Raw genomic sequence first — 58,875 nt, forward strand, 5'->3', positions numbered from 1 at the left:
GTATTATGAAGTATTACAAAAAATATATATCATTATCACTAAAAACTTGCAATCAACGAAATATGAAACTATTGTATCTACACAGCTGGTTGTTTTTAATACATTTAATCAACTTAAAAAATGATCGCACAGGAATACTTTTTATTATTTAAGTATTAGACTACGATAGGCCTTCAATATTTGACAGTACGAAAGCTGTCTGGCCAGTTAGTAACTGAATAGATCATACTTTGTTTATCACACCATCACTGTTTCGCATCACAATGGTTTCGAACAATAGTATTGTTATTTTTGTAAAATATTTGAAAGAAAAAAATGCCCATTTATTAAAGACACTTTAACAACCGCGTATATTTTTTTCCTAGAAGTCAATAACAATACTGCGCAAGTGTTATGGTACGTTATCCATATTGCGCATTGTCAAGAGGCACTTACTATCATGAGAATCTAGTGCTCATCTCGTTAATAACTTGAAATAAAATGTGGATCTATATCCATTTAACCATTTAACCGCTAGCAATAGCTACTTCACTTACTTTAATTAATAACTTTTTTAAAGAAAAATATTAACAATTTTTACGGATACTCTCACATTTTATTTTCAGCTGTAGGACGTCCACTACCGTACTTAGATCTCCCCTATCGATTACTAATAGGACCAAATAGAAGATTTCTTTAACGAACTCCTTCCAACGGTCTTAAAAAGACCTTATGGGCGGGCTTTCTATGCCCAGTTAGCTGGTTAGTGGTTACCGCTCCTTCTTCAATAACAATAAAATAAAAAATTGTAAATCTCATCGACGCCCATTGCTGGACATAGACCTCCACCATTGATTTCTAATAGTACCGGTAGAAAGCGTTCTATATACAACGTTTTTCGACGACGGTAACAAGTTCATCAGTCAACATCGTGTAGGGTCCGTAGGGGTCACAGGGGTCCGTAGTCTTACCTGCATAACATCAAGGCCCAGTGGAAAATAAGTATTATTACATTATGAAATGTTCCCGGCATTTCTAGTTACATACAGAGGTATTGAATGTCCATTAACCATAGATATTCCAAGGTACTTTAAAATTTGTTAATTATTCTTATTGATCCGATTTACGAAAAATGATCTCACAGTATCTTCATGTCTTGCAAAGCACTATAATGGTCAAGACTTTAAAGTAAAATATAATACCCTTTTTTATTACGATGAGTAATATTCGCGTGTATCCTCATGCTTCAAGCGCTCAATCTTTAATTCCAATAATACATCTGCTATGTTAATTACTGAAAGCACGATTGCTACATAATTATACACGCTTTAACTTTAAATCGTGAATATAGGAGCGATGTCGTGAGGGCCGTGAGCGTAGACTCGCATCTTGGGAACAGGGAGGGCGATGCGTTGTGCATAAGTAAACACTGACTAGCAAACATGTGTAACGAACTTCGACGCCCATAATGTTAGACTTCCATTATTTGTTTTGTTTATACGTAACTTGTTTTAATATTTTAGTAATACAAAATTCAATTACGTTAACAAATATTTGCCTTCAATAACAAAAGACATTCTCATCATCGTTTCAACCACAAGACGTTTACAGCTGGACATCGACTGCATCGACATCTGATATACGGTCATCTATCCACCTCGTACACGGACTCTAAATACTACGGAACTTTGAGGCCCTAGCTGCCAACTGTTATGCGTGCCATGTGGTTGGCTCACTGTCACGTCAATATGCCAATTTTCTGGGTCATCTACTTTCGTCCGACTACGAATCTTCTCTCTCTTGATTCGATCTCACAGAGAAATTCTGAACACAGCTCTTTCTGTGGCTCTTTGATCGACAGTGAGTTTGCCAATGGGGTACAAAGTGAAAGACCATAAAAGAAATTTCCAATAGCAAAAAAAAATTAGTGAATAAATAACACCGTCCTTTTTTTATACGTTTTTATGAAGGTGTGCTCTAACGTAATGCGATCTATCAACATGATAGAATGAGTAGGTTATTGAGTGACAAGAAAAAAAGTTAATTGACGTTTTTATATTAATACATTAAAACATTGAGCAAAACAAAAACTAAAATTGTCTAAAACTATTATCTATATAAATATTGTTATATAGGTTGTAATAAAATTATTTAATCTTTTGTGGGCAATTCTATACAATATTATAATATACACTTCTGTGCAATGTCTCTAAATTTACATGTAAAAAAATTAAAAGGTTTTTTTAGGTGCCGAGAAAGAATAGAAATGCTTTGCTCTCCTATTATATTACAATAATGATAAATATATCACATTAAATAAAAACTCATCTATGTTGTGGACTTTTCTCAAATGAGGGCGCGTTTTGGGACTCACGTGGCTGTAACTTATAGGATGCCATTTTTGGGGAGCGCAACTTGATTCGAATTTTAAATAAATTAGGCTCTTCCGGCATTCTTATCACGACGTACACAAATGGTCACTGTAAATTATCCTAAGTGGATAGTAATATAAATAAATTCATACTTTATCCATTAAAGTAAACTTACACTTTAATATTAAAAACTAATAATGATTTCAATATCAGTTAAGTATATGTTATAATTAATTATCATAAAATTTGAATTTGCTGTTTTTTTTTAATTTTGACAAGACTGTAGCAAGAAGAAAGTTTTTAGAAATGACTAAAAAACAGTTGCTAAGATAAATATGGCTATAAAAATTGTGTGGGGCCTCACACCGAGCGGCCAAGCACTATAAAGAAATACGTGGTTAATATTTCTGCCGACTTACTTTTCTCCAAAACCAGTTAACAAATACTTTTATACCGGTCATCTTGAAAAAATGCATTTCATGAGGCCCGATGAAATTATGTCTAATTATAAATTTAGCCACTAAAATGTTTTGAGTACGTTTATTGCTGCGAAATGTTTAGTAATAACTCATTAAGGCCCGGTAGGAAAATTCTTAATAAATTTGTCCGAATATGTCCGAGGAGTAATATATTAACATTGTTAAGCTTTTATAACTTTTGTGCTTTTAGAAAAAAAAACACAAGTCATTTGATTGTACACACAATATAAGACATGATAATAACATAATATTCAAAAGTAGGAGAAATAACAGTATAAAAAATATGTTTTAACTTGATGGTTAACCTTGCGCCTTATTTATAACATTGTACAGAAAAGGAATACAACCTGAACTACGTAAGTAATATCACAAGTTATAATTCTAATTTTAGGCAATATTCTCTCCAAATATATTTATAAATAGTTTAGAAAACAAAATTATTCATATATATTCTTTAGATATTCTAGTGGTCTCGGTATTTTAAGAAGTAGTAGGCGTCAATGCTTATAATTTCTTTAAAAAAATTATTAATACAAAAATTTACAAAATATACTAAAATTTACAAAAACATTACGAATGCGTTTACTTAACATAATTTTTTAAAAGACTGTGCAAATTACTTCTTTTAATAATTTCTGTTTTTTTGTTATATTAATAATCAAACTTCCATATGCGGCTTTTATGTTATAAACTATAGCGCTCATTTTTGGTTGTATAACCTCTGTACCACGAGCGATACAATTTTAAACAGAATACGGTTCAAATAAAAGTTCTAGTATGCTGTAAATAACACAATCAACAAGGGATCTAGTGTCCACGCCATGTAAAGGACAGATACATGTAAACTCATTTTAGCGAGTTTTTACTAGGATGTATTTTCTGGTATTAGCTACATCCCACGAATATAACCAATAGGCTATCTATTGCCATCTCAAAATTTTCTACTTATGCAGTGCAGTATTATTATTATCTCACAGCCTCGAGAATGACCTTCTCTCAGGGCTACAAACACAGGCTACAATATTGATAACACGGATGAATAACCGTTTTATTTTCAATGTTTCCTCGGCAACGTACGTCCATTATTCTCGCACTACGCAAAAAGTTTAAGCAATGTCGAAATTAATTGTCGATCGCTATCACGAAGCTGTTATTCGTATTTTAACTGATGAATAGCATCATACCTACAGCGGGATATACAGGCTGATTATTCATAAAGTAAATACGATTTGTTCAATATTTTAAAACGACATTATGAAAACAAATCTTTGAGTTGCTGTTTTATTACATTATAATTATTAATTATTAAGTGAACTATACTAAGGACATTGCTCGGAATTTCTCTACGAGTAAGCGGATAGCATTGAAGCTTGCGGATTGGCAAGTTGAACTGACAGTGAGCAGGCCACTCAACGCATAATTTAGATGGATATTTTGGTATGAAGACCGAGAAAGAACCGAAGAAGGTAGATAGACGACCTTGTTAAAGTCGTCAGATAACGCGGGATGCAGGCCGATGCCAAACTGTCTTATTCGAAATCGTTTATCGATTTATTGTTATTAAAAAAAGTGGACTTCAATAGAATTTGACAACTTTGGAATGATCTAAAAATAATAATACATCTTGAATTAGGAACGTTTTATATTATAAATTTGCAATTCTCGCTATGGCCATAATAATAACAATATATTATTAAAAAAATTGCCAAAAGTATATATTACTATGTAAAAACCTTACTTGTTTAAACGAATAATTTAGTAAAAATTATTATGTGATGCTTTGATATGCAAAGTTCTTTGAATGTTTCCTTTCAGGCGGTTATTAACTTCTTTGTTACTTTCATATAAATATGTATACTGACTAATTATCAATAATTATGTAGTCATTTATAGTTCAAGTAAATATCAATATTTATATAAATAAGTTGGAAGTGATGAAAAATTTAAGCAATAAATTATTTATTGTATTGTTGTTGTTAAGATGGCAATAAATTTTAAAAGTTACGTGTCTAAACTATTCAACACACAGTTCTCACAAGTAAACATAGCGATTGAACAATTTGATACATAGTACATATTTCTAAACAACGCCCTTAGTTTTAGCATCACGTAACAATGACATTGAGTACGGATCATTAACACGTAGCACATTGCTTAATCAGAGCAGAAGGTAAACCTTGCTCTGTCTTCAGTGTTTACTCAGACCGTGGGAAACACAAGATTGTTTGTGTACTAATTATGTGCTTGACATATCAAATAAAAACATTTTTACAGGAATTTTGTAGGAACTAGTCTGTTTATGAAATATTTACACAAGCGTCTTAGATAAGATATGTATTTCGTAATGATCTTATATAGACATTTGTGGCTTGCACTTGACGTCTTTATCACCGTCAAATTGTACACCACCTCGTTATTTATTTTAAACACTGATTAGATTTGTGTTATTATAAGTTAAAATTAAGAAGTTAAGTGAAATAACAAGTTTAAAAGGCATGAGCAAATTCAATATTGCCTATTTATTTTAAAACTATGAGTTGTACTGTTTAGTTACGTCGAACACGTGCTTGAACTGTTCAGTGCCACACGTAAATATAAATCAATACAACTTTAAACGAATTTTCGAGTCCATATATCATTTAATTTTTATAATCAATTAAAAGCTCAACATTACCACGAGTCAAGTTCAAATTTAGCCTCTCATACATCGCGACTTAAAGTCAACGTCGCCTTTCTTATTGCATAATTTCGAATAAGATTAACTAAATATTTTTTTTAAATAATGTCAGATAATATTTTTCTTTTGGTAATACGGATTACACAACAGTATTTTTGGATAACATTTCTGAGATTATAAATAAAGGAATCGGGAAAATGGTTTAGGAGTATTTTTTGACAGTTGATTATTTATTTATTAATTCAGTTTTCTGTTTACCTCTTTATTTTTCAGGCAAGTGCGAGCTATATTCAAATTGATTTGAAGTATTTATTTATTATTATTTGTTTAAATATATATATTATTAGTATTAATAGATAAATGTTCTTAAATAGGTACAGATAAATATTTGTGTTTTAAGTAATTTAAATATATTATATCTAAAATTCTTTATTATCTCGTTCATTCCACATGTAGACTATCCCATACTTATGCTTCTTATTTCCATACTATAGTTTTCCGCAAGAAATTACCAAAAGTAATAGTAATTTAAATTATTACAGGTCTATGTAAATAGCTTCTGTTAAACATTTCAAGTATATGACATATATAAACGTTAATAGGTCAAATGCTTTTCTTATAGTCGATAAAAAAATTTAAAATAAGTGTTAAAAATATAAAGAATGTAAAACTACGTTTTAGAAGTAGAGAACAGCCTGTATAAATATTTGACGTTTCATACTAACTTGTCCTCTTCTATTTCGAATCGGAGCAATGAACTCTGGCCGTCTATAAAAACGACTCCGCAAAATGTATTTTCTGATTTGAATAATTACGTTATTTTCTTTTATAATATATGTTAATACCTTGTGGGTCAGGGACGACATTAGAGATTCAATGGAGTATATTTTATATGTATGAATGCGGAGAATGTGGGTGAGTTAACAGGATTGGAGTTTTCTGGTATTAGGACGTTTACGGTACTTAATATATCACAAAGCGTGCCAAAAATTTTACTGTGGTTATAAAAATTGAAACTTTGAATTATTTTCTAAATAATCAAACGGTTTCATATCATATTACTATAAATTATTTGCATTGACTGCGGGAATCATTTTTTACGCATGTCTATCAGATATCACCATATAAACTACGATTTTCATTCTTTTTAATTCACGTAGCATTACAAAGAGGACGCACTGCGCCGTGAAGACGCATTCAGCACAAAAGACCGACGTATTTTTTCATCGCAAATCTAATAACTTGTGTTTCCTGTCTCGGAGATTACGAGGCATCGTGTCACGATCGCACCGGGCGTCCTTACTGTAGGTAGGGTAGCGCCCAAAGACCTACTGGCCTCGACTATGACGTCACACGTCAATTATTATCCATTTTAATCGTTCGATTACGTTGCTTACTTAATATTATGTATTACACTGGCAACCCGTAATGAATTCATAATTTTAACGCTTAACTCTCGTGAATCATTGCAACGTTCGTGCGAATGATTTAAGTAATATTAGATATTATTCTTTCAGTGCGTTATAATTTAAGTATTTTCATAGACTATTGCACATAACGCTTTTCTTGCAATAATTACATTGTATTAGTTTATTTAATTATTTTATTACCTATTTACGGTAAACGATAAAACTATCTAGATATTAAAAACCTTCTATCTTCTTCTTCGTTCTTCTTTTTAGCCGATAGATGCCTACTGCTAAGCACAGGCCTGCCTAAACATCGCCATGATGATCGGTCCCGCACTAGCCGCATATCCCTACTTTCCGCGACCTTAACTGTATCACCTGTCCCCCTAGTGGGTGCCTACTAACTCTACGACTGTCACCTTGTGGTCGCCACTCGAATTGAACGATTGATTTGATTTCTGCATTGTTTTTTTTTTAATTCTTTTATGCTTATTGGTAAATAGTTGTTAATAGTTTTTAATTGATTACAGTCGTCGTTTCAGCCACGCTTGGCAAACGGGTTGGCGACCGCAATTTGCTATTATAGTACGCAGAGGATGCTGCTGTTCATCCTCTGGAAACTTGTTTGTAAGTTGTAACAAACATGTATAATTAATATACAAAGTTTGAATTATATAAGTTTGTGTTCTGAAAATCAAACTTGCGACCTACGACCGCGAGTCTGTTTCCTCTACCGCTGCGCTACCACAGCTCATTGCATAATTAATTATTTTTAATTTATAAATCTTCAATTCTTAGTTTTAGACATAGTATTATTATTATAAATTGTTTATGTCAAAATTATAGCTTAGCTTTTGCTTTTTCTCTGGTGATGTTAATGCTGTTAACCTTAAGGCTTTTACAGCTTCATCGGTACTGAATTCACGAAGCGGATGGGTCCGTGAACTAGATAATGGCATAGCTGTATCTACTTACTATGAAACTCGAAGTCATTCAAATTCTCTGGTTTTATGTCATATTAGACGTAACGCAAACTCAACGAACGCCTCTCTGACGTCCCTTTCGGATAGAATTTAATTGAATCTATCAGTACATAGGTGGTCATTTATTATATTTTTATGCACATACTTAATTATAATATTTTTTTACCATTGTCACTGATTACTTTTATAAGTAAATAGAAGTTCAATACATATCAATGTGGATATCGTCAAGGTTAATTTTGAATACTACAAATCCATTGAAAATATTATTGGTAAAACGTAAATAATATATATTGAAAATGATATAAAATTACAAAATATAAATCTTACGTAACAGCTCACGTACATACAGCCTCATGTAAGATAGAAACAAAAATATTTTTTTTCATTAGCTTTGTATTGATGTACAAAGTTAATTAAAAGAATAAATCATAATAAAAAAGATCTTTCTATCTATCTAGTTTAAAAACAGAACTGTACAACACTTAGGTAAAAGAAGCATACTTAGCCGCAGTCACGAGCTGAATTGTATTGTTGAATTAGATGCGACGCGGTCAATGACTTTTTAATCGTAGCAATTTTGAATACAATAAGACGTGATATTCTAAATTAAATATAAGGATATAATTAATCAACAATACTATTTACGGTTTCTATATCTTAATAAAGTAATCAATCAAGTGAATTAATTGGTGAATATGCGTTTAAATATCGAATTGTACAATTTTTGGTTTGAAATAATGCAAGGTACTTACTTACGTATTATGTAAAAGCGTAAAAGTAATTTTTTAAATCAATAGTAAACTGAAAATAATTAAAAAAAAATCATAATTCAAAATATCTTTATTCAAGTATAGATTTAGTTGCACTTTCGAAAAGTCAATTATTTTAACATTGTAATTAGTAAACTACCACGGGTCAGATTGTCGACCGCTTAGCCCGCCAGAAACTGAACAGTTACTGTATTTGAATGAAATTTAACAATTTTTGATATGTACGTGATAATATTAACCAAAATCCACACATTTAGATTAAGTAAAAACTCTTGAGTTAATAAGGTTTCTTTTAATATTATATTTTTTATTAAAAATTTAAAACTTCGAAAAGGATAAGATATGTTATGATACTATTATTTATGTACATTTGTATTTTTTAAGACAAAATATTCACTATCTTTAATAATGTGACACTACAATTATAAGAAGTTCTTTGAATTCTTTAGAGTCCTGATATTCAATAAGCTATGAAATTATTTTCGTAAGTATTTATTACCTATTTAACACTCCTTAATCAGATAATAATATAATGAAGTGAATAAATATTTAAATACAAACAATGTATTGATGAAATCTTAATTTGAAATGTATTTCGATTTGGAATAAAAGACGATTGAGTACAAAGTTGTCACTATTGAATATTAGCAATTTTATGAACAGACCTGTAACATAGATTAAAATAAATAAATCTAAAAATAATGTTTTATTTCATGGACGCATCACCGATCTAAATACGAATTTTAACTGTAAAGCCGTTACATAAGAATGCCTATTACGTGTTGGTTCGAGAATTAGACTTAAATTGTAATGCACAATGACGCGTGCTGCGTCTTACAAGAATCGAAGCAACGGTTCTGTATTAACATTGAATAGGCAATCGTGATGCGAATTCACCACTTGTTCACACCATAAATAATATTGTATTGGTCTTTTAATGGTCACAGAAAACTTCTCTCAAAGAGGGTCACGAGTATACGTAGTGTTGATCAGCACAAATTCTAAGAATCTTTTGGTTCCACTTGAGACCAGCGACTTTATTGTATATGATTCACAAAAAATATGAGTTCTTTCGAGAATCGCTTCTTTGTAAAGACCCCTACAAAGTTAATATTGTAACCTCTTTAGTGTGATATCTTCTATATATAGTAAAAATTGTTAGAAAAAACATATAAATTTAATTTCGACCGCTTTAATCAACCACTACGTGCACTCTGTTATTGTCTAGAAGGTTATCAGCCTATAGACGCCCACTACGAGTCATCATCCCAGGGGGAGACACATATATACCATATATACCATAATCGCCATGCTTGGCACACGGGTTGCCGATGGCAATGTGGTATTATAGTCCGCAGAAGACGCTACTGCCAATCCTTCGGAAACTATTTCAGGAGCAGTGGTAATCCCTTGTAATTATTATATATGAGATTGTATCCCGGGTATCGAATCCGCGACCTTCAATCGTAAGTCTCAGTGCTCTACCAACTATTTGTGTACACGTAAATTATATTGAATGTATGTTATAGTTATACTTAAAAACGCTATGCCTTCAACACTTTTAAATATAGTTTTATTTTCAAATATTTACCTACAATTAACAATATAATATTAGTTTGTAATATTATAGCAGAAGTGATTTAGTAGTATTTTTTATAACCAAGTATTTAAAACCTGTTCACTAACGGTTGCAATTAATGGTAAGCGACAAATCACTGCTTGAAGACTTATGTTATGCTAATTAATTAATTAAATGTTTTTTTTTTGTTTGTAATCGTTGGATGGTTAATATAATCAATTATAGTTAGAACCGATTAATCAATTAATTTGTTTATTTTACTTTTATTAATATATACATACTTTAAGATGTTTAATACAAATTTAGTAATATTTAGTTATATCTTTAATATTGAAATGCATTTTACTATAAAACTTGGGAAGACAAATTTTATATAATTCGGTTTAACAAATATTAAATTATATTTCTTTCAATATTTCAGACGTCCAGTCGGTAGGAAGTCCAGTCCACATAATCATCTCCCAGGACCGGTTGAAAGGAGCCTGCAACCGTGGTCTTCCGGCGACCTTAACAAAGTCGTCTATCCACATTGGTGTGGAAGTCTTACGTCTAGTTAGTCGCAGTAGCCTCCACACCACAATCTTAAGGCCTGTACATTGCCATTTTATATTGATAATCCCTTGTGCTAGATACTTTGTTCGTCTACAAATCTTCTCATTCCTGATTCGATCTCGTAGAAAATTCCCAAGTATAACCCTTTCCATTGTGCGTTAAGTTTGTATGCTTGCCAACGAAGCTCAGAGTAACAGACCGCTCAGTTTCGTAATCGCTGCATATTAGAGAACCCCTATGTAGTAATATGCATAAATTGGTTATATTATCATCATATATATACATCAGCGTAAAGAAAATAAATAGTGTATTATTACAAATAAGAGAAAGAGCATCTTTATTTCTACCTTGTCGAGCTTGAAGCAGTTTTTTAAATCGCAAAACGACTGCAAAATCACAATTGCATATGTGTGCGTGTATCAGTGTTGAAATTAGTCCCGTTACTCTGCACTATATGTATAAAATGTTTGCTGGCACATCACAAACAAGTTCGTACCGCTTAATGGACTCCAATAAATGTTATCCAATGAAATTGCGATTTAAGTGTAGTATGCTGGCATTGGAATAAGATTCTTCATATTTATTGCAGAATATTTTTTTTGTATTCTAAAGATAAGAGTAAGGCGTGATTGTAATTAGTAAACCGTTACCACGGTGTTAGTCGAGGTGTTAGAATATTAATTTCTACGAATCCACCAGATCAAGACTTACATCCTTGTTATATAAAATGGTACGTCTAATAAACAATAACGTCACTAGCCATGACGCCCAGAAAACTGGAACGCAAGAAGACCTAACCTTAACTCGTCGGCGGTAATATAAACGCTTTGGCTCTATCCTACTAAACATTGTGTCTTACTAAATGATCTGTTTTTCCTGATTTTACAAATAAATTTCAAACACAATAACAAAGTGTTATTTTTTAGCAGTTCACGTTTATAATGCTTTCGATATCCTCACCATAAGACATTTAATGTCAGATACTCGTGAACGATTAATATTTACGTTTTACGTTTTGAATTCTTGTGGTTAATAATTATTAACCATGAGAATTGCTCTTAATATTATTAATAATTTCATTATCAGTCAACCTTTATATCAAAATCTGTCAATCAAAGTCAAAAAAAGATATGTACTTGTAGCAATAAATATAGACGTACTAGACAAACATAAGAGTTTGAAAACGAAATTAAATTTTGAGTAGAATACCTGGCTAAAGATCTAAACAATGTACTCCGGTAATTAGAAGTCGTTAAAGTAAAAATCTACCACATAGCTGTAGTTAAATATAGATCCATTCAATTTCTGTCTTGTAGAAAGTGCTAAGAGATCTTTAATTATGCAGGAAGCCGGGCCGCTACCACATAATGCTGTACGTGACTAATCAAAAGCCAGTGTAAGTCAACCGGTCAGCTTAATTATATGCATATATTCAGTAACGGGACAAAAATTTTTATGTCACTCTGCATACAGGTTGTAAACAAACTCTATGACAAATTTACATATAACAGTTTTTATGAATAAAAAATAAATTATTTTTCATCTGGCACGCTCGCAGTCTAACATGTGTATTACAGTTATAATAAAATGTGGGCGTCAATAAATTGTCAATAAAAAAGAAATTTCTTGCTTGAGAAATTCTTTTTTAAAATTTACCTATCTTTTTCGTAAGCATTTGTATTTAAAAACGTAGATGTGGTTTATAGATATTTTTAATCTATTCTTTATGGGTTAACTTCAAATGGGTTTTTATCTTAGGAAAAAAATTAATATTTTATTTTAATGGCGGTAAATAAGAGATCTATCAAAATTGAGAACTACGAATACTATTTAAACACTCAAAGTGAAGAGAAGCTACTTCACCTTATAGAGAACACCTAAAGAAGTTTTCTGTTCTATAGCTATGTTTCAACACCTGCATGGTTCTTGAAGAGACACATTAACTTTTTGCAATACAATATTTTAAATATTTAGCATTCTTTTCGACAAAGGTCATAATGATAAATGATCTGATGAATCGTACCATCTTGTCCGCTGTTATTATATGTCGAAAATTTATATATCTAGTTTCATAAACGTTACCATTTCCATATAGGTCACTATATTTATACTTCGCTATTGATGTAAGTTGCTATCGGAAGAATTAAAATAAAGAACAATTAAATCATGTTAACTAAATAATAAATACTTTACAAATTAAACATTAAAAAAATGTTCATAAACTCATTTCGAATCCCATATCATTTTATGCTTTAACTCGTTGATGTCTTTTGTATACGATTTTTTAAAAACATTTTACTTCTTAATGTAGTAATAAGAAACTTTAAGAATAATGTATAATTTTTATACCAAGAAACAAAGGTTACTTCGTAAACTAAACTAAAATAATACAATTTTGTTAAAATCCTCTTAATTAAAGAAACTGCACCAAAAATTTTTGTATAAAAGGATGCGGTAAATAACAAAACAATGACTAAATAATTTTACGTCAAATTAAAATACATAATTTTAAAGTTTTAATTAAAAATATAAGTTGTTTACCTTAAAACAAAATCTTAAGGATGGCTCCAGTAATAATAAATAACGGTTTTAAAAACACACAGCGTACACAAGTCACAGAGGTCTCGATTATTTGTTTTATGACAATTTGTAAGCTCGATAGTATTCAACCCGAGTTCGAAATGTAAATGTGGGACGCGGGGAAGCGCGAGTGTGGACGGAGCGCAACCGCACGACGATACTGACTCCTCCGATGTGCCGGCGCATTGCACTTGAACGTTGAACCAGTGCCAACCCGGCCACGGACAAAAGACCGCTGCTTACGGACCTATCCGGCTTAATCAAGCCCTCTCCAATATAATGGCATAACGCCCGCATGTACATCGACAAGTCATGACGAATACGGGGGATGGACAGCAAACCACTAAGTGATGCTATGCTGTGGTTTGCCACCGAAATACGACCAGTCTAATTGATTCATACTCACACAATTGTGAATTACCAAAGTTCACATATCTTAATTATGGCAAAAATAAAATTTAATTAAAAACAAGTATATATTGAATAATTTATGTATTTTCAAAATTATATAGAAAACAATACATTAATTTTTTTTAAATTTTACAATGTACATTTGAATATTATTTATATTTTTAGATAAATTACATAAATCTATTAAATTGGACATTAAATCCGATCTGAATAAAATAATTGCTTTTTAAAATTTACTAATAATATTTTTTAACTAATTCGTGTTGTAAAAGATCAAGTAAACAAGTATAGTTATTGCATTATAAGCGGTATCCTGTAAATATCCTAGTCGGGGAACGCGGCGGCGACCGGACATCGAACCCGTGTCGCCAAGCTTGGTCTTGGCTATATGTGAAATAAGCCAACACGCACACTAACCACGTTAAGAACATTATAAAAAAACATTATAATTTTTACCGCAATTGAAAATTCAATGCTTAAATTTTATATTGCTAAAATAATATTCAAACAAACTAAACACAGAGAGTCAGCATACTTCTCAGAACATATTTCTTTGACATATATTATAGAATTTAACAATGCGTTTTACTATCAAAAAAAATTTACTATCCAAGATGTCGATAGCTAGATTTCAAAACAGAAAAACAGTATTGCCTTATTACCAAGAAGATATTAATTTTAATCGTATCTAGGAACTAAATTTGAGCAGAAGTGTTAGACAGTTATCACTAACTTACTTTTAAATTTTTACGTATATAACACATAACGTGTGGGAAAACTCTAGTAATCCAAGTGATACGGAAAAAAATCTTTAAAGATACACTATCAACACACACGTCAGGCGCGTAAATTAAAACCGTTTCTCTGGAATCTCAACCAAATACTTTTAGAATTAATGTAAACACTAATTTAAATAAAAGAATTTGTTATAAAAAAATTGTATTGTCACTGGAATCACTATAATCTTCCCTTTTATACGTTTTAAAATCCGATTTAAGGAAATTTCACCATATTTAAAATCCAGAAGTTTCGTCAAATCAGACTTTGTTTATAAATACAAGGTAACAGAGCCCTAATAATTATAACACCTTCGTCGTTGTCGTGTGTTCATTATCGCCCGACGAAAACTTAACATTAATGTAAAATATCTATTCCTTATATGTCATTGCAATGGCATCCAAAATGAATTGGAAGGTGCGTGGATTCATCCAACTGAGTCCTGATGCTAGTTCCGACGGTTCCACACTTCGAGCATTTCTTCCCGCGCTCCGCTCCAAGAAATAGTCGTCGTATTCCATGCTGTAGTCAGGCAGTATAGGGTTGAATTTCGCGTAGTATATAGCTGATAAACAAGCATAAAGAAGAAGAGCAGCCGTGAAGAGCTGAAAAAAAACAAATCTTCCATTAAAAATGTTACTCATTATTATATGTTTAGTTTACATTTTTTTTAATATCAAAAATAAATACTTTAATATTTTTATGTACGACATAATAATGGTTATTTATTTATTATTTATTAACTCTTTATGGACACAAAAAAAATACAATGGCGGACTTAGCTCCATAAGCGTTTTCTACCAGTCTACCTTACAGCAGAGGGAAAATAATCGAAGCAGGTGCTTAAACTATAATAAGATACCTACTAATATACCTACTAATGCGATAGAACATACCTACTAATGATATAATAACAATGCTTACATATATACCTCGTATAAATATTTTTAAACAATACATAAATAATAAATACATATAATGTAATAAATATACTTCGTGTAGATAAATATTACTAATAATAACTACTGTTGTGAAGATTCTGCTAATTTCTGACGAATATGTTCCCGAAGTTTCCGTTTGAAACTGATTTCCAAAGGCAGGTTGTTCCATAGAAGAATAGATTTCACAAAAAAGAATAGTGAAGAAAGTCAATATGATGAGGAGGACAATTAAGGAGACGATTATTTGAAGAACGCAGGACGCGTATATGTTGAGCACTTAAGTACTCGAAATGAGTATTTAAATAAGAAGGCGAAGTAGGATTAAAAAGAGTAGAAAATAAAGTAGTTAGTGCTCTCATCTCTCACCGTTGTATAATCGGTAACCATGGTAATTGGTTATGATAAAGGAAAGTTTAACTACCCAAGCTGCTTATATACATAGTAGCACATGCCATTATATGCCAATTTTATCTAAGCTACAGTTACTACCGTCGTTTCAGCCTATAGACGCCCATTGCAAGGCGAAGCCTCCCCATAGATATCTGTTGGGGGGATATCATAATCGCCACGCTTGGCAGGCTCGTTGACGATCGCAATGTGTTATTATGGTACGCAAAGGACATTGCTGCCCGTCCTCTGGAAACTTGTTTGTGAGCAGTGACAATCTTATATAATTAATGCACAAAGTGTTAATTATATTACGTTGTATCCCGAGTATCTACAGACACACACACACTCACATATATGTGTGTGTATATATATAAATAAATATATATATATATATATATATATATATATATATATATATATATATACACATATATAACAATTTAAAAAGAAACGAGAGCGTGGGAGGTTAAAACGACTACATAAAATATACAAAATGAAATGTAAACAAGTCTTGCTGTTATTTATGTTATTCCACATTGACAATTTTTTAACAAATATATTATGATTACAATATTAAACTATTCGCCAAAAAGGTTGACAGACGACCATCAGTCCTATTAGAAATCTATGGGGGAGATTCATGCCTTATACTGAACGTGCTACCGCAAATATAGTGATGATGATAACAATGATTATAACCTAAGAGGTTACAATATTTCCTTCAAAGAGGACCTCATGTTATTCTAGTTATTAATGCGGAAAACATAATCACTATTATTATTAATGTATACCTATTCAACCTGATCTCATTACTTATAAAATATATACCAGGGGTGGCCAACCTGCTGCTCGCAAGACACGTGCCGATGCACACTCTTTGAAAGATTTGTGACTCACGTTAGATGTACCCATGATTTTCAGTATTGTGTCATTATATTTAAAAGCAAATATTATAGTGAAATTCAAACACTCATCAGTATTAATTAAACGGCGATTGGAAGGATTACTGAGAAATGCTCTCACCAATTATTCTTCAATTTTTGTCATTAAATATGATAATAATATATATTTATAACAATATTTGGTACTAAGTACAACTATAACTTTGGTCACAGTCAATGAAAAAGTTAAAGTTTTGCATTTTGTAATTCATTTTCGCATAACTTTTAAATACGTTTTTAAATAGAGATCGCAAAAAAATTCATATTTTGAAAAATAACTCGAAATATCTAGAAGCTTAGCTTCCCTGGTATACAATATAGTACAATGTAACTTTATACCAGTCATAAAGTAATCAATGACTGAACTTGACTTCACACGCGTGACATCTAGATGTATTCAATGTCATAATTGTTTAAGGAAAAAGAAACTTAAAAATATTTTTTTTATTAAATTAGATAATTACTTGAATTTATTATAAATACTAATTTAATAATAATAAGAAAAAAAGTAACAGAAAAAGTTCTGATTAAAAATCGTATGTTATTTTCTGAAAGTTATTGTCCGTATATTTATATACAATACTAATCATGTTGCTTGAAATTATACATATAATCATAATGTTCGGCAAACAATAGCAAAGGACTCAGACTTGCGACCGTAGATCGCAGGTTTGATTCCCGACAAACAGTCTTAAATAATTCATACTTTGTGCATTCATTATATAGAATCACCACTGCTCACAAATAAGTTTGCAGAGGATGGGCAGCAGTGACCTCTGCAGACCATAATAACACTGTAAATATCTTTGAGGAAGGCCTATGCCCTGCAGTAGAACTCTATGGGCTGAAACGAGGACGGCGATGAATCATACTGTTTATTTCATTTTTTTTTTAATTTTTAGAGTAATCGTTATTTAAAACCGATTTTAATTTAGAAATGACCTCATAGTTGAATTTTGTTTTTCAACTTAAAATATAAAGTGCAATAATTAATATTGTGATCACGTAATGTATTCATGTGGAATGTATCCCTGAGTTTGTTTATAAAAATCTAGGTTCATTACCACGACTTACTCGGGCACGTATTCAGGGTCACGTAGTTTCTACTTGAAACACTAAAACGGACTCGGATTTACTTCTATAGTAATTGTTTTTTTTTTTTGTTTCAGTGCGAAAAATGTAAACCAATTTTATTTATGTAGTGTAGATGATTGATTATCAGTATAAAAGCTTTAAAAGGATGAACGTGCACCTCTCTAAAAATCTTTGGTTTCAAATATAATAAATAAACTAAAAATAATAAAGTAAGGGCGTTTCCGTAGTTCGGATTATGTATTAAAATGAATTATTGTTTACTATCTGTCCCTACAGATATTATACTATCAGAAGTTATTGACCAATCCAAAAGAAAAAATAACATTAATGTAACCTATTTCAGAGTGATCACTTTATACAAGGAGATATAAATGCAAAAACTTTAAATCTTTTTACTGAAAAATTAGTGGCTTATTTACACCTATTATAAATTAATTATAATAATTATATTTAAAGTCAAGTAGTATTCTTTGCTGTATCTTGTTTCATATGCTGTTTTATTTTATACCAAAAAGGTTAAACCAGTGATTGTTTAATGTAGGAAGATATAATACGCGTAGTTTTGATAGTAATAAAGAACCAGGCAAAAAAATCGGAAACATTTAAAAGAAGAAGGCACTTAAAATACGGCCGTGAATTATACGAGTATCGCGTCAAAAATAACGTTACGTTAACATCAAACTCTCAATGATATAGAACTAATAAAATTAAGTGGATAGTGCCTTATTTTAGAGTACATGAAGGAGGTAAGGTTTATTCATGTTTTACTTTTGCACTACGACCCACTTACATCTAATAATTTAATTATAGTTCAAATTAAACTTAACCTTGTTTTTGTGCATCGTACACACAGAGTTAAGCTATTTTTAAAATAAGTATCACTAATCTTTATGTTTATAAAATACTATTTACATTATTTTAAAAAATTACCTTGTTCGGTAGTAATATTTGTTAGTTCAGTAAACAGAGGTACTTTAAATTTTTAATCATATTTAAATAACGTCAACTACATTACTTTGTTTATTGTAGTAATATTTATTTTAAAATTGATTTTACATCTATAACTGATAAACCAAGCCAAAATTAATTAAAGAATAAAGTTTATTTTTTATTCATCAACATCGGTGTCATCGTCATATCCTATAGATTTTATAAGCGGCTTGAATCCTGCGCCTTCCAACGTCTTTTCTATTACGTATATATGATATTAATGAAACAATGTTACGAAATCGTAGTCACGTCGATGTTCTCCTATACAACTAATCCAAATTTGTTAGTACCGTAATAAATCAACTAGATAAAAACTTATTTAACGTAAGGACATATACGACACGTGTAAGGTTTCAAACCGACATTAACTTCCTAAGGAAACAAATGTTTTTTTTGTCTTTTAACTATGTCAATGTCATTACATCCACAGTGCGCTGTATATTTTGTCAAATGACTACAAAATCAGTTTTTTACAATGATTTTAATAAATAACAATGGCGATTATACGGTACGATGCGCTACAGTACCTTAGAGGTCAAACGAAGCGTTGTGATTGAAACAAAATTTTAATAAGATAAGAGAATTACGGATTTCAACTGAACGAATGCATATCTTTGTTCCTCGTATAACCATACTGATTAGTAGGCGTGAACCGCATCGCGTCATTGCAATACTCAATTGGGTAATTAGCTCATGAAATGTTTTACGATTTCTTTTGCTTGTTTATACTTCGTAATGATATCGTATTTTTTTAACTAAGAAAACTAAGCAGTGTTTATAAATGTTACAAATAACACATTCATAAGATTAAATATGGTACACACTGCAACTTTTTCACAGATCATGAAATAATTCTTGGTGTAATTAATTAACAGTTAAATCTACGGTAAAGAAATAAACTTTAGATTTACATGTTTCGTGCATCACTAAAATATTTACAATCTCTAATCAGCCAAAACAGCTGTAGAAAAAGTTGTACTTAACAATAACGCAGCATTAAAGTGAAAATTGTTAAGTTACCGTTTGAAATTTTTAACATAATTTATTGTCATTAATGATAATCCGATATTATAGTAACACCAATGTTGTTGACCTCTTGCAGGAAAAATAATGATATTAAAGAGTGAAAGTAATTACCTGAAATACACTCCAGAATTTAAATGAGCCTTCATTAATAATCCAGTCGTAATATCCGGCCCAAGGATCGGTGTACCTGCCCTGCTTCATAGGCTTAGCTGTCGTCGTGGTCTCTTCATCCCAGACGTGTTCATCATAACTATCCTCAAAACCTCGTCCGCTATCGATAGACGAGCTATTCGACGTTTTTGCCCGCCGTAACTGTAAATAAAAAATATATATTTAAAAATAACAGAACAAGAACATTAACGCGATAATTTTTTAAAAAAACATTGCATATCACACCGGCGATTGCGGTGATTTTTTTTACTGACTTACAATGTTTCCTAAACAGCGGTTTCAGATTTCGCGGATGCGAATTTCAAGTGTAAAAAGCAAATTTAAAGAAGATCGTTTTGTTCAAGTTATATATTAACCTAAATTATTCATCTCTATTAATTATAACTCACATGAATAATAAAATAAATGCTAAAAAACATCGTAAACAAAACTCTTTCCCGCAACGACTAATTTTTAATAATTATAATTAAAATAAATTTTAATAGTAAAATGATTTAATAATAATAAGTCATATTTTTGACTTAACTGTAAATACTATTCAAAAGTCAGTAAACTCTTAATAAACTTAGTAACCCTTTTATGTACTTCCACCGTTTTCTACGACGGTATTAAACATGAGATGAGACAATTGTTTTTCTTTGCTCAGTATTATTCAACATGAATAATTTATTCTAAATTTGTACAAGTGTCAAATGAATTGTAAATTTACTGAGAGCTTTATCTCTTTTGTATTCTGATTATATCTATCACCGTAATGTTTCAAAGATAGTAGAATAGTATAAGCAAAAAATTTGTAATGAAGAATTATTAATTTTTTTTAATTGATGACAATATTGAAACCCTTTTTTAAAGCATAAGTTGACATTACTGTCAAGAAGATTTAGTAATTATAAATGTTACGGTCTTCAATAATAATGAAGTGACCTTCGGAACACCGCATTTTCTCGTTTTTTCTTATTTTGCACTTGGATCATAAGGGCTTAAGATGGCCTATAAGACAAATAATTTGGTTAGTGGCGATGTTGTCCAAATTTTGTAATAATTACAGTACAGGTTAACTACAGACTGCAAATTATGTGAAATATACATACTACCAGTAATAAATATCATTAAAATAATGTTATAATAATAAATTCTACGCATTTAAAGTCTAAATCATAACTCCTTTTTACTGGTAGCCTGCTAAAAGTAAGTATAAACGCAGAAGCAAAATCTAAATAAATTGTTATGTACGAAATATACAAAAACATACGTAAAACTACTAACTCGTTACATCCTTTTTGAAAAGTTTAAATACTTGTTACCTTTAACAAATTATAAATCAATTTGTATCGTAGATTTATTTGACCCAGTTTTCTTAGTGTACTAAAAAATTATACCTCTAACTAGATATCAATAAAATCTTGAAATAATTATATTCTTGCGGTTCCTATTTGATTCGGAATACAATAAAGAACTGCTAGAAATCACGGAAATCACTTCAACGAGATATTCCAACCTTTAATTCATTTAAGTTTTAAAAGTGTAACGGTATGTAAATAATAATGTAAGAGTTAATAATTAGATAAGTTCATAGCCCAAAATCTTACGCAGCTTAAAGATTGACTTATCCCACCTTGAGTACCCATTATGCGAAACAATCGGTTTTTTTTTATATATTTCAATAACCGTCTTTTACGACTTTGGTTACTTATATATTGTATGTTATACTATTAGAAATCAGTAGAATTTTTATCTTATTCACAGCATTCTGTATTTCGTTTCCTTAGTGATTACTAAAGTATAACCGAATATATTCTCTCATTATTGAGCCGAATAAGTTTTATTTTATTTATTACCACAATTATAATTAAAATTCACAAAAAAATTTAAATAAAAAACTGTGAAGGATCAAGGTGAACAAAGTAAAACATATTTTGAAAAAAAAAGCGGTTTCGCAAAATTAGCCAAAACAAAAGCTATTTTTTTTATATGACGACGCTTTGACGTAACTGAAAAATTCACGCGTTGATACTTTCTATAATTTTTCTGTCAACGATTATTTGTACAAAGTAGGGTGCCACGCGAGATGGACAATTAGCACCATCGCACTAGGTCACCCACTACAGTAGGTGCCGTACTCTGTCCCTAATTCAAATGTCCATAAAAAGTTTAAAAACAATATTTTTTAAGATCACTACGAAAGCTTAAGAATTTTAAAAGAATTTATTTTTTTCGCATAGACAAGTACTGTTTGCCCATAAGCGATACCAGATTTAAAGTGACAGAACCCTAAACCAATATACAGTAACTCGAACTTCCAGAAGAGAGAAAGTTACATTAATTATTTCACCTAATTCAACTGCTATTAACCTATCGGTCGCCTATGGACATATCTGTCTAAACTCCTCGTGTGCGTACGGGTCAGGTCTGCCCGAAATAAAGTTGGCACATTATATCGAATCACCTTAAAAATACAGTTGCTATACAGTATCATAAACCACAATATTTCATTTATCATTTTAAAAAATTCGTTCCGTTGCGGCCATGTTGCGGCACACGAAAGCCATTAGCTTGTTTAGATGGATACTCATTGGCTTCCTTGCATACTATATATTTATATATATGATTATCAACTGTTACACAACACCTTTATAACTAATTTTTAGTCTAAATCACAACATTTTTAACATTTTTTATAAACTCTTGAATAACCTTAATATATCCAAGTGCAGAGTAATATTTTTTGCAAACAATTAAACTGGATTCGAATAGTCTAGTGTTATAAAAATAATGATAGTTCACCAAAAACAATTTTTAAATAACTAAGATGAATGAAGAATGTTTATGTAAAAACGTATTGAGTATATTCACAAAATGTTATCCCTTCATGTTTGTTATTAGTTTCAATGAAAAATAAAGATATATTTATAAATTTTATTACGCTTACCTGTATAGACGTTGAATTAACAGGAACTTGGGGTAATTTGTTAGCTCGTTTCTTATTCATGTTCCTAACTACATCCAAAATAGTGCGTAAACCGGACAGGATGAGTTCGGAGGGAGCAATCCTATACCCCGAAGGTTCAGGGTCGGGAGAAGCTGAACTATCACCGCCCCGGTCGAAAGAATTGCTGGAATATTCAACAGATATACATTATATAAAACGGTGAGAACAATGAGACAAAATCTAATTATAAGTTGAACTAGAGAAGTTCATTAGTTAAAGCACCATCAAGTTTATATTAATGCGTGTATTATACATAGATTATCTACTTTAAATATCAACAATTTATATGTATTGAAAATGAGACCATTTATCACTATTCTTGTTGAAATACATATATTTATTAAAAACAAATTTATTTTATAATGAGAATATACCTTTCAGAACTCTTTTGTTTCTCACGTATCATAATATTAATACTTAGGTAATTCATATCAAAATAATATTATATATTTTCACTTTTTAAAGAAAATGCAGGTGAACATTTTAAAAATTATTCGGGAATACAACCTTTTTTGAAAAGAATATGAAAATAAAGTAATAGTTGAAGGTACTTACTGCGATGCATATTTGTATTTATTGTACACAGGCGAGTGCGGAGTAGCTGTGTCGTATCTCCCAGGTTCAGCAGCTGCGCCTGTGGCCCAAAGCGCGAAAGCCACCGCCGAAGTCCAGACCAACGCATGACAAGGAAGTATACCCCGTAATAATCTCATTTCACCTTACAATACTTCTAAAATTCAACAGAAACCACCACAATCTTTCTTATTCACTAAGAACTTTGTTCTAACGTATTATTTAATCTAATATACATCCGCACTATCAGCGTTGAGTGATCGGGCGGGTGATGTTAAACGGACTGACTGATTTGAACTGATGCGTCCCAGTTAACCGCGCAAAGGGACCACCTGTGATATGGATTCTGCAAACAAATCGTGCTCTCGTTGCTCTCTAGCAGGGTGTCAATTTAATTTGCGAGGTTGTCACTTCACCCACATAGAGCCTACTGGTAAGACATAAGAGTTAAATGCACTTCTTATTCGAAAGCCAACTGTCGCTAAGAGCCACACCTATTCAGGCTACCATACGTACTAGTCCATTAATTTATATTAATTATGCTTGATTATTACATAGACTGATTTCAGAATAGTAAATTAGTAAGTTTAATCTTACATCATTACGTGTATCAGAATATATTTATTATTAAAAGAAATAATTAAGTCCTAATGTATGCTTATGGGTACAGTTTGCGGGACTGAAATCGTAACTTTGTTTCCCTAATTTTACTTTGAACTATCTCCAAGCACAAACATAAATTATGTTTATGATTTATAATGGATAATGTTGAGATTTTTAGGCACACAACGTTGATGTTTTTCTCACTCTTTCCAAATGTGATATATTAATACCATTATCTTAGCTTTTATTGGGCAATATCTGAATTACAGTGGCTATCTATAAGTATATTGCTATAAAAAAGTTTTTCCACGTCATTTAATTTATATAATATAATAATGATATTAGGTTAATAGAATAAAATTTAAAGACTCATCTTCCAAGTATTTAGTTGCCAAATTTTAATATATACGTTGGTATCACTGAAAGGTTCAAATAGCATAGTTAAAAAATATACATTTTACAAAATTTATATATATTTAATTTATTAACCTTCCATACATCACGTCATTCTGCCATTTATTATTATAGATTGGCGAATTTTCAACGCATGATTTTTTTTCGCTTTTCATTGTGGTCTTAGCCATAAAGAACGTTACGATGGATTTTGGTGAACCTTAGATGATGAATCTCATTCAACTGGTTTAACGAGTTCGAACGTGATCAAGATGATCTGCGTAAGAGATGTACTTCAACATCGATTACTAAAACTAACATCAAAGTTGTGCGGCATATGATAGACTCTGTCAAGAGACTTAACTACTGGCAAATTAGAGCGAACTTGGACATAAATTACTATGGGCTATATTTAAAATACATACACAATCTAATATTAAAAAAAAATCAAAGTAGTTCAGGTTCAATTAATTACTCATTACAAAAAGTGTTCTTGTAGATTTGGCCTCTTTTACAAAGAAAGATTGACGGTTTTGAATGAGAAAAACCAGATCAGCGCTTTTAAGTGAAGCTGTACAACTACTATTAGATATACTTTTCACTCCTTTTACGATATTATAGTAAGAAGAATAACGGAAATAGATTTTAAATAATTTATTGATTAGGCAGCAGTAGCCTGGTGACTGACAACCGTGGTTTACAGCCTGTGAAGAAATACACGGAGCGGAAAAATTTATTTCTTTACAGGTTCACAGAACACTAACCAAACCAGCATGTTTGTAGACAAAAAATAAGAAAAATTTGCGACATTCATCAATAAACTGCGTATGGTCCAAGTGGTAGATTATGGTCAGTACACTCTATTCATACATGAGAGGACATAATTACGTTTGCTATCTATAATTTCTCTATGTATCGTTAAAAGGAGTTTCCTATGTAACAATACTGTGTCTTCCTATTTTAGTATTTGGTTTAAGTTAAAAGAAAATATTTCAAAGTAAAACATTTACCCGTGATAAGTTACAGAGACCAAACACCTAATACTTAATAAAGTATTACACAGTGGATTGACTTTAATGTTGGCGGCAGAAACATTAACATCATATAATTTGTATATAAAAAAATTTTCCAATCATTACCTGAATGAAGCAATATTACTCCTACTGTTATTAATTGTATTTATCATTGATGATGATGTACGTACGATACCTACTATTATCAAACAAATTAAAACCATAACAAATAGTATTTGCACTTGTTGGAGATTTCTATATTTTTTTGACTAATTTACAAAACAGTTTTTCTTTAAATGCTACAATATTACTCTTAACATTACACGATTAATTTTAGTCTTTAATAATACATGACAAACCGATTCATCCATTTCGTTTTTTGGAAATATTTTTACTTTACATTATTTTTTACTTTTTGCATATAGGTTTGAATACGGCGATAAAAACATACACATACGATACGATACTGCATCACAAAAGATCATTTCTATACCCTAGTCGTTATTTTTTAAAGTATCGCATCAAAGGTTAAATATTCCGAAAATGTTGTTCATAAAATTATGTATTTAAATTTTTCCTCTTGGTATATAATAAAATGTGAATAATAGTCTCCATCTTTACATATAAACTCAAATATATTTTACATCAGATGTTCATATGCTTCAAAGGCAATTAAATAAATATGATCCGATTTCAGCTTTAGTTAAAAATCACAAAACAAATTTCTTTTCAAATTATTGCCATTTTTTTGGTCTACATTTTTCAATATCCACCAATGCGGGATACTTAAAAAATATAATATTACTATGTAGCCAGACATCGTTTCAGTCCACAGACGCCCACGTTAAGACATACGTTCACTGTACGACATAAGAACAGATAGAGATAGGAAAGATAGAGATTGTGGAGAACAGAAGGAAATTGTAATATGAGATTGTGAAGCATGAAAGGTGAAATAAAAGAATGAAAGGAAAAAGACTACCTGAGCTGGTACGTCCTTGTCCCACACGTAGCAGGGAGACACGAGAGGTTTTTAAAAAGGGGGGCCATTAAAAAAAAGCATAAGCCTCCACCAAATATATCAATGGGAAGATATAATCTAATTGCCACGCTTGGTAGGTAGTAGGTAATGTGGTAATATGGTAGGCAGAGGAAATTGCTGCCCATCTTCTATGCACATAGTGTGCATTATGTAAATTGTACTCGGGATATAATCGAACCTATGATCTACGATGGCAAGTTTCAGCCCTCTGCCCTTGGGTTATCACTGTTCGGTATATATAACTAATATATCAAAAAACCAATGAAAAAGGATCAAATGTCAAAACAACTAGTTCCAACTACTAGTTTTATGGACTGTGTATGATAATCTGAACAACAAACAAAAACACTAATAGTAAAAAATGATTTATTAAATAAAAAACTTGTTAAAAACCAATTACATCGTGTAGAATTTTCTTAATGATTTTTGAACTTGGGGATGAACTGCTCTACTACTGTGTCAAGGATATTGTAAAGATGATCAGAAACGAAAACGGGGAGTTTATTATATTAGTCTTTATTGATCAGGACGCGTTTGCTACCCCTGTAGATTTAAATTGAAGAATTCCATTAAAGGGGAGATCAATCTGATTCTAGTTGGGATTTTCTGGTATTTTTCTCTCGAAATTTGCAAGTAGAACATTTCTAATTGTATAATAAAATAAATCATTTATTTATTTTACTATCCAGTTATCGTCTCAATAAAACAGTTCAAAAAGTATCTACACAAAAAATAATGCCTATTAGTGAAACGAGCAGACTTTTTATGTGTTTGTGTTAATAAGTATGTCTCTATAGATATAAACAGTAATAAATAAAATTAATTAATGTAAATAATATTGGATTGGTGGTTTTAGGTGTGAGGCCAGATTTAATGAAAGTTTTAAGCTACTCAAAGTTATGTAACTCATTTCGAGTTAAAGTTTGCACAAAGGAAAACTTAAAAACAATACATAAAAATTTCTGAAATATTTATTTAACATGTACCTACAACATTCTTGCCTAACGTAGACTATTAGCCCATCGAGGAGAAAGTAGTCTGTCTCTTGTACGTATTAGCAAAATTAGGACTATTATCACAAAAATTTCAATGTCTGTGCAAATTCTCTTAGAAAAATTCTGATGAATAAAATAAATACGTCTTAGCAGAAGATTCTGCTGTAACTGCTACCCCAGTCAGGAATAGCGGAGTTGTCGGGATTAGTAACCTGGCCTCTTTGTATATCGTATGACTATGAGATGAATATGTTGGGCAGATGCCGATTCTCGTCGCCCATGAAGACTGCGAAAACCGTTTGTTTATAAATACATAGAATAAAATTGTAAGCAATCATAGGCTGTCAATTCTGTACGTAAACTCTAACCAATACAGGTGTTGTATGGTGGGAGATCATTTTGGGCTGTTGAATGCCTGGCCTCGTACAGTTCCACGAAGCTGTGAACCACGTTACTTACACACTCATGTATAGAATACAAAAGACCAGCTAATTTAAATTTACGAACCATCCCTTGTTAGTCGGTGTTTAACATGATCTGAAATATTATTCCAACGTTGATTAGGATTTGCAATAGAGCACTGATTAGCGGGCAATTGACGGAATATCTAGTTTTCTGAAGCATTTTACCTTACTCTAACAATTTGTCAAAATTTTGGTTAACTAATTGGTGATTAATGTCGATTAAACATTGTAACCATTTCATAAAATAACATATTAGTATTGTTTAGAAAATAAAACTTATTTCCACGTAATTAATTATTTTATTGTCATTTTAATAAACGAACTTCATAGTTAACATTAGAAATTGCTGTTATTATTTGTAAATGCTTTCTTGTTCACTATTAAATATGGTAATCGTAATAATATGTACAATATAAATTTTGCGCTTACATTTCTTTTACTGACATGACATTATTACTGCTTCATCTTTTTTAAAATTACATTACCAATAGCTCAATAGAGACCGAGGAAAATAAAATTTATTGTGGTAAAAAGCGGCCAAAACGTATAATCATCGATTAAACAATGATTAGTTAAATTTTCTTAAATAAACCATTCAGAAACCCAAGGCAAGATAACATCAGTTTAACTGGAATTCTGTGTTAATTTAATAAATATATTAAAATGTAATTAAACGTAATAAAAATCACTTTTAAATCAGCTAATTAAAAATGTTAATGTTTACGAGACGTAGTATATCTAAGTTTTCTTATGATTTGCAGAAGATCTCTAAGACATTGGAAGACTCGCAGCAATCTACATAGTGATTAGCTATTGACGAAAAAATTTAAAGAGGTTAATGTAGAGCTCATCAGCTGTCTATGAATGAATGGTGCACTCTATCTAAAACTCAATAATAATAAATAACCCTATTACAAAATTATTAGAAAAAGAGTTTCCAAAATTTAGATTACGAAATATTAAAATAGATAATTGTTTACAATCTGCCCTGCAGTCTTTGTACTTCCAGAAGTCATTCTAATGGAAATAATAATTTATTGCAACATATTTTAGATGTATGTAATCACACCAATACACACAAAGTAATCAAGACTTTAAACAAGGTCATTGGAAATAAATGTAAAAGCTTTAAAGCTTTTTGCTGTCAAGTAAACTACACATTCTCATTTTTAAAGCTTTTACACTTATAACCAATCACCTTGTATAAAGTAAACCTGTGGTCGTACTTAATTGGTTTTAGAAAAGCATATAATATATATTCTTGTGTGTGTCAGTGAAAAAAATGAGCGTTACTATTTAACAATATCTTGTTTTGACCGATTGAAAACAAAAGTGAAGAAGCGAGAGTAAAACACGGGAAATGAATTGTGTATTATATTATATTATATTATATTATATTATATTATATTATATTATATTATATTATATTATATTATATTATATTATATTATATTATATTATATTATATTATATTATATTATATTATATTATATTATATTATATTATATTATATTATATTATATTATATTATATTATATTATATTATATTATATTATATTTCGCAATTTTTCAATAAAAACTTAAGTTATGCCAGATGTCGAGGAACAAAGAACTCATATCATATATTAGAGTATTTATTGCTACATAATACTTTAGGTTTTTAAATGCTTGGGTTCTCTCTTAAAGAATGACATTATCAGTAATGTACTTATGTTACTATGAATTTAAGGCTGCTGTAGAAAAGGAAATTAATGGAGTTATGAGAAATCCTATGTTTTACCAGGTGACGACGAACCAGAAAAGCGAATCTATACAGGACTTTGTGTTTAAATACCCTGGATTGCATCTCATTATTTTCAATAAATCACATCTTTTACTTTCGGAATAATAAGCATCCTTGCATCTTTCACCACTCTAATAAAAATATTTTAAATAACTGTAACATATTGTCATTCCTCAAATAATAAGGTTAAACTAAGTTTATTCCTATTGTTACAAATTTACAGTAACATTCTTTTTAAAAACGTGCATTTGGCCAATGTTCCGCCAGTCAGGTCTTTTTTAGAGTTAATAAAAAGCAAAATAATTCAAAAATATTTTATTAAACTTCTATATAAAATTACATTTCTTACATCTCGTTGTGCAAATGAACTATATTCAAAATATGTTACAACACTTGTAATTAAACATGCCCAGTTCACAACAATAGTCTAAATATTTAATAATAAAGTATATACATTAGACTTATAAGACTTTTCTGAAATAAATACTAATTTTTCGCTTTAGTTTTCATGTACATTTTAGCCGCTGTAGCTATTGCATGTGTTACTCTTCCGGTAACTTCGTGAAGGTTTTCGCTCGAAAGATTCCAAGAATCTATAGATCTTTTAGAAAAGAAACCCGCCGTAGTGCCGTTTGGTCTCCAGCTGTTAGGGTATACAATTTTGTGCCGCAACACAGCTTTGATTATTAGAGCACCTACATAAACGATAAAGTAAACGCTAAAGTACAGGGGCAAATAGTACAATTTCTTTCCCAGGTAATAGTAACTGTATCTATTAACACGGGGCATTTCGGTGGTAGTTGTTGTAGTATGAGGGTGGTGATGATGATAGAAATCGTGCTCATCGAAGTCAATGTTATGTTTAAGATCTCCGGGGAAGTCACTTGGAAAACCACTGTCTTCAGGTTCATCCGGTTTGTCATCTTCAGGTTGTGCATAATCAGCCGGAGGTGATAAATCGGGCTTATCATAATGATAGCCTTGGAAGTCTTCATTATCGTTCATATCCAACGCAGGCGGTGCTTCAGACGGTGCAGATGGTTTATTGTAACTATATCCTTCGAATGGTAAGCTCATAGTTTGTAAAGACGGTATATATGACTGCACGGAAGGAGCAGGGGGTTTCATGGGAAGAGTAGGTGGTGAGTAGACTGATATTGATTGCTTCGGAGGTGCAGACGAAGGAGGGCTGTAGTCAGGAATAGAAGGTGGATATGGAGGAAATGATTCGTAGTTCGTCGGAATAGGAAAATCATTATCTGTTAATTTCGGTGCTGGCGGAGGCGGAGGCGGTACAAGATTTGACGTCGTTTTTACGGGCACAGAATTCGTCTGTTTAGAATTCCCACCATAATGTGGCAAATAGGGTTGAGCTGGATTATAACGATCAATTAGCTGATGCTTAGGAATCACATCCTGGGCTTCGCCTCTAACAGGGTTTTTTAAATCATAAAAATTATCTATGTTAGTATATAAATTATTGCTTCCTTTGCTATTTGATAAAGAGTTTTTAGAAGGGTTTTGCATTGTTTTTACCTGAAAAGGCTTTAGGTTGACATAAGGAAATCCCAAGTTGGATTCAGTACGTATTGCTCGAGATTCGTTTTCCGCTCCATTGCCTGGATTAGCAGCAAATCTGAAAATATTTATGATATTTATACAGAGATAAACAAAAATTATGATAAATTACATGAATATTTTGTTAACACTAATCACTTACCCGGGTATTTCAAAATTGTGTGAATTGTTGTCATCTTTGCCACTTCCATCTGTTTTTAATTGTTTTTCACCTTTGATCAAGTTATCACTATTCGCTCCAACTGGAACCTCTTGCCAATTATTCGAAAGCTGGCTAGACTTTTCATTGTCTATAATATGCCAAATATTTTCGATATTACTCATTTGGATATCCGTGGATGATGTAGTCGTTTTGGTAGTCGTCGTAGGAGGTGTTGTAGTTGGAATGTAAATTGGTGAAGGTGCATTGTTATACATCTTGTTATACATCTCGAAGTAATCAGTTTCTTTATTTTCTTTATCAGCAGATTTCACATTTGGAATTGGTAAACCATAATTAGTTTCTTGAGGCACTATTTGCATATTATCCGGAACGTAAATTGGTTGAAGCGTCGTTGATTTAACTGAAACGCGTTCCTTTTCTAATAATTGTCTTATACTTTTTTTCATACTTCCATTAGAATCCGCTTCAAACTCAGCAAATATGAGATCGGGTGTTTTCAACGTGTCCTTCATTTTCTTGGTGGTAGTTGTTGAAGGGGTCGTCATGTTGGTCGGTCCGGTATCCATTCTACGCATCCAATTATGGTAATAAAACGGCGCTGATCTTCCTTCATCGTTTTGCAGCGGTCGCGGTGATGGCGTTACAACGTATACCTTGGGTCCAGGTAAATTCACTGCTTTAACCCTACTCTTATATAAGGCAATGACACAAATCAAAGACAAAGTTATCGTAAAGCCTTTCATATTAAATAAAATCACTGCATTAGACACTAGGAAGGGTACCGAGTGTGTTCGGTTCAGACGTCGCCTTGAAAATGATACATTTTCCAATATGCTCTCATGTTCACTATGTAACGTATCGGTAGTAAATTTGCGATAATTTCTAGCGGTATTGTATGTAGAGCGTTTGGAGCACGACATTGATGGCCCGTGTACTAACTGCAATTCACACTATTTAGCGAGGTAATCAATGTCACTCGTACCTAGAGAAAAAGTAGAAAGTGTAACATATTTGAACAAAATATTTAAAAAAATTTCTAATAAAATTGGAATTGCATGTGCTATTTATAAATAAACCAAATTCATGTCGAAGTCATACACAGGCAGAGATTATGTTTACGATCCACATCGATGACGACAAAGATTCTTTTTTTGCTATCTTTGATAATGTGATAGTGAGAAGTCAAAAAAAGAAGTTATTTCACAAAATATTTGAATAACTTTGCTGGAATTAAAATATATTGTTTTGTCCAGCAAAATCTATGTATATTAATAAATCCTTATTTTCCTTAGAAAAGTAAATAGAGCATAGGTAAAGTATAATTGGAGAACGCTCCCCTGATTTCCCACATCTTTTTTTATAACTTGTATGCTACTACTAACTATACTTTTCGCAAGGTTCTTATGAAAAAATAAAACAATTCCGAGTAGGCCTCCAATTTGAATCGATAAATGAATCGTAACGGCAGTAGTTAAGCGTTTGTGACCACAACTTTGAATGTCTATGTTTTACACAGTGCAAATTGTATGTCTCTTGTTCCCTTATGACAGAAAAGCATAAAGATTATTTTTTATAAGCCAGAAAAAGAACCTATTAATGTCGTGTATCTAAAGCATTACATGAAATACTATGATTTTGGAATAACTTTTTTATTTATCGCCTTATTGATTATTCATACTTAAGAATAAAAAAAACTCATAAAGTTCTGGAGAGACTGTAGAATTATCAGAAACACAAGGGATCGACTTGTCTTTCTAATCTTTCTATACGGAGCTGAGATCTATACACAGGATTCTGAATAGTAGGAAATGTGGTGTGACAAATGCCCAGAATCCCGGATAGCGCACCGATCCATCGTTGCGATGTTTAAATAACTCAAAATAAAAGAGAGGTTATCGTCGATTGTGCAACTATATATCGATATGTAATGAGGACTTAATGGAATGTTAGTGCAAGGCAAAATGGAAGGCAAGAGATCTCGTGAACGTTCTCCAACAAGATAGACAGATGTCATTAATATCGCCACTAAAAACTCAACAAATGAATGCTTTCACTCCACCAAACACCGAATTACATGGTGACGCGTACTGCGAGCAGTCCGGGCGCCAGAACCGACCGTGACATGACCACAACCACTCTGACGAGTGCAAGACTGACAACAAGCTCAGTAGACCAAGTTCAGAAGAAGCATTAGACTTTTTGTTGAATTTGTAATTGGATCGTTCTTTGCATAATAATTTTTACTGTCTGAGTAAAGCATTTTTGAAAAGAGGATTTTAATATTTTGAAATAAAATAAAATTATGACTACCATTCAATGAAAATACGAAACCACACACTACGAATAGTTGATTTATTGATGGGAGTTAAACTTACATCAAAATTATACGTATTTTTTATAATAAATCCGAGATCTATGCACGTCGCTTACAGATTTCCAATAGGACCGATCGGATATGGCCATATTTCCAATGCCCCAACGGTCATCGGTTCTGCGCGCTGTGCCCTACCCAGTGTCGGATACTTTCGTTCATCCACGAATCACCCGATTCCTGATTCCAGCACGCATTGGTCGTAGACTTTCATTTAGACACAAGTATTTTTGTACAAGAAGTTATATCTTAGTTTCTCGAACGCTGCCCAACCATTGGTTTCAACAATTGAACTCTTCCTCAAAGTTAGACTGTTATCTAGTTTGACAGTTTGCTCGAGGTATACGTACATGTCACTTGTCACACACATGTCACTTGTACATTATACACACATGTACATAATATTGAGGTGGGCACATTTGACAGAGTTTATGTCACATTTTACTCGATTGAGGTCTTCGAGGATCATGTTAAATATCCCCATCGACTCTGCCATGACTAGGAGGTCGTTGGCAAACCGAAAGGTAACTTACTTGTTGTATTCCCTGTTACGTCGTGTTACGACCTCTCTAGTAATATGCAGTTTTACTAAGGGTTTTGAAAAATTATACGCAACACCGCATATACCTTTTTGCACCATAAAACTAAATAAACTGAAATTTTCAAAATTTTGAAATAAACTAAAAATCGACTATAAAAAAAATTAAACTCGTTAATACAAGTATGTAGGATAAGATCTTTATCATTGTCCATTAACCTCTAACACTACCTATCGTGTAACGTTTAAAAAGTTGAGAATAATTGTATCTACTATCTACTTCTTATTCTATCTACTGTATTAATGATGTTTAAGAAAGTAATCGTAAAAAAACTCTTAAATTTATTATGCGCTAATCTCAGATTAAAAAGGTTTTCGGTCACTTGTATCTATATCTTAATTTTAATTAATTATTATATATTATTATTTTAAGATAGAAGAGGAAATTACAGGGTACACAAGTTAATTCTAAGTTATTTGTCATATTGGGTTTTTCGATCTTCTCTTTTCATACATACGTGCTCACTATAAGGGTCCAAAGAAGGAATTTTTTTTTGGCTGTAAGACGAACTAATTTAAAAATTTTAGTATTATTATTAACACATAGGTAACGTAGTGCCATCTACCGAAATAAAGCAAACTAAAAAGCGATAATCCAATAAAAGAATCAAAACACGTAGAAAATATAGATATTAAAATATTTTTTTATTTATAAATTATATCCTATATACACTTAATTAATAAATATTATTTCTATAAATTAGCTTGTGCTTAAGCTAAAAGATTTACTACAAAAACTATTTGGTAATGAAGACGTTCTGTCGCTGTACGTCATTAGTGGACTCGGTCTCATTATAAGCTGGATTATCGACACCTGAATCACTACTTCCATCCACTTCTGCAGGAATTTTGACTTGTTGGTTCGAAACTTTCGTTATTTCGATAATCGGAATTTTAATTTTATCGTTTTCTATTCTACTAACGACATCTTGCGGTGCACATGATTTATCATTATCTTTTTTGCTTTGATCACAATCTTCAACGTCCAAAGTTGGTGGCGTCTTTTTACAGAGGTCGTTCTTGTCGTCGCGGGCCCTCTTGCCAATGTAGAACTTGTTAAATAGATAATAGACGCATCCTGTTAAAAATGTTGCAATTGCAAATATCTGGTACGTTGGCCTTGTGCCTACGAATTTCATTAAATATCCGCCTATTAGGCTTCCAGCTCCTTTGCCTGTAAAATATTAACAGTCAATTGTTTTAATCATATATATACCTATGATTTTAATCAACGTTAATATTAGTACGAAAAGATAGCCGAGTTCTACAATTACATTATTGAGTTCTTTCACTAAACCAAAATATTGGTAAATTAGTTCTCTTACAAAACGTAATATTTCTGTAAACATTTATTTGTTTATTACTATTATGTATTATAATAATTGAGTTAAGTTAAAGACTTTTAAGACTTTTAATGAAATTAACATTTTTAAGATTTATGAATACTTTGCGAGCCTGTATCATTGATATCAAAATGGTTAAAATTAAATTTATTCATTTTATAGTTCTATTTCTAGCTTCATGTCTTCTCATTTTCACGGTAAATTTTATCACAGGTTTTAAATGATGATAAAACGTTACCGTAGCGTATCGTGGACACAAGTGAAGTTAATAAGCCTGTTTGTAAATCATGTCAAATGGCATTTATTAATAAATCCACTAACCAAAGTTCAAAATAAAGTTACACTTCTTACAATAGTATAAACAGAAGTTATATTTTTATAATTAAGCTTTTATAAGTTTATCGGGTGAGTGTTGTCTTATTGATTAAATAAATGAAAAAAATTCCCCATTTCTGACACTAAAATTACGAAATTAATTCTTAATCAAATTCAATTGACTGTTAACTACCATTATATTATACGGCGATCGGTGAGGTAAAGCAATTTATATGAATGAAACCGTTACCGGAATATGCCTTTTGTATCTTTTGATTATTTATAATAATTTCGTGGGAAAATATGTTAAAATTTTATTAGATAAATAAGACAATAGAATATAATTATTTTTCATATTCAATTTTAAATGTATTTAATATCTGAAAAAAAAGCTGCAGTTGGCAGCTATTTTTAATTTTTACAACCGATTTGTATTGCACATTTTCGACTGATTTTTGAATAAATTAATTTACCTATGTTGCACATCGTTTTTAAAAATTATTATTGATATCAGATAATAATTTTTTCTTTTTTTCAGCTGTCAGCCGGCCAGTGCAAGGCATAGATCTCAATCAAAGATCGCCACGATGATCGTTCTAGCACTCCCCGCATCCAGCGATTTCCCGCGACCTATATCGTTGTATTAATTACTCCGTCGGTCCACGGACAGATACTAAACACTTACCAACTCCATAATAAAGTCCACCGAGAAGCCCTTGCACGGATGTGTCAGTTGTAATGGAAGACAGGCGTGCAGCGTACGTGACTGCCGCAGTGAACGAAAGCGATGACGTCACGGACTCCAACGCCTCGAAGATTAGGCAGAGCCAGGGATTGTAAATGAGAGAATAACCTAAAATAATACATGCAAAAGGTTATCATTGAACAGAAATATAATTAATAATCATAAAATAATCAATTTACTGTACTAAAATAAAGGTTTAAATTTACTTTTGTTAATAGGACAAAATTTGGTAAAATCCGTTGTATATGAATTTGTTATATAATTACTGGTGATTCACGGTACACAATAACCATCTATTAATTATTTTATTCCAAAACGTAAAATAACTTGAAGTCAAGATAACGCTCTTCGAGATCAGGAAGTTTTTAGTATCACATTAATATTTATAATTTCTAATTAAAGTGGAACGAAACCATAAAAGTCAACGCTTCTTTCACCCGATTTCTTTGTAAACATACCAGGCGTATGCATAAGCTTTTCCCTGTTTAACTATTCGTGTAAATTTGACGTCACTTTTTACGTCAAACATTAAACTGTAAAAACAGACGCTTTAGAAAATCTATATATTGGTTTTTCTGGTTTGTTTTGTAAAAAATAACATTTGCAAATCGTATTGCCTTCTATAATTATTTACTCATGAAAAATCATATTGAAGACATCTTTAATAGAGTGACATATAATTTTGATAGATTTAAAGACAATACGTACTATCAGTAATGTACAAAAGTGAGAAACATTAGCAAAATCCATGTTATTGGACGAGAGTCCGAATTAATCTCAACAGCTATAACAAAAACCGTTAATGACGACACAAGAAACAATTACCGAAAAATCGAGCAATGGCGAAGACCAAACGACGTTTCAGCTCACAGACACCCACTGCAAGTCATAGGCCACCCCAAAAGATATCTATGGGAGAATATCCCACAAACGCCACACCTGACTATTAGTATGAATTTACTAGAGTAGATACTCCTGAATAAAAAATATTTTTTTAAAGTTTCCGTACATTTGCGCGTAATATGTAACTTTAATTTATGTATATTTTTCAGTATTCATACACAAAACTCCTCGATAAATATATTTTCTTGAATTAACTTCTACCAAAGGGTTAAGGAAATATATATATTAAATGCCTTCAATATGCAATAAATGTTATATGTGTATAAATATTTATTCCCGTTAATACAATTAACTATCAGATATATCTATTAAATTATTAAAAAGAGCAGTACAATTGATTGCACAATAATTTTATTTACCATACCACTTTAAAAATACATCACCAGATTTGGAAGACACAGTTTTTTTTTAAAAAAATCTGGAGCTTTTTCAACGCCCGCTCTTTACTAACTAAAATATCCAAAAATTGTAATGTACGTGTGAGTGTATGTGGTGATTTTTTTGGTTATTTCAAATCAATGATTTTATTAACTGAAATATTCATTAATAAAAAAATTCACATTGCTTTCGTAAACTCTATATAGTGTATGTACTAAAATTCATTACTTATGAAACCGTAAACGGTTCACATTCTGATAATTATTTAAAACTTTTAGAGTAAACAGTCAGAATTGGCGTTGCAATCACATTGGACTCTTAAAATAGATTGTGAGATACATTTCTTTACTAAAATAATATTTGCTTCTAAATATAGACTTAATAAACCACTTTTGTTTATAAGTTGTATACAAATAGTTACACAGCACACATTTTAAATATATAATGCGAAGTCAATTCGGAATGAGATCATTGATATTTCATCTAGGCACGAGTCATATGAAAGTAATGTACATAAATAATTTATTTAAACCGATCTTACCAAGTAATCTAATAGCATAAAAAACAAATCCTATGAAAAGAACATTGGCGTGGCCCAACTTGTTAATAATAGGACCAGATAGCACCAGGAGAGGGAGACCAGCTATACCGCCCACTGTGATTGTGATGCCCATTAAAGAACGAGATGCCCCTAAATCTTGCAAAAGCCAGAACAGAAAACTTTCTATGTAGCCCCATGCGGTCCCTGAAATAAAATAAAAACTGTTTAAAGTACATTAAAAATAAAATTAATCGCTTTGACTAACGCTACTTAAAATTACATTACGATGTTACAGAAAATCCACAACCAAGAATTCATCACCATCATATCAACCAATATTCTCACAATTACCGGTCTCGCGCTGCCCGCATTCAGGAACTTTCCGCGACCTTGACTAAGTCAGCTCGTGATCACAAATTGACAACCTTTTGATCTCAACAACCGTCCGTTTCACGGAATTCCACGTATATTATTTATTTCTGTAGTCTCTTGTTTCTTTTTAAAATCTTTATGCTTCGCAACGCAAACTTTCAATAAACTGCCGAAGTAAACTACACGGCCGACCAGACAAGTGTAAGTAATATCATTGACGTAATTGAAGTAATTCATTCGTACAAAATGCTCACAAAATTCATCTGTCACAATAAGTTAAATGATATGCTAATCCTGAACCCTATGTGGCACAAATAATATTCTATGCAAAAGAAACGCAAGATAATATAAAGTATAAAAAAGCAAAACAAATGTGCGCATACATGTGCTGTTCAGTAAACACTTTTTTGTGATTCCTGAATCGCAAAAAACCGGTTGAATGCGAATATTTTAATAATAACATTTAAACAAGTTCACCTTTTCCCCGAATATTGATTATTAACAAGATACACGGAAAAAGTATTCTTCCTTTAATTGGAAATAAATGCTTTTTATATCAAACATTTCCATTTGTATGAATTAAAGTAGAAATGTAAAACCAAGAAGTTTACTTTACCGTTTAAGACAAATCTTAAACGGTAAAGTAAACTTTAACGACATAAAGCCAATTATAACTCGTGATACAGGAAATATAGTTATACCATTTCTGATAATAACAAAATATACACTGACTTCAAAAATAAAAACAGACATAAGCCAAATTCATAAATAGATTGCAACAGGTTTAGGTTGAGTAAAGCTAGCCCCGTTGAACCTGTTAAGTTTTGTGAACACTGTTGACACTGGCCAGTTATAAAAATTTAAGTGCGAGTTTTAATTGTGCTAGTATTGTGATGACTTTAACGCAACTTTAACGCATTAATAACCCTCTAATATTATAAGATGAACAATTATTAGGAACAATATTCAAAAGAACATTTTTAATTAGTAATTGATAGAAATGATTAATCAAAATCACTTTATCTATGGAAATTTTATGTACTAATTTATTATTTGAATAGATTTTACTTTCTTGACAGTTATTTTATCAACAGCCCATAACTGTCTCTTTCCAAATGCTCATCGTACCAACGTATATATCAGCAACTAAACCATTAGAAAAAAATAACAGCTTACTAGTTGTATTCGAATGTACCATCTCAAGTATAACAGTGACGAGGGCAAATTTAGTGTCACGTACGATTCCGCGTTAAAAATTTTGTGTCACCGCAATATTATAGGTAAGCCATATACTTGTCAACAAATAAATGTCACTTGTTGATTAATAATCATCATCCTTTTAGCCAGAGGACATCTACTGCCGGACATTGCCTTCCTCAAAGATTTGCTGCGTTTTCCGACGACCTTAACAAGGATATCTGTCCTCTTTGACAAGCGTCACGTTGGTTTCGTTGCGCTTGCTTGACAACAACAATTGATCAATAAAATTATCAACCGATACGTCCACATATATTGTTTTCTTTATCTGTCATTGCCAAATGGGTGTTAATGGAAGAAATTTACATTTTTACTAGGTTTGAAACGGAAAAGCGCCAAAGTCGCATAACCCAGATCCCTGTTTGTCTCTAATCCTTTTGTCTCCCGTTTGTCTTGTTTCCTACGTTTCTCACTTAAATTTAACAATAACTTTCAGTGACCTGTTAATGTTAAAACTAAGATATTCAACACTGGTATATAAATACTATCTTACCCATGATGAAGCAAGCAATGAACAGCGCAACTATTTCAACATTCCGAAAGACAGTAATTACATCTTCTAGAAGATTCTGTGCCGGTTGTTTGAACTCCAGATCGATACTTAACATCAACACTCCTGAGAGGACTTTCAAAACTGCATATAGGTAGAATGCTGGCCTGTAATGAAACCATATTCTTTTGAAAGAAACACGATATGTTCCACTTATGATATCGATACCGCCGAAGACAAGTATTGGTTTCTTAATGCAGATCAAATTTCAGTATTGTTGCGTATAATTATCAATCCTATATTCCAATATTTATACAAGATTCACTTATTTTAATATCTCTTTATGTGGGAATAGTACAAATAAAATTAATCTATATTAATTTTCTTTGTTTCATAACAGGATATAGCAATCAGGAAGAAAAATAATAGCAAGTAACAATCGATATAACAGCCAATTGTTTTCTATACGAATACGACATTGACAAATGTATACAATAAAATTACTAAATCATCCTTATCATTTCAGCTATAGCATGTCCACTGTCCTGCAGTGGTCTCACTTACAGATTTCCAATAGGAGCGGTTAGTTTTTACCGGCGTGCTTGATATTATCCTTATTAATTTTAAATAAGAACGTCATCAGCATAAGTTTATATTAGTTTCGTATAACGTAAAAAAATAGACTTGTTTTGTAATTGAAGGCATACACAACCCTAGCCATTATTCCACCTTACATAACGGTTCCCTAAATAATAATAAAATAAGAAAAGAATAATCTGTCGTCAAAATTTTACTTAACGAAAGTTCAAAATTATTATAACTCTACTTTTTATGGTCTTACCTGAAATCCGTGTATCCTTTGCCTCTACTCGCATAATCAATTAACAGCCCGGAGAGAGGAGATGATATCATACCGCCAATGCTACCATAAACCCTCTGTAGGCCATAGTCCGCCCTTTGCTCCCTTATTATAGCAATAACAGCACCTTCAAACATCGCGAACGCGGTTCCTCCAATAATACCGATAAACACTCTGACCTATACAAAAATGTTATCGTTTCAAAACAAAAGACATTAAACATAAATTACCAAGTATAAGCTGTAGATAAGTTAGTCTAAATACAAAAAGGGTCCTAGTGTCTCACAATAAGTTGAGTCTGTCCAAGCTGATCTAAATAAGCCTTCGTTCTTCTAATGTCATTTTGTTCGATATCAACAATAAATAAACAATAAATAGGCAATAAGAGAAGTGGTATTTTTACCCAAATAAACTAAAAACAATAACTTAAATTATATAGTGTCGTTGTTATTTCAGGCTTTTCCATTGCATTTCTGTTCTTTATTAGAAATCTACCGCCCCAATCCAAAGCAAAGTAATCTGTTTCTCTGAATATTAAAAAATTCCTAGTACTGAAGGAAATTGTTATTTATAGCTATATTTTTTATTCTACCGTTAACATATTATAAAAGGAGTTATATTTATGTTTAAAATTTTAACTCGTCCTTCTACGTCTAATAGTTGTTACAAGAAACTTTTAGATAATATTTGTTTTAACAGCATATCGAGTAATCAATTTATTCTTGTATTACATACACAACTACTTTATTTTTATATTTTTTAGTAAAAATAATAATAAAAATATACATAACCTATAATACGGAAACCATTTGATATCATCGTATATTAACACTTTTACCGCGATGTACAAAACAAGCAAGGCGTTCTCTCAGATCAACCTTCGTTAGCTCTTGACCTTTTATGATAATTATAATTTTCTTTATAATGCTGCAAATACTGCAGTATTTCCGTTGGAAACTTTTGTTACAGGCAAATTTAACGATACTTATACCTATACAAGCATAATATAGAAAGGATTGTACAGTAGCGCAACCTTTTCAAATTAATAAATAAATTCCTAACGTGTATGTGCAGCTTAAAACACCGTTTGTGTATCTACTTCGTGTAAAACGAGGAAGTTACATCTCCAAATAAATTTGTTATGTACTTGCTTATGACCTTCCTTGAACTGTACTTTTAAGTAATGCATGCGATCATTTCGCGATTACAGTAGAATGATAAAAGGTAAAAAAGAAATAATAATATACGATTCATGAAAGAATGGTGTCACAAAAAATAGCATATTACAGCGAATTCAGATCCGCAGCAGATTCAATTCCCGACAACAGTGCACTGTATAAATTACTCTCAAAGTAAAGGAAAAGGTAAAAAAATCGATAAATTCAAGCGACAACAATTTTAAATAAATACAGCACGGAATTCTTGTGACCTGACCACTTTTTGAGAGAAGACTTGAGAAAAGTAGGAACAGCAGAAAACATATAATAGAATATTGAAAAGTAACTAAATAAAGTGTAGACATAACACCATTTTCGGCATGTGTATTAATTCCTTTCCCGGGCGTTGTGAAACTAGACGTTTCTAAATTTATCTCGAACCATCGACATCGGCATTCTAGGGTTCTTGCTCTACAATTATTTACACATTTTCATACATCTATAAGTTAATCTGTCGCATTTTTTTTTACCTTTTCGATTGACATAATTTTATTTTCTAGTGGCTTAAAATATTAGTTTATTCATTTACTAAAACATATTTACATTCAATGAAATGTTTGATCTTAAGTCTCTATATGGTTTAACATCCTAAGATCACGAATAAGTTACGAGTCGCATTTGCAGCATCTAGGACAAGGCTAATACGTTTGTCTCATATTACGAAACATACAACTTACATAAGACACGAACTCCTAAGCTCTTAACAATTGAGCAAATAAAAGTTCAAGTCTAAAGTAAATTAAAAGTTTTTCTGTGCGTAATTATCTACATATTTTGGAATAAATTACGATTTATACCAACACCTACTCCTTTACTACCAAAGAAAATTACGTCTGTTTGTTTATTTCTTAAACGGATAGACGTAATGGAGACAGACGTTTGGTGAAGGGGCTCCCGCTCCCTATCAAGTACGGCATTACCCAGTTAGCGATGATTACATAACAATCTTTCCATCAACGAGACTGTTAAATTTTTAGTTCAAGCATTTTGATGATTTTAAAACAACTTTTTGCGAATTTAAACATCTTTTATAAAAAAAAATTCACAAAAAAAGAAATTCGATATCTTAAATCATTAACATTACATATTAAGTTCTTTTACAAACTAACCTTACTTTTTTTTTATTAAATTAACCTTCGTTTTTTCCTTTAATATTTTTTCATTACTACAGGAATATTTTGACGACATGTATAAAATAAAGATTTCTATACGACTACTACGTCGATAAGGAAAACTGATGATTAGTCTAAGGATGAAGATGCCAATAAAATACAAATCGTTACAGCTACTTTGACGTCGCATTTTACTTACAGCCATATAAGCCCAGAATGTAAACACGGGATCAAGCTCGATTCGTTGTTGGAAATTCTCGCAGAGATTATTCCTGGGCGTCAAAGCGGCACACGCTGAGGAACATTTCTTTAGTAGTGTTGAACCACTTTGTACCCAAACATTTCCTTCGTCTTGCTCCTGTAACAACACCTGATTTAAAACATTTGATATTTGTTAAATATCACATATCGTGCCTTTTATTTCAAAAGTATAGGTAAAGAAGGAACTGTTGTATTCTGTATAACTTCATTCAATATATCCAAATCTGATAGCAACCTAAGTAAGTGAGAAAACAGAAAATAGGTTATATAAAAAAGATGAGTAATGCAAAATATTGGGACCTGTGTATCTATAGAAAATGTTAGCTTTATTTGAATGTTGTAAAAATCTATCTCCATAAAGTTTTCTATAACTCTTTTCTAAAGAAAATATTAACCAGTGACTCAGACCGGTTGTGATAAAGATACTCGTTTTTTATTTTATTTTTAATACACATACTGACTGCAACTTAAAGACCAAAGTCCGTCGTACTGTTTTTGTTTGTTTATCAATATTTGTTTTACTCGAGTTCACCAAATTGTACATATTTATACATCCGATAAGAATTTCCTATTACAAAATATATGCTGTTATATGTATGTACGTTTTACTTTAAACAATAATGCATAGAAAAGTTTAAAATATTTACAAATGCACGTTCAAAAGCAAAAACACATACACACACGTAGTGTATCAAAGATTCGACTTCATTGAATTTGCCAACCTTTATTTGGGCAATGTATACACTTTAATAATATGATTCCTGACAATTTATATATACACATATTATCATTTATCAGGTGTAGACCCAATATGACTTCAATAGCAGATGAATATGTATGATATGGCATGTCCAATAAAAAATATTTGAATTACTAGTAAGTATTTTATTGACAATAACAAAATACTTAAACTAGACAAATGTTCTGCATGGCTTTCGCTATATAGTTTAGAGAATCTTACCCCGTTGAAATTATCTTCGCACACTGTGCTTTCCATCCCACTATAATCCGCGTCGAAACTATTTTCATTAGGTATAGACATTGCTTTCACCCAGTAATCCTTGACATTTGCGCTTGACTTTTGAGCGTCGTGTGAAATTCTCATTCGGAAATTTCTATCAACATTTTGTTCAAAATCATCCACATCCAAGTTATTCAAAACATTCTTTTTACCAAATAAACAGGTCGCATTAATGTCAGTTTGCGTACAAATTACTTGGTAAAGTGATGGGGCAGGGAAATACATGACGTGGTCAGAGAGTTTTGACACTGTAGTATTAAAAAATGGATCATCGGTCATGATGCGTGAGGTACTTTGATCTTTCATCACTATTTTTGTATTTGGTAGGAGCGAGGATACCGTGTGTCGGTAAAGCAAGCGTTGATCGTATGTATTCGACTGTAATCGGATGTCATAGGTTTCCCTATGGGTTATAGCCTCAATTTCATCCGCGTTTGTTTCTTGTGGTACCTCGCAAGCAAATCCGCAAGTTAGAATTCTGTGTAAAAAGCAAAAGAGACTCAAATACGTATTATATTATAAATCTGGTATGTTTAAAAAAATTGCCCTTATGGACAATTAAATATTTCAGCCTATAATATCTCAAATAATATTTAAATATTAATATTTAATGCAACATATAAAATATCTATGATATATTACTTATTTATATTCATCAATTTTAAAATGATTATTGTTATAAAGTTAATACTATAAACATGAAAAAAAATGATATCTATTAATCTAACTAAAAGTAACAAATGTAATATTTTATAATTCTACTTACAACCTTTAATCATGCACGAAATGTTTTAAATTTAATATTTAGCCAAAAATCATTATTACTGTTATTGTAAGTTCTAAATATTTAAATACATTCTAAAAATGATGACTTAACTATAAATATTTGAGTTGTTCGATGCTTAACCTTGAGGGCACGGCACACAAATACGGTAAAATCACATATCTAAGAATCAATCAGCACTTATGTATATAATGACCGATAACTTAAGTCGTACTTACGTTACATTAACATCGAATGCGTATGGGTGTAGTGGTGAACAAGGATAACCCTGAACAGGTTGAAGCTTCAAGGAACCACCGTGGCAGGCGGTGATGAGTTGTACCGCAGGCGGGTACGTGATGGTGATGCGGCCCACCGGTACAGCCAATAGTAATAAAGCCGATACTCCACCCAAACCAGAAGACAGCGCTAAAAGCAACTACAGAATACCCGCTAAAATAATATTAATACTATCATCATCATCATTACTTCGGATGTAGAGCATCCACTGCTGGACTTAGTGATGAATTTCCAATAAGACCGGTTGGTAGCGGCCTGCCTGCATCCGTCGTCTTCCGGCGACCTTAACAAGGTTCACTGTCCACCTGTTGGTGGGGGTTTTACGCTGCGCTTGCCAGTCCCTAGTCTAGGAACTTAAAGCCCAATCAATTCTGCACATTACCACTTCACTTGGCAATCTAGCTACCAACATTAATCTAATAGCTAGCATAGCTCAATCTACCCAAAACCTTCCTTTTTCGCGTCTTTAAATATGACAAATTCACTAACTAACAAAATAACTAAATGTTAAAGAAACAGCAAAAATTTGTTATTTTTAGGTTTAAGAGCTTCTGAAACGAATTGTTATTACCCTACATTTTCAATTTACATCACGTACATACACACGACATAAACCACAAGAACTATAACATTAAATTTTTACATCTTCATGTAAACCACAAGTGAATAGAAATTAGTTGTAGAATATAATAAAATGTAAGATACAAAAGTCAAAACACAAAACCAGGAAACAATAATGTAATAAACAATCTGTGATACTTTGGGAGTCGAGAAGGATGAAAGGCGATGGTTGAATGACCATAATGCTTAGAGATGAAAAAATTTAAGGAAAAGCATGAAAGATACAATGAAGGAAGAGAGAGGATAAATATTAATAATTACCTGAAATTAACTTATTACTATTAACTTATTATCCGAAATTGTAACGTCCCTGTCCCACACCAAACAGTGGAAACGTAAAAAAAACCACAAGTATTTATTTAGCTCACGTAGAGAAAATTAAGTCTCATATTGGGGTAAAAACCTAAACCTAATGATAACAATAAACATAATCTAAGTTCAAGGTGTTTTTCAATAAACGCTAGTTTAACTGCACCCTGAAACACCGATACAATAAGATCTCTACGTCATTAAGTGTGTATTTGATACAACGAATAAAGCAAACACCTACAATAATTCGTGTATATTATTCAGATCTTCAAGTATCACGGGTTATATGATCTTGAACAAAGATGTAGGAAAGGCGTAATAAATACATATTCGGAGTTCTGTATTAAGTAGTTTTAATTCGCAAGTGAAAGCTGCCTTCAAGTGCACATTAAGTAAGTGTTGCTTAATCAATAAGGGTACAATTTAAAAATAACGTGTATACCCATATTTACATTAGTCATATATATGTTTATACAGTGAAATTTACAAGCGTAATTCAAAGAATTTACTGGAAGCATGTAAAATAAATATATGCTTTTTCTGTTTTAATAAGCAATATATTAAATAATATTGTCTCTCGTTCATGCTGGAGCTTATGCAGTACCTTAAGGCCGCAACAATCTCTTTGGATATTTTAAATGAACAACTATTGTACCTCCTAACGGACATGATGTTTAAAGCTAATGCACACTTTATGAACATACCGTCAATACAACAAGTAAATTACAGACCAAAAGAAAAACAGGATGTAGTGTTTAAGAAGAATGATTAGCAAAACTACACAAAACCGACATTTTCTGTCACGAACTTACATTGACAATGAATTTATCATGCGATAATAGAGACATTGCTCAAAGTCAGACACCGGAAAATGTTGGAAGATGGCGGAATTAATTCATAACGTCGTTTATCGCAAAGAGCAATTATTATCGCAGACAGATGCAGCAATTGTAAAGCATAGATTTTGTTACACATGCTAACTACATACAAAACTGTTTTATACTACATGAACGTAACATGAATTTAGTGACATTTTAACGATTAGTTTGTTCCACGCCACAGTTGTATAGCAACAAACATCAGACGAAGACGATACTTCCTGTATGGGCGATGACTGACGCAGTGCGTCTATATACGTTTTGCAGGAGCGGGCATGCCACGTCCACAATGGCGTAACGACAATACAAGGTAAAGGTTATTGTATTCAGAATTGAATGTAATTTGCGATTCACTCATTGCGGATTAACTCGATTATATATAACCAGAACGTTGTAGCCAAAGCGAACGTGAATAAATGGAGATAATTCATTTGGCTCATCTTGTTGCGTATACAACCACTTAATTATGTATTTCAAATTGATAATAAACGTAAGCTGTTTACTTTCATTTTCGGTCAACGTTTGTTATTATTGATACCGGTTCTCGAAGTATCATTTACGTAAATAACACCTTAAATTTGTAGCTTTCAACTACTCTAGAATGGTTTTTAAATTAAGAAGTTTTAGCGTAAAATAATGAATAAATCCAATATCTCGGCCTCAAGATTTTCATCATACATATAAGAAAAAATTAAGTATCTTTGACAGAATGAACATAATTAGGGCAGCAAAAAAGTAAAACATCTTTGAAACAATGACTTTGAAACACTTTTGAACACTTTTGTGTACATACTACATTTAGTATATATTTATTAATTTTACTTATTGAAATATCGAATCGTGTCAAATTTTTAGAAGATTGTCATATAATGCTGATATTCAAATTTATGTTCTAATCATTGATTTTATTTACAAGAAATTATACAAAATAATTTACTAAAAAAATTGAAATTTCAATAGTAGTCGGAATTCGGGGAAAAAACAAATTGTATAACTTGCATTCTTCCAAGGCTTATCATAGGTATAAAATCTTTTAGCTAGTGTATGACCAATGGATAAAAAGATCTGAAATTCGCAGTTTTTAACGTAAGAAAAATGTAAAATTTAGAATTAAAAGTGAGATATGTCACGATACGATCAAATGGACGCTATGGAACATAAACGGACGGAGTATGTAATTGAATGGTAAACTCAAAATGGTAATAAAATCACCAATACGAAAGATTACGAGAGAAGAAGGCTGAATTACCAGAGTGATCAAAATGATTATCACGCGATAGAAATATATAAAAGGCATCCAACAAACTGCTTTCTAAATTACCTTATCTTTGAATTATAGTATTTAGCTGAAATTATAACAATTAAAATTGGTTACTGAATAAGAACTAATTAACTTACCCTGAAGTTCCCAATTTTATCCGCAAGCATGCCAGCAAGCGGTGGCATTACTATGGAGATCACTGGCGTAACAGCAGACATTATAGCAGTCTCTTCTACGTTAATACCAAGCTCTCGCATGTGAATAGTAAGGTATGGATATAGAACAAACAGGGCTGAAATATCACATTTAATATTAGTAAATAATGGCGTCACGTCGTACGTACCAAACAAAGTCCACAAAAAATATTTAATGCTAATTACGCACTGACTTATGAAATATATTAATTATCATTATAATTGTCTGATAAGTTAACGAAATCAAGCTAATACTATTCAAAAGTTGTTATAAAATCAATAATTTAAACTATAACTAGGTATTTAACTAATTCTGACCAAAAGTTATGAAACATAAATACAAGAACTAGAGATATGATTACATAAATTTTGCAGTAATTTATTTATTGTGAAATCAACATTTAATCTTCGAGACGCAATTCTGCAATTAAGTTATTAAGTAATTACGTGCAGCATGTCACTTACTAGAAGCGTGTACAAAGAAAAGAATCTTCAGAGGTATCAATTTTCTTAGCTTCAGATCATCAGTAATTCTCTTGAAAAAAGCCCGTATGAACTGCATCTTGAATTTATGTATGTGCAGCTTTACCTTAAATCTTGATATATTTTTTAAATCAAAAATGTCTATGTAGGAAAATTTTTGGTACTCCAATCTCCAACGTTAAAAGTCCAGATTCGATATTCTTGATACATGGAAAATGTTTATCAGTTATGATTATCCTCTGAAAAGAAATAGTTATTCATCAGTCTTAAAACATTAAAATAAAAAAAAATGTTTCTCAAATAATGTTGTGGCTAAGAAGCAATCGTGACGACCTTTTAACTTTTTTTTAGATGTCATTACTAAACGCGACTTCTCTGCAAGTATCTATTTAGTTAAAGAAAACATTTTGAAGAAACTAGTTGTGTTAAATACTATAAATCTCTTTATTAAAATTTAACAGATTTCAGCGTTTTAATGAGCTATTGGCACAATAGGCATAAAATATGTAGTATTCTATGCCTATTATGCCGACGACCGTCAATCAATAATGGTTAAACATCTCATCTTAAAAAAAATATCTATTTTTTAACTAACTTTCAGAAATGCATTACCAATATACCATATACAAATAAACAAATGCGAAATGTACAACCTGTTTGCCTACATTACAGTGCATTCATTTCATATAGGCTTGAGCAGAGAAACGGTGAACGGGATTCTATAAACAGAGTTGCTCGACAGTCGGCAAACAATGGGCCGGTACAATGGCCGATTGCTTAATTAAAATATAAGCATATGATGTTTGAGCACAACTCACAGTATCAGTAGTTGTTAACCGTCATGTTTTTATCATGTCCCGAAACCGTTCATTCACTCTGTTTCGGTTTTGTATAGCTATACCAAATAAATAGTAAGTGGACAACGGTACCTGAGAGGCCCCGCGGTAAATATAGTCTGATGTTATAAATTGAATAAACGATAGCATTGAATAAGATGTTTTATACCTTCCAATAAAAGAATTTACAGTATTGATGTTACGATCATTTTAATTTATTGAAATGAAATATTAAGTAGACTTAGGCTATCTACGAATTAAATCTAAATTAACCAATATTCCGTCAGGTGTTCATTTAAACGGATAACCGCTGTCTAGGCCCAAGTATTATATACAAATAAAAACGTCAATAATCTCGCTGTATCAGTCTCAAGGCTAATCTTATAGCTTCCTTCTAAATATATATGTTTTTACATTTTATTGACACTAGGATCATGTCTTTGGTTAAAGAATTAACTAAAAGTAAAAGTATTTAGTACGTTCCTTAGTCAAAATGAAGATAAATGAAGTGCGTCCCCTTAATCCATAATTTTTTTTACAAAGGAATAATGGATGCAAGCGGGTTGAATAACTGGTTTCTCTTTCTGCAAATGATGCGACCCATAGATGATAATACGATAGGTCTTGTGCAATCATACACAGCAATACTTCATTACCTTGAATCACAATATTGATGGTCTCATTACACCAATAATTTGGCGACCTCAATCCGAAACACAAAAGTACATACGTTACTATTTCATAGCAAAAATTCAAAGTTATTTATGGGTCTGAAATTTTTTGCAGAAAAAACATACCTCAAAAAGAACAATGATTCGATTATACCTAGAACTTCAGTTTCAAATTTAACGAGAGTAAATTCAAATTTCAAAGTAAAATTCATAATGTCTTTATTAAAGGAAGCATTTAGACTTTAGACGCACTTTTGTATCTTGTATTATTTTAACGTTATAGACAGCAAGCAAGTATTGCGAGTTGGTAGTACCAACTCGCAATACTGGTGTGCTAGGAAGTGTCAATAATTTTTTTTAAATAAAATTCAACAATGTTCAATATATACATTAATCATATCAATCACGTAAATTAGTCAAAACATCAAGTTCCATACATTTTGATCGACCAAAAACTCGTGAATTTCAGAATAACATTTATTTATTAGTATACTTTTAATTTTTAAATTAAAACAAAGAGTAGGAATTCCTAAGATATATAGTGAAACTTTAAGAATGAGAAAGCGGCAAGTAAATTGCTGTAATACGTAAATAAGAAATTTAACTGTTTGACCAGGCTTATCACATAAGCACAGTTTATCGCTAACATAAATATCGCACACAAATCAGAGGCATTTCGAAACATCTTACATTTCATAGCCTGTATGTTTTTGCTGTAATGCAAGTATTTTTCTAGACATTTATAAATAAATAATTTGATGAAAAATAAAATTGATGTACTTCATAAAAGCGCTAGCTAGCATACCGATGCCACAGGCAGAAAAAATCTTGCACAATTAATTACAGATTTTGATTCGTATAGAGTATAAAGTTCTTTTTATTTTTTCGCCATACGGACTTTGCGGATGCTAACGCTAATATTTACTTATCTTAAAAAACCTACCGATCAACTAAATATTTATAAGCTTTGCTCTTACGGGAAATTCCTAACTACGTTTTTTCATGAACACACTTTTTCTATATTTGACTTTGCACATAACATTCACGACGGTATGTGAAAAATTATTGGAATCGACAGAATCCGCAGTCAAACGCAGAATACGTCTTTTAAGATAAAAAAAAAACCTTGAAAATAATCTCCACCCTTTTTGGCTTTAATAAGGGGGCGAAAATGTTTAATATGTACAATAGTGTCAATCAATGTATTATTGTACAATATAATGTTCTTAACGCATGAGAAACTTTTTTTTCTATTAGATTCAACACATTAAAATTCATAATGATCTTACGTTGCAGCTTTAATAGTTTTTTTACAAGAAGAATAGAAAAATACATGTAAAATTGAAATAAAAACATATTATATAATTTTAAAATCTCAGGAAATTTAAATAGAATAAAACGTTACTTTTTACCACCATTAAAATTTTCACTTACTTGTAGCCAAGACAATATTATTAGTTTAATCACCAAAAATCTTTCATTATCGACATTAATAAACTATTGATCATTATAAATTTACCTGATGTTTTTTAAATACGAAATCTTGGAAATTTCCCTAATAAAACGATTTATTATATATGACTGTAGTTAATATAAAAGTGTGAGTCATTTAATACGATCAAAAACTGTATCACATTATTATTCGAAGCCAAATATTGCATATTAATGTAGTTTTACCGTACAAGATTCGAACTCGCTCGAATAACAATGTATATGGTCAGTGGTGATAGCGGGCAAAAACACGCCGGTTCGCATCCACGTTGCATTGTGTCTAAATTTTTAAATATTATTAAACTATGTGATAGGAAACATTACGGCAGTACCGATTTATTACGGAAACTAGACAGCAGGTACAAAACAAGACAAACCATGTATTGTATAAGTATACAAGTGGTAATTGCATAAATCATCAGGATTCGAATTTTATTCTTCATTTATTACTTAAACTTAATGTTAGGTCATACCATTAAGTTTTCCGAATAAATGAAATAAAGTAGAGTAGATTACCACAAGTTTCTAATTTTAATTATATGGCGAATGAGATTAATTAAATGAGTTCACAGCTGTTTTGTTAAAAAAAAACATGTTATACAATAAAATTAATTGTAGGAATTTATAACAAACTTATTACTTGCAATAACAATGTGTTTTAAATTTCGTATACATCAAGCCTTTAGTAATAATTAAGTAAAGATAAGTAACGCGCCTTTTTTACATATATTAGTATTGTTCAAATGTTTGATTGCTGAGATCAGATGTTTATGGATACTCTGAGATTGGTATGTGAGAAGAAAACCAAAAAAATGTTGTTACGATTATCAAAGCTATAGATAGGAATATATATATATATATATATATATTTGTGTGTGTGTATATATATATATATGTAATGTATATAAATATATATGTATATATATATATATACATATATATATATTTAAGACATTTCTTAACCTACTGAAGCCCAAATACTATAAAAAGCATTATCGATTTAGTCATTTTTCACTTTAGCATATGACAACACATTTGGCGATTCATATTTTTTTTAAATAGGTAGGATAAATTGTCATTCAAGAAGGTCATTCTAGCACCTTTGACGTTAAGCAGCAATGTGCAAATATACAGTGTCCAGTTTCAAAGGTTATCAAATCTATTGAAATTACCGAGTAACTTTTTTTGTTCGTTTGTTTCAACCTGATGTATAAAAACTAGGACAGCGTTTATTATCTATAATCTTGGAAAGTATCGTGTTTATACAAGTCGAAAGTACCATATACACAAGTACTATGCCAAATAACCGGCATTGGCTTTTTTGGGTTTTATTTTTTAAAATCCATATTGGTTATTTTGGACAAATTTTATATCTATAAAACCTTAAGCCCAAAAAATGCTTTCTTTAATGTACACATCTCGGGCCTTTCCCTCAAAAGGAATTTAATAAAATCTGTCTAAAAGCGTTACGCTCCCAGATATAACGCGATTAGTTTGTCATGTCTTTTAAATAAGATTAATTATTCATATTAAATTAATGCACTAATAGTTTTTAAATATTAGTTTTTAATTATTTTAATAAAAAAAACAACAAAAGGATGTTGTTAACAAACAGCAGACTACATTATTTCGATAATGTAAAGTATTGTACAAGTACCATTAACGTGGTTAGATGTTAAAACAACTCTTTAATGACCTATCTATGTCAAATATGTTATGACCGTTTTAAGTTTTTTTAATTTATTGGCCAATAAGTAGTACAGGGTGATTGGTTATACTTGTAAAACATTTGAAGGGATGAACGTATAGCTCATTCGTCAGCAAAAAGCCTTAAAATTCTTACACCTACTTCCAATTACTGCAAAAAGTGATCACTCTGTAATATGTATTCTTCTAATAGAATGGGACAGATAGTGAAAAATAACTAATTTTAATGCCTATATAGTAAACCGGTTTATGGAAACGCTAATAATTAATATATTATTTTTACTTTATGTTTATTTCTTGAAAACCATTGATGTTTGGCTATCCACTCTATAATGTAGCTTACGTAACTTTAAAGCAAATGAAATATGCGCGATAAAAGATAGATGAGATAAAATCCTTAAAGAGTAGAACCCTTTAAAGCTTTTACACCTATAAATAATCAATCAACTATTTTTATTCAATTCATTCGTCTGTCAATTTCGATTTCGACAATCGAGGATTTTGTCTTCTGCTTTGATGCATCAAAACCAGGACAGTTGATGTTGACTTGTAAAATGTTAGTTCACAAGAAAATCAAACAGATCTATATTTCCAAAGCAGGTCATGTGCCTTCAAGTCGTGCGGGTGAATGAGTACCATCAGGGACTCTTGGGACGTCGCATTTCGTTTTGTCTTTGTGAACGTACAATACTAAATAAGCTAGATAGTCTCCATAATAATATGGAACAAACAATAAATACCGCTTCTAACTTAAATATACTCGCATGATAGATCATGGAAGTTATAGAAATAAAGGTCTTTTTGATCTTTTAATACCCAAAAAAACAATGTTTCACCATTGAAGCTAGCTCTTCGTTAAATGAAAATATTTTTCAAGAATAACAATGACGTTTAACTATTTTTATATACCGGTGAGACAGCACTTCTTAAATTTTAAATCGCTATAAAAAAGAATAAAACAACATATGTTTTAACAAGTCATCAAAAGAGATCTAACTTTTCGAACAGAAAAAAAATGATATAACAGAATACCAAATGAGATAGAAAGAATACCTATGTTAGTATTGAGTAAACTAAACTCATTCATATAAAATTTTAAGTGATTACATTGTTTATGTTCTAACTTTGTTCTTTATCTATAACACCAATTTAAACACACTTAAAATTTCGGTATTATCTTAAATGTGTTATAATTAGTTAAATTATGCTAAGCACCTTTTGCTTAGAAATGTGACACGTTTGAAAAATAAAAGCAATTAATAAACCAAAAAACTAATAGTACATGTCTTGATATAGTATACAATATTAAATTTTATTTAATTGTTATAAAGATTCTTATTACAAATTTATGTAGAATGTTCTTTATTGATATAATTGCTTAATCGAAAGAATAACAAATTATTTCTGGAAATTGACCGATTAGTGTTAGTGTGATATTATGCATCGTACTCCGTGGCAAGTTTTACTATTGCTCACATAATTAATAATTATAAACCTGTTAATAATATATATTAAAAAAAGTTTTAATTGTTACAATAGAATGACGTAGATTCTTTAGATAATATTGATATTTAGACGTGTAATACACAAAGATTAACGGTTACTTTTGTAATGGGCTTATAGCTAGTAATATATCTGATAATATGACAAAGCTAGACTTTATAGTTTTATTCTTCTTATAATTTTTTGTCACGATTGTTGCTATGTTGAGACTTTTAAAGAGCGGTGATATAGAATGCATAAAACAGTTGTATTTAATTTAATTTAATATTCTTTGTTGTACACGCTTGGATACATTTAAATAATGTCATAATAATAAACAAAAAAGTACAATGGGCGGTCTTATCACACGAGACAATCTCTTACAGACAACTGTAGTATGGAAACAGTCTACAGTTTAAATAATGGGTTATATGTTTAGGTACTATTAATTACGAATCCAAAAAACGTAATGAGGTGGCTAAAAAAGCGGAATATTAAATACACTCACGTTCTCTCAGAAAAAACCAAATCGTAGTTGAATGAAATATTCATAAGATCTATGAATCTCTATTCTATCATATATTATCATAATAATTATTCGTATTTATTAATTTTTAAAGATAAAATTGTAATTAAACTTGCTGTTTTCCAAGATTTTTTAGTTAATGTTAAAAGGTCATCAGACAGGTACTTTAGTGTATATATGAAGCCAGATGTACTGCGCATACTAAATTGAAATAGGCGTACCATTAAATGGACTCCGATTGCACTACAATAGGAAAGGAAGTGCTAAACATTTGATTGTCTTTAACAAAAGGGTAATGCCATAGTTAAAATAATAACACTATTAACTATATTAGTGTTATTAAATTATGCTAAGGTTCTTAACCTTCAAAAATCTACTAAAATATGACATTATATTGTTGATTATTTATTTTTATTTATAAATATTACTCAATAGTTAGTTTAAACTGAGTTTATACAACAATTACAATAGTATATTAATTGTAATATATAGGAATTGTGGAACAAACTCAATTTAAAATACAAAATAAATTGTAATTAAAAAAATTAAATAGTATTTTTTTCGCAAAATTTACTCTTGATGTAAGAACAATAAAATAACATTACTCACCGCACTTGCAAAATTAAACAAAAAATAAACCTTATCGTAAACGTTCAACTGTACTGTAAAAAAGAAAAATGTTATCGCTGTGATTTTATAAACCCAACACTGTATCACTTAGAAAAAGTTTTTAAATCCGCATTGTTATTTGAAGGATTTTTTTTAACCGAGCCTGATGTTGAAGTTGGACATGCGTGCGACTCCTTGCGTTTTTCGGAACGTATGCGAACGCTGTACGTTTTGCGCGACACTAATGCATCCGCAACCCTGCGCGCGCGATCCCCACTCGCAGCGCGCCGAAACACCATTCATATAATCGCACTTCAAATCTTATCCCACCTGGAGCTCTTTACTTAACGCATTTTAGAAATCATTACTGATAATTTCTAAACAAAACTTTCGCGTGATAGCAGAGTATTTTTCATGTTTAATAATTACTATCTACATATATATTACATAAAAATTTGGTAGCAATCTAAGCTGGTTTCATAATGATAATACTAGCTTCGCAATTTGAATAGACTTCTTAAACCCTGTTCCGAATGGGATTTCGTGAAAATCCATTAATCCATTTATTCTTTGCAGGCCTCTACTCGGCAAAAGGAATAATTCCGACCTTAATTAAAATAAACCTTATGGTTCCAGAGATATCGTGATGAGTAATTGCATTGATGGTAATTTCTTATTCATATATACTTAATCTTGTCATAATTATTGTCACCAAAGAGAACATTTTTTATTACACCTAAAATTTATTACTTTTATAGAGTGCCAGTATAATATATAGCTTATTCCAAATGGCCTCTATTAGCTGCAACAGAGCCCTTTAAACGTTGAGATCAGTTATCACGCAGCGTGCATGCCGTTTTTCTATGGAAAAATTCTTCACTGCCAATCGCATAGATCGTTTAAGGGACTTCAAATTGTCATGGCGTTTAGAACAAACTTGCCTTACTCTAAAACTGGCCATAAATGATAACCCAATGGATCAGGACTAGATGACAGCCAGTCTTCAGCTCTGATGAAGTCCTTAAAATTTATTTCTGAGTTCGAGAGAATCGTGCTTTTTGACCTGGCACTGAATCTTGCTAAAAGGACCATTCTTGGTTATTGAACATGGTCTTGTTAAGGAGCTTAACTACCTCCGCAAGAATTGTACCTTGATACACTCGTGCCGATGTTTCGATAAATATAACTAAGCCAGTCATACTTACGCCCCACCAAACCATCATTGAAGTCGGATTCCTAA

At 31.2% G+C, this 58,875-nt stretch overlaps 3 protein-coding genes across 3 annotated transcripts; all 3 read right to left on the minus strand.

Moving 5' to 3' along the window:
- Nucleotides 1-14,942: 14,942 nt before the first annotated feature.
- On the minus strand, nucleotides 14,943-23,827 carry LOC137926703 (uncharacterized). Its single transcript, XM_068770382.1, has 4 exons — nucleotides 23,670-23,827; nucleotides 23,055-23,238; nucleotides 20,066-20,266; nucleotides 14,943-15,176 (listed from the first exon to the last, which is right to left on the minus strand). Exons 1-4 carry the CDS (start codon nucleotides 23,825-23,827, stop codon nucleotides 14,943-14,945), a joined length of 777 nt encoding a protein of 258 aa, XP_068626483.1.
- A 6,566-nt stretch (nucleotides 23,828-30,393) lies between these two features.
- Nucleotides 30,394-32,464, minus strand: LOC137926705 (uncharacterized). Its single transcript, XM_068770384.1, has 2 exons — nucleotides 31,701-32,464; nucleotides 30,394-31,616 (listed from the first exon to the last, which is right to left on the minus strand). The coding sequence occupies exons 1-2, from the start codon at nucleotides 32,462-32,464 to the stop codon at nucleotides 30,467-30,469; spliced, it is 1,914 nt and encodes a 637-aa protein (XP_068626485.1). The 3' UTR covers nucleotides 30,394-30,466.
- A 2,858-nt stretch (nucleotides 32,465-35,322) lies between these two features.
- Nucleotides 35,323-57,854, minus strand: LOC137926696 (uncharacterized). The gene is made up of 11 exons (XM_068770375.1): nucleotides 57,636-57,854; nucleotides 50,296-50,552; nucleotides 49,774-49,928; nucleotides 46,507-46,706; nucleotides 45,445-45,982; nucleotides 44,422-44,580; nucleotides 41,876-42,072; nucleotides 41,038-41,201; nucleotides 38,916-39,119; nucleotides 37,034-37,201; nucleotides 35,323-35,864 (listed from the first exon to the last, which is right to left on the minus strand). Exons 2-11 carry the CDS (start codon nucleotides 50,390-50,392, stop codon nucleotides 35,428-35,430), a joined length of 2,319 nt encoding a protein of 772 aa, XP_068626476.1. The 5' UTR covers nucleotides 50,393-50,552; nucleotides 57,636-57,854; the 3' UTR covers nucleotides 35,323-35,427.
- Nucleotides 57,855-58,875: the final 1,021 nt, after the last annotated feature.

Source organism: Battus philenor, unplaced genomic scaffold, assembly GCF_028537555.1.
Source record: "Battus philenor isolate CCGP_79_NKW_IND1 unplaced genomic scaffold, ilBatPhil1.0.hap1 SCAF_3, whole genome shotgun sequence".
Taxonomy (NCBI): domain Eukaryota; kingdom Metazoa; phylum Arthropoda; class Insecta; order Lepidoptera; family Papilionidae; genus Battus; species Battus philenor.

Coding starts and splice junctions, on each gene's coding strand:
- LOC137926696 (XM_068770375.1), bottom strand. CDS start 50,392: ATGCAGTTCATACGGGCTTTTTTCAAGAGAATTACTGATGATCTGAAG. Junction 46,707..49,773: donor ATAAAATTGGGAACTTCAGG/GTAAGTTAATTA, acceptor GGTATTCTGTAG/TTGCTTTTAGCGCTGTCTTC. Junction 39,120..41,037: donor CATTGCTTGCTTCATCATGG/GTAAGATAGTAT, acceptor ATTTTATTTCAG/GGACCGCATGGGGCTACATA.
- LOC137926705 (XM_068770384.1), bottom strand. CDS start 32,464: ATGAAAGGCTTTACGATAACTTTGTCTTTGATTTGTGTCATTGCCTTA. Junction 31,617..31,700: donor CACAATTTTGAAATACCCGG/GTAAGTGATTAG, acceptor AAATATTTTCAG/ATTTGCTGCTAATCCAGGCA.
- LOC137926703 (XM_068770382.1), bottom strand. CDS start 23,827: ATGAGATTATTACGGGGTATACTTCCTTGTCATGCGTTGGTCTGGACT. Junction 20,267..23,054: donor TTAATTCAACGTCTATACAG/GTAAGCGTAATA, acceptor TTTTATTTACAG/TTACGGCGGGCAAAAACGTC. Junction 15,177..20,065: donor AATTCTGGAGTGTATTTCAG/GTAATTACTTTC, acceptor GTTTTTTTTCAG/CTCTTCACGGCTGCTCTTCT.